Source organism: Lolium rigidum, chromosome 3, assembly GCF_022539505.1.
Source record: "Lolium rigidum isolate FL_2022 chromosome 3, APGP_CSIRO_Lrig_0.1, whole genome shotgun sequence".
Classification (NCBI taxonomy): Eukaryota; Viridiplantae; Streptophyta; class Magnoliopsida; order Poales; family Poaceae; genus Lolium; species Lolium rigidum.
This window is the reverse complement of record NC_061510.1, coordinates 7,276,569-7,348,657: the sequence shown is the minus strand read 5'-3', so window position 1 is coordinate 7,348,657 and position 72,089 is coordinate 7,276,569. Positions and strand designations below refer to the sequence as shown.

The 72,089-nt window shown below is 44.2% G+C and overlaps 4 protein-coding genes and 1 long non-coding RNA gene across 6 annotated transcripts in view; 1 reads left to right on the top strand and 4 right to left on the bottom strand.

Moving 5' to 3' along the window:
* Positions 1-11,921: 11,921 nt before the first annotated feature.
* LOC124694301 lies at positions 11,922-15,952 on the bottom strand. 2 transcript variants are annotated; one of them, XR_007000456.1, is made up of 4 exons: positions 15,474-15,952; positions 14,133-14,251; positions 12,130-13,278; positions 11,922-12,099 (listed from the first exon to the last, which is right to left on the bottom strand). It is a non-coding gene; the product is annotated as an uncharacterized LOC124694301 (long non-coding RNA). The 2 variants fall into 2 exon arrangements; XR_007000455.1 differs by having other exon boundaries at positions 11,922-13,278.
* A 3,332-nt stretch (positions 15,953-19,284) lies between these two features.
* On the bottom strand, positions 19,285-23,054 carry LOC124694267. Its single transcript, XM_047227272.1, has 8 exons — positions 23,019-23,054; positions 22,389-22,631; positions 22,154-22,303; positions 21,475-21,521; positions 21,214-21,384; positions 20,462-20,533; positions 19,630-19,784; positions 19,285-19,306 (listed from the first exon to the last, which is right to left on the bottom strand). The coding sequence occupies exons 1-7, from the start codon at positions 23,052-23,054 to the stop codon at positions 19,706-19,708; spliced, it is 798 nt and encodes a 265-aa protein (XP_047083228.1). The 3' UTR covers positions 19,285-19,306; positions 19,630-19,705.
* A 25,987-nt stretch (positions 23,055-49,041) lies between these two features.
* Positions 49,042-51,415, bottom strand: LOC124694266. The gene is made up of 4 exons (XM_047227271.1): positions 51,335-51,415; positions 50,235-50,281; positions 49,974-50,144; positions 49,042-49,295 (listed from the first exon to the last, which is right to left on the bottom strand). The coding sequence occupies exons 1-4, from the start codon at positions 51,413-51,415 to the stop codon at positions 49,199-49,201; spliced, it is 396 nt and encodes a 131-aa protein (XP_047083227.1). The 3' UTR covers positions 49,042-49,198.
* Positions 51,416-59,668: 8,253 nt separating this feature from the next.
* Positions 59,669-67,962, top strand: LOC124694292 (E3 ubiquitin-protein ligase SINA-like 10). Its single transcript, XM_047227291.1, has 2 exons — positions 59,669-59,764; positions 67,139-67,962. Exons 1-2 carry the CDS (start codon positions 59,696-59,698, stop codon positions 67,802-67,804), a joined length of 735 nt encoding a protein of 244 aa, XP_047083247.1. The 5' UTR covers positions 59,669-59,695; the 3' UTR covers positions 67,805-67,962.
* A 3,208-nt stretch (positions 67,963-71,170) lies between these two features.
* Positions 71,171-72,089, bottom strand: part of LOC124694291 (branched-chain amino acid aminotransferase 2, chloroplastic-like) — a 4,465-nt gene continuing 3,546 nt past the window's right edge. Inside the window, exons 8-10 of the mRNA XM_047227290.1 lie at positions 72,083-72,089; positions 71,602-71,714; positions 71,171-71,476 (exon numbers count right to left, since the gene is read on the bottom strand). The exon at positions 72,083-72,089 is cut by the window's right edge and continues 89 nt beyond it. Coding sequence (XP_047083246.1) covers positions 71,356-71,476; positions 71,602-71,714; positions 72,083-72,089 — 241 coding nt within the window. The 3' untranslated portion in view covers positions 71,171-71,355. The remainder of the gene's footprint in view (positions 71,477-71,601; positions 71,715-72,082) is intronic.

Below are 72,089 nucleotides of genomic sequence, written 5' to 3'. Positions count from 1 at the left end.
GTGAAGATGAAGGGCGCCGTCGAGCAAGATGATGCCGAAGAAACGTCGATAAACGACGATCTTCAATTGGAAGTAGCAACCACCTCCGGCGCCGAGGTATATATATATACATATTGAGCGTCCGGTGATACAACTAACTCGATTTGAATAAATGTGTGTGTACTAACGCGCGCGACTCTCTTTCTTATTTTAGCCCTCGGCCGGATCGTCGAAAAAATCGAGTACGTCGTCGTCAAAGCGTGGCGCAACCAAGACGATGAAAGCGAGGAGAAACATGCACCATCGATGTTGTCGACGAAGCAACCGGCAGGCCGGCTGGAGCCCAAGCAAGAACGCCACCAAGTTTGTCGGCCAATGCGGAGCCGTTGTTAGAGACAACGTCTCGATCACCCGCAGGAGTGGAATGAGCCAAAGAAGGCACGTGTTGGTTTCACTTTTGTCGATAAGAGAGAAAAAAAAGATTGCTTCAACAAGCTTATGGAACATTTCGTTCTACCTCCGGAATACCGCAAATACGATGAGGAGGGTAAAAAGATTGCGGAAAACAAGGAGAGGCGCAAGCTAGTCAAACAGTTCGCTCTTTCTAGGATGGCCAACGCATTCCGGAAATACAAGCAAAATCTAGCCCATGACTTTGTCAACCAGGGCAAGACTCCGAATTTCAAAGGACAATATGAGAAACTGCAACATGATTGGCCAGAATTTGTGAAGCAAAAGAAATCGGAGCAGTTCCTTGAACTATCGAAAAAAATAAGGAAAATGCGGCCAAGAAGGAGTACAATCATAAAATGGGGCCGGGAGGGTATCGCTTTTGGCAGCCTAAGTGGGAGAAGATGGAGAACGAGGCGAGGGCGCGAGGAATCCGTCCAGGTACGGAGGATGGGACCCAAGGGCCAAAAGCTGGTGGTACGGGCATGGGGGATCGCTGAACCCGGAGACAGGGGAGTGTGTTTACCGGGGCAAAATAATTACACCCACCCAAAACCTTATTGAGGCAATGAGGGATGCTCAAGAGGGAGGATCGGGTTCAACGAGAGAACGACGCCCGACAAAAGCCCTCGGGAATCCCGAACACGGAGGACGTGTACGAGGCATGCCCGGGGACATTCCGTGGAAACTAGGGTTCCCCGGAAAGATGACCCGTACGGTTACGAGAGCCGTAAGAGAAAGATGGATCGGGATGCAGATGTTGTGGTGAAGTTGGTAACGGAAATGGATGTGATGAAGAAAACCGTGAGTGTACTAGTCGCCGAAAGAGATGCAGCTCGGGCGCAGCATGAAGATCATCCAATGGATCTCGGAAGCCAGCAGCGGAGAAGAAGCAGCGTGGCTTCCACGGAGGCCTCACCGGGCTGGTGCACCGACGATCGAAATTACTGCACCGGAGCCTCGGTCGGTGGTCGAGGTTCTTGCACCGGAGCCTCCTCGCTACCCCGTGGACGATATAAAGGAGATGAAAGCATGTCATCCGTATTATCCTATCGGGAACATGTCCATGAAGGTAGCCATCGGCGATGCTTTACCACTGGAGCACTCCACCACAACAACCCCATTCAAGATGGCTATGCTCGTGTGACGGTGGAGGAGATAGTCCAAGGGTTTGAGGACCTGGACATTGACATTGCTACACCCGAAGGGGTGAAAAGACTTGGAGATGTCAAGCGCCAGTTCATTCTATGGCGGAAGAAATTTATCAAGTTTCCGGGCGAGGCGCCAACAAGTCCACCCCCGTACGGTGGTGGTGGTGGCGGTGGCGGTGACGGTGGCGGTGGCGGTGGCGGTGACGGTGGCGGTGGCGGTGACGGTGGCGGTGGTGCTTCACCTAATACACCTCATTCACGTCGGCCGACGCCGCCCCCCGATCCTCGTCCGGCGGGTGATTAGACACCGGTACCGCCCCCAATCCACCTCCGGCGAAGAAGCGAAGCAGTCCCGGGTTATTAACCCGGACCCTTACGTACCTAAGAAAACAAAGGTACCGGAGGTATCACCGAAGCCTCTCCCCGGAGGTCTTGGGAAAGTAGTGCCGAGGAAGTCGAGGCGGGCGCGGCTGCTGATTTAGAGAAATGGCAGGCGAGCGTCAAGAAGAAAATAGAGGGCGAGCCCAAGCCGGTATATTCGACAAGGAAAAGCGGTGGGCTAAGTCATTTTTGAACACACCGTCCCAAGCCGCGAAGAATCTGCACGACGACTATTTACGTGAACTTCGTAGGCAAGCACTCGCGTTCAAGAACAGGAAAGAGTTGGCGGAGAAGAAAGCCTTGGAGGACGAGGCCGAGAAAAAATTAGAAAGGGGGAAAGAAGTTGCCCAGCTCGGGGAACAAAGTAAACAATCGATCGCCCCGCTCATAGTGCAAGCCGCCGGTCCGGATGCCCCCGATATCATAGCAGTTGCGGCAGCACATGGATTGACTGTAGAAAGTGCCAGAAAACAAGCGGCCGACTTAGGTATCACTCTTCGTGCAGTGTTAGGCCTTGATGAGGCGCCAATGAAGGACGTAGTATTTACATATGTGAAGAATGGCCCTCTCATCGAGCCTGCGCAGGAAGAGGATCTACCTCGACAAATGAAAGGTCCGCTAAATTGGTACAAGGGTTACATAAAACATGAAAACGCCAAAGACTATATCTATGCGGAAGTTAAATATGTGCATCACTTCAAACGTTACTGGGTACAAATTCCTCTGAGTGAATTGTTCCAGCTGTTCAATCTGCGCGAGCTCGACAAATCTATCATCGGTTGCTACGTTCCGTAAGTGATTTATTAATTTCTACCCCATCTCGTTCATTGCCTGCACTATATATATATATATATATATATATATATATATATATATATATATATATATATTGTCCTAACTATCTTGTTGTGTACGCTATATATTATGCAGAATGAAGAAGCGGGAAATGCGAATAAGGAACATCCATGATGTTGGGTTCATTGACCCACACATCGTTAATTCATATGTGTTAGAACACCACCCCGCCGACGTGGAGGAAGACCTGTGGCGGTTTATTAGAAAATAGCAAGAGAAAAGTGATATTCTATTTCCTTACCATTTTGGGTGAGTGTTTCTGTCTTGAGCACATTCTCTTTTGTTTACTCCATGCATGGTATGTGGCTAATCGATGAGTTATGCATGACTGTGCATGTATCGTGTCCGCAGGTTCCACTGGATTCTTATGGTAATTAAAGTTCAGACCTCCTCAGTTCTCGTCCACGACTCTCTGAATATGGATCCGGCGCTTTGAAGCGACATGAGAAAAATGATGCAAAAGTAATTATTTTCATTCATTTGCGCTCTATATCGATCGGCCTATTTCGTTCATCATTTCCTAATATCAAGTAACTAATTAATAACTCTCTTGTTTATTTAATTTTCTTTGCCTCGTAGGGTTTGGAGACGGTTCGTAGATACCAAGGTCGGTGAATTCAAAAAAGAGCTACATTTTAAAATGGCGGTGCCGACGACTGGGGATACTCAGCCACCGGGGACCAATCTATGTGGATACTATGTTTGTGAGAGGATCCGGAGATACCGCAATGAGCGGGACCGGACGTGTGAGAACAACATCCCGAGGAATAACCTCCGGAAGACGCTTAGTCCGGAAGCTCGCTTCCGACCACTTCAAGAGGAACTAGTCTGGATGGTTGGCGAGGGAAGTCATCGATCCTAGAGGAGAACACTATTACGATGACGTAGATCTTTATGTGCACCGGAATTTGTAACTAACTTGTTCAAAATTGTATATGGTCATCCGATATTGAATATATATTGTATATGGTCATCCGATATTGAATATATATTGTATATTCCTCTTGAATTCTTTTGGTTCTAATTTCAAATTTGTTTGAAATTGTACATTCATATGCATGTATGTATACGAGTACCGTAGAATATGTGAAACTCCTTCAAAATTAAAACCCAAAAGAAATAAAATAATACAAATTAAAAAGAAACCAGATTTAGGGGGAGGGGGGCTAAACCCTAAACCTGCGCGGAGGCCTTTAGTCGCGGTTGGCCAGAAGAACCGCGACTAAAGGTCCTCCGCCCTGGCGCTCGCCTGCGGCCCACGTGTATGGGCCTTTAGTCGCGGTTCGTAAGGAACCGCGACTAAAGGGGGGCCTTTAGTCGCGCTACTTTGGTCGCGGTTGGGCCACCGCGACTAATGGCAGTTGCCAACCGCGACCAAAGCCCCTTTTTCCACCAGTGTTGGTCTCGTTAGGGTGCCAATATTGTCCACAAATAAGGCCGTAAGGATATCATAGGTGATGACAAATAACAATGGGGATAATGGGTCTCCTTGCCGTAGTCCTCGTCGGTGAATGATAAAGTTTGTGAGCTCTCCGTTGACAAGAATCCTAGTTGAAGCCGTGAGCAGCAAGCATGATATCCAGTTTCTCCCAAACCTTTTCGCCTGCACCTCGAGAAGGAATTCCCACGAAATGGAGTCAAAAGCCTTTTGGAGGTCAAGCTTGAGCAGCAACAATGAATGATATTATTTTACACGTTGTTTAGAAAATGCAGAATCTTAGAGCATTGTGCAATCCTGTAGAATGCAGCTTCTCAGAGCACTGTACAATGTTATCTCATGCATCACAAGTCCTTTAGAGATAAATCGTTCTTTATCAAGAAAAAAAAGATTGTTTACATATTATAAGAAAAATGCTATATAGCGGTTTATGTCTTAGTGTTGTATCAACAATTGCAGCCATGGATAAATGTAGACTGAGCAACCTGAGCTACATGTAGACATTTATTCAGCCGTATGCATCAATTGATGCAGAGCCTGGGTACCGCATTTCGAAAAAAATGTAGCCCTTTATTTTGAAAATTCGAAAATCATATTTATACATTTTAGGAAAATGTTTTTTTTTTGCAGATGTACTTTTTATGTTATAAAATATAAGACATTTTAGTGAGCTAAAACATCCTACTAAAACATCTTATGTTTTGATACGGAGGTAGTAGTCAATACTCTATCCTACAAGTGCAAATCCCCAATAGCAATTGGAATTACAACAATATGAGAGTGAATGAGATGGGAATTGTGATTGTGATGAAGAAGGTTGATGATGATAGGGAAGAAAGGTAAAAACAATAATAAGATGGGTTTTCGGGGTTTTGTTTGTGTTTGCTAATAGTACAAGTAGTTTTATATTTTCTTATTTAATTAATGCAGCAAATATAAATGATAGCGATGGTGTTGTACAATTTTTTATTGTGATGAAAATTGGACCGAGGTTCATGGGTTCACTTGACTACTCTCTGATAAAGGTGTAGTGGACATAAAACAATTCATAAGTAATATAATATTGATGAAACTTCATTATGTCTAGGATTAGCATTCATATGGAAACCACGTCCTATCATATATATGATGCAACATAGTTCTCTTATACTCCTCGATCTAGAGAGGGAAAACTCCAAACAATCTAGAATTAACAGAGCATAGCCTTAGGTACTCTGACATGATGTTTGAAATAAAAATATGCTACCTTGATCAAACAAGATTACCATAGCTATCGCCAGATAAATATAGCACATGACTTCACTTAATCCCTAGTGAGGTAGCAAAAGATACATAAAAACCATAGTAGATCTCGAATTTGCTGTTACTATTGAATCACTACCATCATGTTATTCCAACTAACACACACGTTCCCCCACACATGTTCTCTTATACACGTTGGATCAAAAAAGCACTTAAGAAGGGGGTGCATGATATGCATCGACTCATACATCTTACATAGGATCCCAATCTCAAATATCAACTCATAGAATAAAGATCTACCACATAGGAATTACATATATGATAATAATCATGTTGGGCAGCTCATATGGTACTAGATCAATGATAGAACAAGAGAGAAATACATCGAGCTACTACCATAAACCCATAGTCCAGAGGTGGACTACTCCATCTTCATCTTGGTGATGATGGTGGAGATGTTGGAGAAGGTAGAGATCTCTTCGGTGGCGGCTCTGACGGAGTTTCCCCTCCAATCTTTGTTGGTACTATCTCTGTTTTGGTGTTTTGGTGTTTCTGTGGTGCTCTCCTCCCGAGATGTGTATGGGACCCTTTATATAGACGTTTTTAGGTCAAGTTGATGATCTGGGGATGAAGAAGGATGGCTGGCGACACTCAAGGTGGGAAAGAGGTCAGGTGGCACGGCCTAGGATAGGGGCCGCGCCACCTGGGCTCTTTTGGGCCTCAGGGCTCACCTCTTGAGGTTCCAATGCTCCAGCTCCTTCTCTTCGCGAAATATTACCCCTAAAAAAAATCCCCGACCAATTTGACTTCGTTTAGGTCCCTCAAAGTAAAAAAACTAGCAGGGTTTTCCTTTGTTCCGCAGAGTAATAACGAAAATAAGGAGGATCATTAGAAAATCCCCATAAATTAATATAAAACATGATTATAACGTCACATATGTTGCAAATATGTGGGAATATGAATCAATAAACTACAAAGTTCATGTATGCATTTTAAATACATCAGCATGTTGCATGTAAGCTTATACCTTGTCTCACTTGTAAGCGGTCCCACCATCATCCATGAAAGACAAAGTGTGTGGCCGATGGAAAACGCACCGTTTGATCACCTTTCTTCTTAAAAAGGTGATGATCATATATGTAATTCCTATGTGGTAGATCTTTATTCTATGATTTGATATTTGAGATTGAAATCCTATGTAAGATGTATGAGTAGATGCATAATATGGACCCCCTTCATAAGTGCTTTTTGATCCAACTTGTATAAGAAAACATGTGTGGGGGAAACGTGTGTGTTAGTTGGAGTAACATGGTGGTAGTGATTCAATAGTAACAACAAATTCGAGATCTACTATGGTTTTTACGTATCTTTTGTTACCTCACTAGGGATTAAGTGAAGTCATGTGCTATATTTATCTAGTGATAGCTATGGTAATCTTGTTTGATCAAGGTAGCATATTTGTATTTCAAACATCATGTCAAAGTACCTAAGGCTATGCTCTGTTAATTTTAGATTGTTTGGTGTTTTGGTGTTTCTGCGGCGCTCTCCTCCCGAGATGTGTATGGGACCCTTTATATAGACTTTTTTTTAGGTCAAGTTGATGATCTGGAGATGAAGAAGGTTGGCCTGCGACACTCAAGGTGGGAAATAGGTCAGGTGGCACGACCTAGGATAGGGGCCGCGCCACCTGGGCTCTTTTGGGCCTCAGGGCTCACCTCTTGAGGTTCCAATGCTCCAGCTCCTTCTCTTCGCGAAATATTAGCCCTAAAAAAATCCCCGACCAATTTGACATTGTTTAGGTCCCTCAAAGTTTTAAAAAAATAGCAACGTTTTCCTGTGTTCCGCAGAGTAATAATGAAAATAAGGAGGATCATTGGAAAATCTCCATAAATTAATATAAAACATGATTATAACGTCACATATGTTGCAAATATGTGGAAATATGAATCAATAAACTACAAAGTTCATGTATGTATTTTAAATACATCAGCATGTTGCATGTAAGATTATACCTGGTCTCACTTGTAAGCGGTCCCACCATCAGCCACGAATAGACAAAGTGTGTGAGCCGATGGAAAAAAACGCACCGTTTGATCACTTGTGAGGCTGATTTTGAAGGAAGAGGGTAAAAGCGTTGGACAAATTAGTTTAGTAGTGGAAGTCTTAATGGGGGCACCAAACAAATTTTCACATTAACTAATGATATCTTCACTTGCAAGTTGTTAACCATTGTTGATTATCATAGTTCTAGTAGAGTGGTCAGATAATGCCATGTCAATAGGTTTGAGTTTGTTTTTTTGTTAAGATTAATATGTGGATAACCACATAGCAAAAAATGATTAACACAAAAAAAACTTAAAAGCTTAAATGTACATAGCTATGCATGGTAAGAATAGTCGCTAAATAGGGTGATTGATCACAAAATAATAACAGTAAAACAACTCAATCTTATTTTGTATAGAGAATCTAACAGATGCCCACTATCATGTGGTTGACTATTTACTTATCGCACCATGTGCTGTCGAAATCAGTACGAAGTGGTGGTGTAGAGGAGCTCTAGCGCATGGATGTGGTTGTTGGATTTAGATAAGATGGTGTCGATGTTGTCACAACTCACAAAAGTGAGAGGGCATCTCATCATCGTGGCTGCCCTCTTTGCGACGGTGTGCACTCCCTAGCACTAGGATCGGTCTGGTAGGGCCTATTATGAAGATTGAAGGCGGTGGCATAGCTTGGGCATAGGGGCGGTCATATATATGTTGTTCCAAGGGGAAATGGGTGGTTAGGAGGGTGGTTGTACCCCCAGCCCACCAGAGTTCAAATCCCAGGTTTGACATCTGTGTGTCTCATAAAGGCGGAATATTCATTCAGTGGGAGGCGACGTTCCCGTCGACAGCGAGGCGCTCGTGGTGACTTCGTCAATTTCAAGATCCAATCCGCCGGCTCAGTCTTCCGGAGGTGCTCATAGGGGTAGGGTGTGCGTGTGTGCGTTCATAGGGGTGAGTGTATGCGCGTGTATGTGAGCACTTGCGTTTGTACTGTATTTCTCAAAAAAAAAAGAGAGAGAGAGGGGAAAGGAAACAAATCTCGGTGCTAAAATGCAAAAAAAATAGAACGGGGAAGGACCACGGGTTCAAAGAAATATGGAAGGTAAAAAAAAATACGCGATCGACAGACTTTTTAAGAAGAAAGGTGACGCCTCCAAAGGCTTGCTGGGCCAAAGCCGTCACGCTGGCTGGAGGAGCCGTAACACGGTCTAATGTAGCCTCTTGGTTGGAATCAAGGCAGAATGACACTGACAGGCCTATCAAAGATCCAGCTAAACATGACCGGAGTGGGCTCCTTCCGCACCCTGTCGTGGGCCTTTTCCTCCATCCTCCGGATCTTGTCCGGCAGAGCGCAGACATAGTCCCGCGCGCGCCTCCCCTCGCTGGACAGCCCAGCCGCGAGCTCCTCCACCCGCCACTGCCGGATCAGGTGCTCAAGAATGCCGCGGTAGTCGGACGCCGTGTACACCACGGCCTGCTGCGCGGCGGCGGCGTAGTGCGCGAAGAGGTCGGCGTCGCGGCCGTCTTCCATGAGCGCGGCCGGCATGGTGATCCGGCGCCGCATCATGTACGCCATGGCGCGCACGGTGGCGTCCGGGTCGAGCTCGAAGAGCTTGTCCACGACGCGGGTGTATGCGGCCTCGTGCCGCTTCTCGTCCGCGGCGATGGCGCCGCAGATGCGGGCCAGCGACGCGTCGCCGTGCGCGCCCACCTGGCGTGCCATGTTGCCGTGGGAGATGGAGGTGGCGCGCTCCTGGAAGGCAACGTAGACGAATCCTGGAATGCAACGCACGTCGCGACCAAGCCAAGCCGGGGCAAAAAAAAGAAAAAAGAAAAAAGCGCGCGCTTGGAAGGAAGCCTGATCGAACAAACACGCTTTAATTTGCCCACGGACGGAAATCAAACCGAATCAATCAAGCTTGCCGCGCGCATTAACCGCCCTTCCGCGTCTCACGCCCTTAATTAGCTCCACACTCCACGTCGGATGGAAGTAAAACCGAGCCGAATTAAATGCGGATGCTACACATAGAGAGAGACTCTCGGCTGGCTAGGTACCCGGTCAACAACGATCCACCCGCAAGCTAGGTAGCTGCGTGCGCTCCGCTGAGTCCACAGATTAAAAAAGAAGAATGTCACCATTTACTCCTCCTCCTCGTCATCCTATACAACAATACATGGTCAGCACAGCACAGCACAGCACTTGCAGACGAGCGTTTTCGTTCCAAAAATACTCCTAAATAACACCACTAACCACCTGCTGGCCGGGCGCTTGGAACATGCACGATTCAACTCGTAACAAACCCTAGCTAAAACAGATCCTCTTATATATCCAGCAACCAAAAGTTAATGCTCGATCTGTATACCAATATCATGTGTATGTATGTACTACTTGAAGCAAAAGAGAGATTCACGAGACCTAAACAAAGACACAGCAGAAACAACTACTCGATCTACTACATGTAGAGCATAGCATTTGTGCGTGCATGACTAGCTAGCAAGACTCGATCTTCAGAAAACTGTACAAACGCAGACCACAAGAAGATGGCAAACTGTACAAATGCAACCCAGCAAACCTCTAGACACATTCAAACCCCGAAACTACCTTCCCCGACTCAGCATACACGACTACTACTACTACTCGATCTATTCAAAATCAATACACAACACAACCACTCCATCGCAAGCCTGGTCAATTGATCATGCAATACCAAAAATTAACAGACCTCCATCACAAACAGCGCAAAAAACCGCATTATCATTCTGAACCATCACTCGCCTTTAGAAGAAAAAAAAAGAGAGGATCAATGCTACCACAGTACTCCATCAGGCTACAACTTCCAATTACCAGCAGGAACCCAACCGGTCCTATCACTATCACACCCATGCCGCATACAGCAGCCAAGCCCTTGGAGCCAGCCGGCGAGGGAGCTGTACCATGCCGCCGCTTGCCGTGTCTCCCTGCCCACGCTTCGCTCGTGTTTCTGAAGACAGAATTCTCTGATTGCCCTACGCTAGCTGAGTCCGCGCGCTGCGGATTAATTACTCCTTCCACCAGCTGCCGCGCGCAACAAAACAACCACAGGAGGAACAAGAGTCAGATAAATACCTCAGCGACGACGACGGACGGATCGACTCCTTGCTCGCCTGCATCCTACGGATGGATCGCTGCTCGCCTCCTCGCTCGCCTCCTCGCTCGCCTGCATCCTACGGATCCGCAGGCCATTGGGAAGACAACAACGACCATGGTCGCCTCCATTGCTCGATCTGTGTCCAGCCGGCCGGCGACGACGACGATGACGGTGCCGGCCTCTCCTCTCCTCTCCTCGACAAGTAAAAGTCAAAGTCTAAGTCACACGCGATTCCCGCACGCGGTCCCTCGCGATGGGCTCCTACTTATAGAGCAGCTCTGGGCTTCTGGCTGGTTCGAATTTTGCCGAGGCAGGGCGGGAAGGAGATGAGCGCGCGGGTGTGAAAGTTTGGTGTTAGACTCTCCCTAACTCTTTGTTTCCTTGCTTGATGGTGGAAACAACTGTCCACATGATGACGAGTCCCAATGATTGAGTCTCCTCGTAAAACAGAACGTACCAAAAAACGAGACTATTTTATTAGGCATACTACTTTGATGCATGCCAGGCGGCTCAGTTTCTACCTCTATACCCACTCCACAATGTTGATCTGATTTGCCCTGTTCCCCAATATACCTTTGACCAAAACGTTTAGTATCCATTAAAAATGATGAATTAATTAATACACGTGTGTGCTTCTCAATGTTCCTTGCCCTCAACTCGGTAGTTTATTGAATAGATAATGTTTACTGATCTAGGCAGCTTGACGGTAATCAACATAATTTGCTTGCTCTACCTAGTGAGATAAAAATGAATATAACCTCAGTTACGCCCAAGCTGGAACCAACCAAAATAATCTGTGTGCAGTCGCTCGCTCGAGCTAGCAAATCGACCCATCCATGGGTGCACACATATTCAGTATGTAATTTAAACCAAAGCCAATTCATTCTGATATGACACTGAATGCACATGCACAGTACACTTCATATTCAAAATCACAGTATAGAATCAGTTTTGGGTAAATCTATTTATTAGACATCCAAATCAAACACAACTCACATCAAAAAATCAAATCGCTCTACAAAAATCATCCTCGACTTCAGTTGACAATCGTAGCAGTAGACACACCAATTCTATGCCCAACAAGTCTAACCTATTTACATACAAACATCATCGGCTTCATTCCATTCAAGGACAAATCTCTATAGCTTGTCCACTCCATGGCCATGGGCACCTTGATCCCACTTCGCAGCGAACCATCCCGTCCATGCCTTCATTGCTGCAAGCAAGCTTGTCGATGTTACGGCTCAATGTTTACCAGCCGAGCTGCAGAAAGTATCTCTCGCCCTCCCGCAGCTCAACAACCTCCATGCCCATAAGAAATGCAGAAACAATATGATCAACTTCCCTGCATCCAGCAGCTAGCAACACACCTACCCTGCATCCAGCAGCTAGCACACCTTCCCTGCATCCAGCAGCTAGCAACACACCTTCCCTGCATCCAGCAGCTAGCAACACACCGCATGTATAAAGAAACGATCTGGATATCATCAATCATATAAATGTCCAGTAACTCTAGTGATAAAAATGGTCAAACTCCCAGCCTTCAGAATTCAAGACACAAGTGTTCGGTCACGAAGCCCTAGAGTTACGCCGCAGCCAACCAGCGCAGCTCAATCCGAAAAGGCCAGCAAAAACGACGACCACAGCCTCATATAACCTACAATGGCAATAGCAGAAAATAGATCAGTGCAGCCCAGGGCCGACACCAACCAATAAGCAGGAAAGGACAAAGCAACAGTGACAACCCGCTAGCTTCGTCCAGAGGATAGCCAAAATAATAAATCCAGCCTGATCAGTGATAAACAAACTAGCTAGCTCGTGATAGACAAATAATGCAAGACCAGAAATACCAACGCCACTTATGATTTTTCTTCAAGAAACAATAGTAGTTCTTCAGCTAATTAACAAATACAAGTTTAATTAGCAGTAGTATTGGAATTTTAGCCATGACTTATATTGGACATCCAGATCATATACTTCAAAAAAGACACTAAGGTGCATACAACAAAACTAATACATAAAAAAGAACATCAAGCAAAGTCAATGCAGAACATGAATGTTTCTGAGACGTCGAATCAAAGCATTGTAGTAACCATATATATTGTGTAGCTATCGTGCTAGAAGAAAACCTGCTGCATAGAGGCCCCAGCTCGAGCAAGGAACATGGTGTCTTCTTGTCTTTCGGCTTCCAAGGCATGGCTATCAAAACTGGGTACAAACCTACTAAATGGGAAACTAGCAGCTAGAGCATCACAAATTAACAAAACTGGGTACAAACAGCTTTAGGTCACAACAAACTAGCTACAGTGAAGTTATGAGAAGAATCATGATGACCTAGGAACTACGCATAGATGTTAACAAGATTAGGACAGTTATATATCTGTTTAGCAAGCAATTCGAATAGCAAACCAGAACCGTAAAGATTAGTTTCTTGGCAAGGCCCCCGATGGGCCCCACCTTGATGGTGCACTGCTTGACAAGTCCTCAATTACCTCATCTTGCTCCATCGTCTCCGCTGGCAAGGGTGACAGCCCCAGCCGGTCCACTGTACCAAATAGACCAAATAGCAGCACGATCCATCCCATACACAAGTATGTCTCTTGTAGCTGATAGTGAACATATAAATAAAACTTCATGTTAGTCTATCTTCACTAAGAAATATACAAAATGTAGCCCAAGTGCATGTTAACCAAAATGGCTATATAGTGCAAATATTCAGTTCGAATGATTCTTATCAAGCGCGAGAAAATCAACCATGAACCAACTAACATAGACATCATAGATAGCTACTGATTCGTTTATGAAAGGTTCAAATCTATTCTGCAATCTCATCTTATGTATGCAACATTAGTTGTTTTGTATCAGTCACACAGGAGCTAAAACAGGACACTTTGGAGAAACACTATATTAATGAAAGACACCACAGTAACTATGCACAACACAGACAGTAATCACCAGATCAGTTGCAGCTCACAACCGTACAACTATGCAAACATCTAATTTGACATCTGCTACCATAATAATACTAAGAATGAGGGATGTCACTATAATCTCCAAGCAAATCTTCATAGACATGGAAACGACACATATAGTAATAACGAGATAGCCTGTAGCTCACAACAATACTAATATGCAAACATCTAATAGATAGCGAGGATTTCACAGAAACTTACATGATAATATTCAGAATGAGAGATGTCACTATATAGAATCTCCCAGCAACGTTTCATAAACATTGCAACATTGCACGTAATAACTCTCGACACATAAACAAGAGACACTGTGCCAGGCCAGGCATCACAGAGGGGCACAAAAGAATGTTCATCAAGTTGAGACGAATATTTTTTGCATGCCATTGAACAAGAACATCCATTAGGTACATGCAGTATGAGATGATGAGCTACGACACACCAGAACAAGAAAAAGGGGCCATCTTGAAGTGGCGGCGGAGGCGAGCTACCTTGTGTATGGGCTGGACATCATGGTCAGACTGAGTTTGGGGTCGGACCCAACAACATCATCAGGCTGCAAGAAGCATCCAGCTGCAGCTGCCATCATCTAGTCCTCCTCCTCGACATCCTTACACAAAAAAAACACAAATGATATCAGTTCTAAATGAGTTTTGGCAAGAATAAATTTGGAGTAAACTTGACCCACATGACACGAGGGAGCACCGGTCCAGCAATTATCTTTTAGTTAAACTAGACGAGATTCACTAGGACTACAACAATGGCAATAAGAACATGAATCAAATAACAATGCGCTTTGAAGGTCAGCCCAAAAAAAGAATCATCGCGATGCACAATACACAACTTGATGATGATGTATATATATGTAACATGCATGTAATCCAATGATTAGCAACTAAACAAATAACTATTGGTCCAGGAAATACTATACTCTCTAGCGAAAAACTAAGAATTGATTATAATGTCAAATAAGAAGAGATCATAGAATTATAAGGATGAACTTATTTCGAAAAGCTTGTAATAGATCTGATTGCTTCGTGCTCGAGGGATCTGGTTACTTGTTTCAGTGAGTAAAGTGTACAATAAAGAGAGATCTGGACTGAACTAAAAACAAGAAACTATTAAGATGACATACACATGACCATTTCACAAAATAAATTGTTTAACTTCAGTACCATCTACCCAGGTTTCATGAAAAGAACTAGAAACCCGAGAACAAATTTTGTACAAAGTAATAGATTGAATGATTAAATGGACAATGGATAATCAGTCCGTTAATAATAAAATGAACATGAATAAGACAGGTTGGTACACACTGATGGTGGAAAATTAGAATCCAAAATCAGTTATTTAATAATTATCATACAATATACTAGCAGAGTGTAATACGGAGGAACATTAGCAACTAAAATTAACAGGAACGTGCAAACTGTATGTTTTTTCAAAAGGTTCATACATGACAGTGATTAGAAGGTGATTTTTTTACGATGCAACCAAAACCAAGAACATGACAAGGCAACTATATTAGATTAGAAGGGGATTCTGAATACAAAGATATATGTCCATTCATATGAAATAATCTCAGATTTAGAAAACAGAGTACTACTTTGTTTCCTTACACTAGATGTTCCAAGAATTTTTCAAAATATTTTGTTTTCCACGGTGGTTTCAACCAACAAACATACTTTTATATCTCGCAGTTATTTCCGAGAGAATATTCAACTCCATTACAGTTCCATGACAATGATTCATACACAAAGTCTAAAATGAGAACTATATTGTAAACATAGGAAGTTGCATTGAGCTGAAGTATAGGAAATTTCCATTCCAACCTATTGTGGAAGGTGCAGAGCAGCCAGTTCATCTCCAGGCCAGAACACTAGATCACCCTCACTCGCTGATGTCTCTAGGCCTTTCTTCTCACCGTGTGCAGTCTGCTAGTGACCAAGACCATGCCGAGCGGCTTGGCATCCCGTCCTCCATAAGTGACAACACCTACATACACACATCAAGGGAATGAATGCCGAGAGAATATATAAGAAACTGAAAATTTCCTAATTTAAAAGGCCATACTCGGATTCTTTTTAATCATCACAATTAACCTAGTTGTTTGGTGGTAGAAGAAATACTCCTTTTTCTACATCGAATCAAGTGATTAGTGACAAAAAATAATACACTAAAGATCAATAACCAATACACTCACGCATCCCAAAATACCAAAAACTAATCTAACAAGTGTAAAAAAGGAAAGTATTTTTACAATTCCTATGACCAAGCAAAACCAAATGGTGTCCCTTTCTTGAAAATTTGTAATTACATTCATACTAGAAACTAGACAAGGCGACTAAATTTTACAGCAAGAATTAATATTTATACAACAGAAACTGTTTTCATCAGACTGATAGGTAAATGAGTTGAAAGACTTAGAGAAAACCTCAAACTTGAATAAAAACCATATTAATCAAACTAAGGTCGAAGTAAATGTTGACAGTGTCAAACTACGTGTAGAACTAAAAAAACTAAGATATGTACATGCAACATGTAGCTTGCTTGATTTGTGCATAGATAAAGAGGTCCCAGGTAAAGACAATGTAAAATGGAGCAAAGCTCCACACTCACCAAATGTTGCACTTCCCAAACCAAAAGCACAGCAGGATGCAATAGCTAGCTTTCCAGGACCTCAATATACACATCAGCAAACAGACATTGAACAATAGTACATTGAGAACAAAACTAGTTCCAAAGACCTCAATACATGTTTAGATCAAGCCATTAAGTTATCGGAAAACAGTAGTAGACGACCTACAGCTCATACAGTAGAGGCAGATCTAGCATATGCAATCAATCATGAAGCAACATGTTTGATCTGAATGCTTAGAAGTCGTAGAACAACCTGGGAGGGAGGCACCAACATCGCTCCTGGAACAGCTACTGCTCCTGTGAAAAGATGCAAGGTCCAACCACTCCAAGGTCCAACCAGTCTTGGAACACAAAGGCAACAATTCAGCAACAAATAAGGAGCAGAAATAACCATCACTACATGCATCAAGAAAGCTATAAACAAAATTCATCTATTCGCAAAAGAGCAACCACTCTGATCTAGTGTTCCAGCTCAGCTCCAATAAGTGCACTCAGCCCACAAGTAAAAATCTAGTGAGGCCTATGCCAAATAGCTGCTCCACCATGCCAAATAGCAGCACGATGACTGATTTGGTCATCCTTGCTATACACAAGCAAGTTTCTTATAGCTTATAGCAAACATATAAATAAAACTTCATATTAATCTGTTTTCGCTGAGAAATATAAAAAATGCCCAGCCCAAGTGCATGTTAGCCAAAATGGCTATATAGTCCAAATATTCAGATCTGATGATTCCTATCAAGCGCAAGAAGAACCATGAAAAAACTAATATAGATGTCACATATAGCTACTGATTCGTTCATGAAAGGTTCAAAGATGGATATCTACTCCAGATCAGCTACAACAAGCTACATTGCCAACAATTGAAAAGGAGAATAGTCTATTCTTATTCCGGGCAACTGAAGCTCTAAAATCAAGCAAGCGGCGACTGCCAGTCACAGGAGCGGAGGGTATGCTGTGAAAACTGCATTGATTAAACTTGGAATAATTTTGCGGTTGCAATTCTACTTGTGCCCAAATAATTACGTTTGAGATTGTGACTAATGGTATTGCCATTATATTAACAGGCGGATGCAGTTAGTCTTAAGAATGTTGTAATCTCAGTTGTTGATGTCATGCAAGGTTTGCGATCGATAGCTCATTGTATGCTTTCTAACTTAAGATATCTTAGGTATTTATTGTCCACATTTACTTATTCGCCAATAAAATCAGGTCTTTAACAGTAGGCTTATCTTTTACTCCTCCCTCCATCCCGAAAAGGATGTCCCAACTTTGTCTAGATCCGAGTCTACCTAAAACTCGTCTATATACATGAGTACCTAAATAAAATTGAAACATCCTTCACGGGACAGAGGGAGTACCTTATTTCATGGTTTGATACACATTCTTTAAAAGAGTTGTAGGATAAGTATGATTCATACTATAAGAAAAGTTTTTCCCTTTTAACAAATGGTAATAGTCTGAGTGTTGGTAATTTTCGTGGGAGTCCCCACCTTATGAAATACTACGCTCAAATCACTAACATATTAACTCATGAATAAATCCGCAAAAAACAATTCAGTCCACGACAATAGTTGAAAGGTATCTGGATGCACCCTCGATTTCCATGATTTAAATTTGAACTTCATAAGCTCATGAAATCAATTGGACTGAAGTGCAGAAGTTGAAGAACTAGGAGAGGGCGTCCCTCACCGTTAAGACAAATTCTTGTCAAATATGTTTCAAGTGACATTAGAGCATCTTTCTTGCCAGGTTGTAGACAGGACATATTTGGTCTCACAGTTTTCAGTCGTTGCATGACAAGAAATGGTCATGCTTGATGAATGCAGAAAACTCTTAGCTATGGCAGCAAACTGGAGGTATTAATATTCTATTCCCAGGAATTTCCTTGCAAGAAGTGACAATAAAGCTCTGAAATTTGAAAAAGACAAATTCTCTCTCTACTTGGTGGTGAACTGGTGATTAATTGTTCCCGTGATGGCAGCAGTTATACACAAGGTCTTACTACTACTATTGTATCTTTAATCAGGTACATGTGTCTAGTCTGCGCACAAATCCTATGCAAGGGATTTGTTAGTATGAATTAACAACCAGGGAAAGATATACGATATACACCAATCTTTCTTTTTAGGTGCAACTGTGCAAGTTGAGCCTGTGACTGTAAGAACATATTGTGCAAAGAGACAAGGAATGAGTAGATAAAAAATAACAAAACAAAAGAATGTTAAACATCCCCTGGCAATCATGGTGCACACTGTGCAGATAACAACTCAAAGTAATTGCATAGTGTACATTGATATTTTAGTACAATTTTTTTAACAGCAAATCAATTTTGGAGGTACAAAAGGGGGACTGGCAATAGAGAATATTGCATAGACAAACCCCACTGCAAGTCATTACATAGCTATTTTTCTACCCTTATAACAAGCGAAAATCACCAAAAAAGAAAAGAAAATAAGATCATTGGATTGTCTATATGGTCTTTCATCCAAGTGAACAACAAGTAGACTTGCTGATGCCCGTTCCCTATCAATTGATATCAATCCATCTATCCATTAAATTATTTATTGCTTTCGTTCATGCATGCCTCACTCCTGAATCCTATACCGTGGGCACGCTTCTCAGCTGCGCACATGCTACTACTAAGCTAGCAGCTTGATGTATCCTAGCTTGGAGCATACGTAACCCTACAACGACAAAGCTTCGGTACAGGGAAATTTCTAACTCGAAAATTTACGATGAAAACAAAAACAAAGCTTCAGAATTGAACAGTTTTGATGCTGAACGTACTTGGTTGCTGTTCAAACATATTTGCTAGATCTCTGAGCCTTTTTAAAAATAAAACCACGAGCAAGACAAAGATCCAAATGCACTTGATTCATATACATATTCAATGAACAAAGTATCAATCCATGTTGAATATTTACCGAAAAGCATGATATACAATTCCTGAAGCTAACTAAGAATAGCTTGAGTGTTCTCGTTTGTCCAACACTTATCCCGGTAACATTTGGAGCGTGAAAAGCTGCAGAAAGCGCAAATTTTGGTCGTGCTTTAGTTCGCAAATAAGCATATTTGTATTCCTATAGGATGATGAACAAAAAATAAACTCCTGCATTGAATTGCAATACTTGTGCTTATCTATTTCAGAGTATGAAAAATATAAAGATTTTTTCTTCGAATGGGATGTTCGCTAAGATGCAAGACTAACGATGAATATGCTACCATCGTTTCTTACTACATGACCTCACCTAAGCTGGTACCTTCATGTCATGTAGTGTGAAAGGACCAGGGATTGTATAATTATCGTGTGGAAAAGAACCAAGAAGTAAAAGCCGGTTACTATACCAGCTTCTTATGTACTCCCTCGGGTCATTTTTAATTGACTCAAATTTAGTACAAAGTTGTTCTAAATCCGAGTCAATTAAAAGAGACTGGAGGGAGTATTTCTGATTGTGTCCAGGCAATAACTCAAAGCTACTCCTCCAAGGTTCCTTATCCACCTGTCAATTTGATCAAGTTATCAAACACTAGAGCTGGTCTGATTCAGATTTCATTCGCACATGTAGAAAAATTGTTGTCTATTATAACTGGAACTACAACAAATGTAGAACTATCTAGCCTGCATAAGCTTTACGCACACCCATAAAGCTGGAAATGCATAAAGGTAATTTTTCCTAACAAGGAATGCTTTCAGGTCTTGACGGAAAGTAGCTTGACACGAAACTACGAGGACATATGTAAATCATGCCTAGTCTAAATTGTGAAAATCATCTCTAGTACTAGTTAGCAAAGGATATCATCAATCATATAAATGTCCAGTAGCTCTATTGATAAAAATGGTCAAACTCCCAGCCTTCAGAATTCAACACAGACATCACTAGTATAAAGTGAATATACCATTTCCAGGTCAAAAGAAAATAGAAAAGACCATCTCCTGTACATAATTCAGTTGCCAACTACATAGGAGAAATGCAAAATATCTAGAAAATACTCCCTTCCAAAGCATGAACAGATTCCTTTTACCCAGTATTTTGGGAGAAAACGAATCACTTAAGGTGATGGAAGTTAATAGCAGAGGGCTTTTTTGAGCTGGAGGGCATTGTTGTGAGCATGTAAGTTGAGTTTTAAGAAAAAGCAAGGCCACTAGAACTTTCAAGCCAGAGGTTTTAGCTGGTACCTCCAAGCCACGTCTAACTCCACTTGCCTCTTGTTGATGCTGCTGCCTCGCATCCCCAATAGCCAAAGCAACCTGCAAGGAACATGGTGTGATTAGAAAAACATTGCACCAAATAGTGTACAAGAAGCGAGAGATGTAAATAACTAAAACAAGAAACTGTCAAGCTGTCGTACATATGACCATTTGACAAAATAAATTATTTTACTTGAGTACCATCTATTCAGGTTCCATGAAAAGAGCTAGTAGCTACAGAAGTTATTTAGTACAAATTAATAGATTTGATAGGAGTTAATGGATATTGGATAATCCATCATTTAATAATATAGAATGAACCTGAATAGATTACACTGCTGATACACTCATGGTGGAAAAGAGGAATCCAAAATCAGTTATTTAATAATCATCATGTAATATACTAGCAGGGTATAATCTGGAGGAACATTAACAGATAAAATGAACCTGAATGTGCAGACTACATGTATGTATGTCCAAAAGGTTTAGAATGATAGAAGTGATTTAGATATTAGGGGGAGTCAATTTGCGACCAAGCAAGACAAGCCTACTCCCCACAAAAAGAAAAAGAACAGAGAAGTAAGACTGCGTGCTAGCTTATCATCACATAGCACAAGCTACCTACACTTGATAGTCTAGAGCGAAGAAGAGCAAAACAACAGAAATCAAGTAAAGCCATAACAAGAAAACATCTCAACTTTGCAAATTCTTAACCAAAGCCATCCGAAGGTGGTACTGACCCACGGCGCGCAACGGAGTCCATCCACCGCAACACCACACACGACAGCGTAAGGTTATGCTCTCTGAGTTTGCGACAACGCCTCGACCTCCTCAGGGCACTCTGAGTTGGTATTGCTCGCAACGTAGTATGCTCTTGGAGTGAAGTCTTTGGCTTTAAAGCATGAGCAGTCCTGCATGAGAAATACAGTAGGGTCAAAATCGCCGGTTACACCTACTACTACTCGCTCACTCTACACTGGAAAATTGGCACCAAGACTTACCCATGGGTCTTGCTGTACTGGCCATCATGGGCATGCCCAGGGTCTTCCTGTGCACAAAAATAGTGCACAACTATTAGATATGATTAGAAAATGCTAGCTCAAAAAGGCTGCAAGAAAAAGGAACATGATGTTTGTTGAACTGAGCAGCACTAAACTGTCTAGAGCACCGTGCTCATTCAGCATAGGGCAAGCCTCCTGTTACAGAGAATAGAAGGTTGTGATGGCAAGCAAACTACACTGCACCCTGACTTCCCTCAAAACAAATTCAGTACCTAAATGAACCGAACCAGGAAGTCATCAAACACAATAATATATTGGAAAACAATATATGTTCCTTTGTTAGGCATGAATTCTCTATACATGCTTGATACAGAGACAACAAATACTGAAATACCTAGCGGCTTAAATTATCCTTGGTCTACGTCACATTGATCAACCAGGTATGATAACTCAAGTTCAGCACATCTTACATTACGCACAAGGCAATTTAGAGTTACTATATACATTTTTGGAAAATACTTGCTGATTTGAAATGCCACTTATACCGTACATATCCAATTATATTCTGACAAATGCAATACATTAGTTAATATGTTTTCGAGCTTTAGAGAAGATAAAAAATGAACTCTTTGCAAACAATAACTTGCAGCACTTGTTAAACGAGCTTTAGAGAAAATACCTTTTGCAGTTGCAGGGCTGGTCGACGTCTCCCTTGAGCTAGCTCAAGACCGGACTGGACTGGGCAGCCTGCGCGAGCGTCATCCAGTCGCAGCTCCACGCTCCGGATGGCTGGCCGTTTTCCCCATACGTCCTCCAATTGGCCGTCCTCCTGGTCGGGGATGAGCCCCGGCGTGAGAAAAACGGGCAGTTGAAGACGAAGGGCATAGGATGAGGGAGGAGGGGGAGGGGCTGACCGAGGTGCGTCGACGCTGGAAGGCCTCGATGCCGGCGACCTTGGAGGCGGGTGACCGATCAGCTGGAGCGGCGCTTGATGCCGCGGACGAGCAGAATATGACCGTGGCCGGGGATACGGCGGTGCGCGGGGAGGGACTCGAGTGGGTGGGTGCCGCCGTGCCGGCGAGCGGGGATGCAGGGGCCGGCGAATGGCGGCCGACGCGGGCGATGGAGGAAGAAAGTAAAGATCCGCTCTGCTTGGACTGCGTGGTGTCATTAGATTAGAAGATGGAGAGTGGAGAGATCATCAAAGATTGATTGCCGCGCGTTTAGCGAGGCGACGGAGAAAATTGGAGACTTTATTAACTGCCCCCGCTGCGCGTTTAGCTACTAGATTTTGCGTACCCAACCATCATCGAATTAAAAAACAAAGACTACCCCTCCGCTCAAAATTAGTAGATCGTGTTTTAAGTCTAGTCAAAGTTAATAAAATTTGATTGGATATTTAGAAAGAAAAAAAAGTTGACATCTACAATGTATAATTTATAGTAGTAGTAAAATCGACCTAAACTATATTTTCATATCATATGCCTTCAGTATTATTTTTATTGAACCACCGAATGGAGTACCAACGTGCAATAGCTAGTTACTTTGCTTCCCACCCCCTTCTTCTGCCCATTGACCATCTTCGGGCCGAACCCGACCCTTCTTCGGCGGGAGATGGGGAGGGGGACGTGCCAGAGTAGTAGGTAGGCAGGTGTACATATATGTTTCTCAGCGAGATGCCGTGGTTTTGGAGTAGCGCACCAACTTTTCTGGGCAAGATCTGGTGCCGTTGGTGGTGGTGGCGGCAAGGCAAGATGATCCGGCGGTGCCTGGTTCTACCCCGGAGATCTCCATCAAGAAGCCCAAGGTTTGCTCCCTTCTCTCTATTTTACACCTTCACTCTTTCCGTCCTTCGCTCGCCGGCCGGCCGAGGTGGTGAGGGGTGGGGAAGGATGATTTCGGGCGGTTGTGATTCAGAGAGGAGCAGGGGCCTCTTCCTCCCGGTGACTAGGTGCGGCATCGACGAGCCGCCGAGGAGCGGCGATGTCAATTAAGCCCCTTGGGTGAGGGTGGAAATCGCATGCTCCTCCTGTTGAGGCCCTCGGTAATAAGCACCTCTGGGCGCAGAGCTGCATCCTATGTGTCCTCGACATCAACCTGGCCGGCCGTGGCAGTGAGGAGGAAGATGAAGACGGTGGCGACGTCGTTGGCTTCTGCGGCCAATTTGTGTCGAATCCTGGCTTCTCCAAACTTCTACGCCCGCCTTCTCCCACCCGTTGCAGGAGTGTTGTGCTAGAAGGCGGGTTACTCGACATCGACGGAGCTATTGAGAATTCCTATGTCTGGGATTTCCGAAGCTTGGAAGCAACTTCGGCGAGCTTCATCTCGACGGCTGCATGTCGTCTGTAAAATCTGGTGAGCTCCGGCGTCCTTTCAACCTCCATCGGAGGCCTTCTTTTAGGTCAGCGGCCTCGCCCAATGCCGGTATTGAAGAAAGTGGTTCCGTCCCCGCGGCGGTGCTCAACGACGGTGCAGCTGACCTCTGGGTCGGCATAGGAGATAGGGAGGGACTTGATTACACTTCTTAGATCTTCCAGAGAGGTCTCCTCCGCATAATTCGGAGACCTATGTATTATGTTCTCAATCACCTCCACTCTTTGTGTTTTAATATAATCTTTCAGGCCCTTCGGGGCTCTCCTTGTTAAAAAAACCCTAACTTTACTTTACAACGTTTACGTCACTAACCTCATGTCACTAGATCTATTGTCAAATTTAGTTTCGTAATCTACCAATCTGACATCGTATATGTTGGTACTTATATTTCTATAAAGTTGATCAAATACAAATAAGATTAACTTAGAAGAAAGATAGAAGTACACTTATTCCTGGAAAATGGGAGTAGCTACTACTAGTAGCTAGAGGACAACATGCATCAGGATGAGATTCACTCCACACGAATCATGCATGGCATTCGAGCACTATAACAAGGATGGCATTCGACCAACACGAATCATGCGAATGGCAGCCAACGCGGGCGATGGAGGAAGAAAGGGGATCCAGGGAGACGGCTCTCCGTGGTGTGTCATTAGATGGAAAGTGAATCGAGGATGCCGCACGTTTAGCGAGGCGACAGGGAAATTGGAGACCCCCGCTGCATGTGTTCATCAAGGGACGACTCTCTAACTTTCTCCTTGTGTTTTGCGCACACGCACGCGTAAGATTAATAAAAGTCAGAGAAGTCCAAAAGCTAGCACTGATCACATCCATCGATTAATCAATGCATCCATCTATACTCGATCACCAAGTCACCATGCACTTTGCTAATCATGCCATATGCAGTTTGCACCGTGGCCAACTCCCTTCTTTTAGCTAGCAGTTTAAATTTTTGTTTACCTTAACTTACTCGATAATGATTGGAATCTTTATTTTGTTTACCTTAAACATGGCTATACCGCGTGGAGATTCTAACTTATACTACCTCCGTCCCAAGGAATAAGGCGCACGCGTGTTTCAAGGCAAACTTTGACCATAAAAATTAAGCAACAAAATCTTGGTTATATTATATGTAATTAGTATCGTTGGATTCGTATTGAAAAACACTTTCTAATGATGTTAATTTCATACAAATAATCTTTATACATTTGAAGTAATTCTTAGTCAAACGAAAAGCACGTAAAACGAGGGCGCCTTATTCCTTGAATCGGAGGTAGTAGTGGATAAGAGCATGTTTATCAGGTCCCTCAAATCGCGCGCACCCCGTAAAATTCCGGCGGGATAGGGGGTGAGGGCGTTTCGGGCCGTCTAGTAGGCCCCGTATTCGAGTCGGCCTGTATCGGCAGAATACGGGGTCTGTCAAATCCACCCCGCCGCCCCCTACAAATACAGGGTGAAGGTGCGAGTGGGGGTCCAACCCCTCACTCGCAACCCTAGCCCCGTTGTGCGCCGCCGCCTCCCCGCACCCACTCCGGCAAGCAATTCACACGCGCGGCCCGCCACATTTGCACCTCCGCCGGCCATGAGCGCTTCGCGGAGGAGTAGTGTGTCGCTCGCTGCCGTATCAAAGCGATCCCGCGAGTCGGCGCCGATGGAGGAGGCGTGGCGTCTCCACTACAAGTACTCCGCCGCCGGGAGTCGACGTGCGGCGTGCAAATATGCCGGCTGCGACTGGGTGCCGGCGAAGCTCGTCGACTTCGCGGAGGGCGGCCGCTACCACAAGGTCGACCCGCCGCTCAAGCCGATGTCGACAAATGGCAGAGCGAGTGGGAGCTGCAGCGCTCCTAGAAGGCCGCATGGGAGGGGAGCTCCAGCGGCGGAGGAAGAGGAGGCGCCGAGGGAGGACCCCCTCTTCTTGGAGGCGGTGGCCGCGTCCAAGAAGGAGGCCGATGACAAGGCTCGGGCGGAGGCGGAGGAGGCCATCGCCACTATCGAGGAGATGAAGGCGCAGGAGGCCGCCGCCACTGCCCAAATCGTCATCCTCGACGACTAGGTGCCATTGTAGAAGTCGCGATCCAGTAGGATCGCGAAATTTTGTAAAATCCCTATCTATGATCAATGTGATGAACTCTATGAATTCTCCCGGTTTTTGCAAATTTTAAAAATACGGGGTGAAGTATAAGGGTTCTGTTAAACGGAGTGGTTCGTGCATGATGAACTATGATCAATTTTTCTGATACAGGGCCCTGTACTCGCTCGATACAGGGCGAGCAAATGAGGAGTCTGTTAGACATGCTCTAACTACCATTTCATGGGCACTGGCCCAGTTTTCTATGAACTTTGCCACTTTGGGGGGTTTTGACGTTGATGTGACCTATTAGAACACAAACAAAGGGTAAATTCACATGGAATGACCACCTTCGATGAAAAGATAGCGGGGAGACATCGTGGAGCCTCCTGAACAGGGGCACATAAAATCACACGAAGAAGGGTCGAAACCCCTTACTCTTTTTTAGTCGGTCATAATATGGGGGTGTAAGGGTGATATTATAGGAAAATCCTTGCACCACTTTAAAGTAAAACTGCTTCACAAGAAGGTCCTTACTTATAGTGGGTAACTACCATTTCATGGGCACCGACCCAATTTTCTATGAACTTTGCCACTTTGGGGGTTTTTTCATGTTTATGTGACCTATTAGAACACAAACAAAGTGTAAATTCACATGAAATCACCACCTTCGATGAAAAGCTAGCGGGGAGACATTGTGGAGCCTCCTAAATAGGGGCACATGAAATCACGCGAAGAAGGGTCGAAACCCCTTACTCTTTTTTAGCAGGTCGTAATATGGGAGTGTAAGGGTGATGTATATAGGAAAATTCTTGCACCACTTTAAAGTAAAACTGCTTCACAAACATGATTATACCGCATGTGAAGATCCTTACTTATAGTGGATAGCTACCATTTCATGGGCACCGACCAAGTTTTCTATGAACTTTGCCACTTTGGAGGGATTTTCATGTTTATGTGACCTGTTAGAACACAAAGAAAGTGTAAATTCACATGGAATCACCACCTTCGATGGAATGATAGCGGGGAGACATCGTGGCTGCTACTGGACATGGGACTCATGAAATCACACGAAAACCCTTACTATTTTGCATTCGACCATACTATGAGAGTGTAAGGGTGGTACAAAAATTCAAATCCAATACACAACTTTAAAGTGAAACTGGGCCTCGCAAACATGACAACACCGCATGAAGATTCTAACTTATATTGTATAAGTACCAATTCACCATGTATTCCATATGGTATCTTGACATGACTTCTACCAACACTGCCGAGACGTCGAGGGGGAGGCGAATATGGGGGAACCTATAGGACACGCCGACCCGTATTGATGAATATATACACATACATAGAGCTAGCCAGCCCATCCTCACCACTCCCCTCCTACATGCTAACTATAGATGACATGTCATCTTGCTTATAGCCAACAGCCGGCTATACTATTGGAATTGCTCTTAGGGGCTGTTTGGATATCGAGTATATCCGAAACGGGATTTTAGAAAACACATCAACCACAACAAACTGAAAACTTTGTTTGGTTTCCCTAGTAATTAGGAGATATGGAAAACCCGGCTCCCGTAACACCCGAATTCCAGGTTTTAGGAAAAAAACGACTATTCCACGTTTTTCTATAAACGCGTTCCCGCAAAACTAGATCTCAACTAACTTTAGCTATTTCTGTCGATTTACATAATTTGACCCAAACAAAGAATAGCACAAACTCATCATAACGGAAAAACAAACTAAAACTCGTTTTCCTAAAATTCCTCTACAAACCCGATATCTAAATACCCAACGCTAATTCATGTAATCCAAACAACCACTTACTAGCAAATTTGGATTTGCCGGGCGGGAGACAGAAATTTCCCAAGCCGAAATATTACACGTTTGGATTGGATTTGCCGCGCTGCAAGACAGATACTACTTATTTTCGAGTCCGAAATATCTGCTAAATTTTTTTTCGAGTCCGAAATATCTGCTAAATTAGGCCGCCCACTTTCCTCGTTTCTTTCACCTCCCACCCACACCACACCGTCGATCCCCTTTCCACCCCCACCGTCTCCGGCAGCTCCGGCCAACCCTCCGGCCGCAGACCACCGCCCAGCACTGTCGATCCCCTCCCAACGTCATGGCCTGGACAGATCTACCCATTCACGGCCGCCCACCCATCTACCCAACCCCCTCCGCCGCCGGCCACTCACCCCGCTCTCCCCAACCACCGGCTCCTCCTTCCCTGCGACCCCCTCCACCGGCCGTCATCTCCCTCGCCGGCAAGTCACCTGCGCCGGCGCCGCCTCGCCACCCGCACCCCTAGCGCGCCCCCTCCGCCTTCCTCTACTCCCGAAGCCCCCAGCCTCTCATGGACGACGACCCCTGCAGCAGCACCTCACGCGCCACGGCAGGGGGAGCTGCTGCTCCGGCGTCTGCACCACCTGCTGCTGTCGGGGTGGGCAAGCAGCAGCAGCTGCCGGCGTTCACACGGTCGAAAAGTCGGCGTCTTCCACGGCCTCTAGCTGCCGCCGACCACATCGGCTGCATGCTGCTCCTCCTGCCTGCCGGCCACCTCTAGTTGAGTTGAGCACCACCACTCCCTCTCTCTTTTACATGTTGATTATTACTCGTGCTATGATGGTGGGCTGTGCTGAAACGGGGCTCCAAATTAAACTGTTGGTTGGTTGGTTTGGAGCCACGATTTCGTGGTCAATGCTTAGTTCGATTCAGATCTCTTGTGGTTGAGTTCATACGGGCCTCCTCTCACATGTATTAGCAATTTCACTTAGGAAGAAGGGTGTCAGTTCTAGATTGTGGAGCATCCTGTATGCTTTTTTTTTGTTGCGAATTTTAACTAACTTGAATGTTTTTTGATGCTTTGCTGATTGTGAACATTGAATTTGATTCAGAAAAAGTCCACCATACTGCATAAGTTTGATAAATCCATTAATCCTGGAGTCCCCAAAAGAATTCTGTAGCATATAGCTACTTGTCCCCAAACTATTTGATGGAATCCAAAGAGCGATTGCAAAATACCAATGGTCACTCGTGGGCCATCTGGATTTGTTTGTGTGCAGAATTACTGGCTAGTTGGCTAAGCATCATACATACATACAGGAGTGTCAGTGTTGTTTTACTTGCAATGGAAAGAGACATACAAGCTAGTATTGCAATGTGCTGCGTATTCTTGTGTTTGAAGCATGACGTGTGAACCAACTAACTACTAGTAGTGAGTTTAATTCATAAAGAAGAAGAAGAACTAAATCCTCGTTGACCCCTGTCCCAGTTGGTTTACTCACCGCGGTTTGGTTTTGTCGATGCAGGTGTATTTAAGTGGAGGCAGCCAACTGCGAAGCACGGGCAGGGAGACACACGGCAAACGGCGACATGGTACAGCTCCGTCGCCGGCCGGCTCCATGGTATTGCACGATCAATTTACCAGGCTGGTGGTGGAATGGTTGTGTTGAGTATTCGTTTTGAATAGATCGAGCAGTAGGTAGTTGTGTATGCTGTGTGTTGAGGAAGATAGTTTGGGGGTTTGAATGTCTCTAGTCGGAGGTTTGCTGGGGTTGCTTTTCTACAGTCGTTTGCCATCTTCTTGGGGTCTGCATTTGTACAGTTTTCTGAAGATCGAGTCTTGCTAGCTAGTCATGCATGCACAAAAGTTATTTTTTGTTGGCGGTTTGGGGAGCAGAACTCCTGCTTGGCCCAGCTGGATCTAGTTCCCATATATGCACAAATGATTTCGTGGTTGCATGCTGGTCAGCATCTTCAATGCTTTGGTTCAGATCTCTCGTGGTTGAGTTCATACGGGCCTCCTCTCAGATGTATTAGCAATCTGAAATCCACTCAGGAAGAAGGGTGTGATTGTGGAGCATCCTGTATGCCTTTTTGCGAATTTTAATTTACTTGAATGTTTTTGATGCCTTGCTGATTGCGAACATTGAATTTGATTCAGAAAAGGTCCACCATACTGTGTAAGTTTGATAAATCCATTAATTCTGGAGTTCCCAAAAGAATCCTGTAGCATAGCTACTTGCCTCCAAACGATTTTATGGAATCCAAAGAGCGATTGCAAAACACCAGTGTGTTCATTCGTGGGCCATCTGGAATTGTTTGTTTGCAGAAATACTAGCTAGTTGGCTTTGCATCATGCATAAATACATACAGGAGTGTCAGTGTTGTTTTACTTGCAATGGAAAGAGACATACAAGCTAGTATTGCATTGTGCTGCGTATTCTTTTGTTTGAAGCATGACGTGTGAACCAACTAACAACTACTAGTGAGTTTAATTCATAAAGAAGAAGAACAACTAAATCCTCACTTACCCTGGTTTTACTCGCCGCGGTTTGCTTTAGTCGGTGCAGGTGTAAGTGGAGCCAGCCAACTGTGAAGCCTGGGCAGGGAGTCACGGCAAACGGCGACATGGTACAGCTCCGTCGCCGGCTGGCTCCAAGGGCTTGGCTGCTGTATGCGACATGCGTGTGATAGGACCGGTTGGGTTCCTGCTGGTTCAGAATGATAATGTGGTTTTTGCGTTGTTTGTGACGGAGCTCTGTTTTGGTATTGCACGATCAATTGACCAGGCTGGTGGTGGAATGGTTGTGTTGTGTATTCGTTTTGAATAGATCGAGTAGTAGTAGTTGTGTATGCTGTGTCGAGGAAGATAGTTTCGGGGTTTGAATGTCTCTAGAGGTTTGCTGGGTTGCATTTGTATAGTTTGCCATCATCTTGTGGTCTGCATTTGTACAGTTTCCTGAAGATCGACTCTTGCTAGCTAATCATGCACGCACAAATGATATATGGACATGTAGTTGTTGTTTCTGGTGTGTCGTTGTTTAGGTCTCGTGAATCTCTCTTTTGCTTTCAAGTAGTACATACATACTGGCATACAGAGCATTTTTTGGTTGCTGGATATATAAGAGGATGTGTTTTAGCTAGGATTTGTTACGAGTTGAACTGTGCATGTTCCAAGTGCCCGGCCAGCAGCTGGTAGTGGTGTTATTTTGGAACGAAACGCCTGCAAGTGTTGTGCTGACCATGCTCTGCATATTGTTCTATAGGTTGATGATGAGGACTAAACGACGACGTTCTTATATTTCTCCATGTGCTGAAGAGGTAAGAATATGAGATGTTTGTTTGCATGCCAAATGGGTTGTGTGTGCACTGTGGCTCAGGTATGCATTTTGCTGTGTAGGTTGGAACCTTCAAGTTGGTTTTGTACGAGAGTGGTGCGGAAATGACGTCGATCGTTGATGTAGCCGGCGGCGCAATTGAACTTTCGTGAGGATATTATGGAAAGTAGCGAGCCAAAATAAAATAATTCAGAATTGGGGTCTGAGTGGGTTTATTTTGGGCCTCCGAATTTGTGAGACCATCGATCTCCTTCCAATTTATGGAAGGAGTTGTAACGATTCGATTCAGCGATTAAGTCGCCTAGTTGAAAATCGCGCGGAATTCTCCATGATTTTAGGTAGTACCACTCCAGTACTAATTTATTGCTGGGTAGGAGACTAAGCAATTGCCAATTAATGTCTTGCGATAATTAATCACGGTGCCTGGACTGCCAAAGCACAGCCCGAGAAACAACTAGCGCGTGCATTGCTGCTAATCGGGTTTAATAGTAGTAGTACTCCCTAATTAACCATAATTGCTAATACTAAGCCGGGGCGCTTTGCATGGCCAATCACAAGACAGAATTTCCATAATTGGTTAGATGGGTCATGAATCAGGTTCACATGTAGATGCGTTTAATTTTGAAGCATCATTTTGAAATATGCTATGGGAATGAAGGAGGCCGCGGCCCTAAGGTAGCTCCCCGGCGCACGCGGCATGGTGGCCTCCCCGCCCCATCTCCATCGTCAAAGTCATAAATCACGGCACGCGCTGGTGCTCGCGGCGTTCACCATGAATGTCACGGAGCCATTCCTGCATCAGGCGATCCAAGCTAAATGGCGCACTGACGGCAGACAACTTATCCGTGAGATGGCAAAGCAGGCCCACCTAGCAGGGGCTACAAGGACTGACTGCATGGCTACAAGGACTGACTGCATGGCTACAAGGAGCATGGCGTGCGGGGGAAAGAGCAACACCTGATGGCAAAGCAAGCACGATTGTTGAGTCGCGCGCGGGTGTACGCATGCCGATGCGTCATGCGACCGCAACATTTTTTCTTTTTTCTTTTTGCGGTCGCGAGGAGGAAGTCGATCGAGAGGGAGCGGGTGCGTACCAGCGATCGTCATTCGCGTCCTTGACTCAGCCAGGTTCCTCAATTTGCCCACCTCTGCTCTGCATTCGGCTTGGTCCGTTGACTGCTCGTTGATTTCGGATCTCTTCAATAATGTGCTTTACCCAATTATGCTGTGGGCTATTTCTTTTGCAGGATTAGTGAAAGAAATCGTGTTGCAGGTGTGAATTTTCCAACAAATACGACGAAACCAAATCTATTTTCTGTATTTGTTTCCTATTCAAAAATTACAGTTAGTTTTGATAACCGTCGAGGAAAAAAAGACCGGAGATGTGTGCGTCAACAACCACCTCCTTCATCGTGTATTCCCCCTCGCTGGAGAACACCAGAAACCAAGCAAAGCCAGGCGAAGTTCCCCGGGGAAATCCATGGCCAAGTTCTCCTTCGCCGACGAAGAGCATTCTCATGCCCCCGCCCCCGCCCCAGCCGCAGACACAACCGACGCGGGGGGCGTCGCCAAGAGGAAGCGTGACGGCGACGGCGGCCCTGACGACGGCGCGGTCAGTGGTGGATCAACCTCCAAGGCCCGGAAATTGGATGGCGTCGGCGGGGAGCGGGCACTCTCGGGGGACGGCGGGTGCGGTCGGGAGGTGCGGAGGGTCGGCGGGGACGGCGACGCGCGGATCAGCATGCGGATCGACCCGGACTTGCTCGACTGTTCCATCTGCTTCGAGCCCCTCTGCCCTCCGCTCTACCAGGTTTGCTTAATTTGCTCAGCTGTGCCAATTGAATTGGAATCCAGAATTCGTACCCTCTGTTTCATCTTGAGCTAGTATTTGATAGTGATAGATAGAAAATGAGATGCATGACGGTATTGCTATGGCGTCAGGGCCTCAGAGGACATATGCGTGCACAATTAGTTGTTCTACTGCTTTGTAGAACTTAGAGACGACAAACCAGCATCTAAAAATGCATATCTGAGTAAAAATCCACACCATTGCTGCAAACTGATCTGACACTCACGGTAGCTTTCTGACCTTCCTAAGTCCAAATCACCCCCACAACTTTGAGGTTCCAGGCGCTAACCCCCCTTATGTATTAAGTGGAGCAAATTACCCCCGTAAGTATGAAAAACCGGACAAAATACCCCCCCAGTCGTGAATGGCTGTTTGGTCACAGGATTTTGCCACGGTGGACAGTGGTATTGCTCCACGTCGGCATGGTTGAGATGGACCAGATGAATACTTGAATACGCACCTGGACGAGCCACAGCTGGTCGGCACCTGCGATCAAGACCCACGAGGTTTGTGGAGAACCGCCGTGTGAGGCGGCTGGAGCACCGCGCCGCCAGTTGATCTGATCTTCCTCGACGGCAACGAGGTAGGAGCACCGCACCGTCGGCTCGCATCTCTCTGTAGCAGCCACCAAAGCCTGCCGTGTAACCCTCTCTGCTCTTCCCTGCAGCCAGGTCTCTTCCCCGTCCTGGACGGCGACGACTGTTACTCCTGGACAGCGGCGAGGGCGGGCGATCGACGGCATCATCTGGTTATTGCAGTGCGGCGCTGTGCAGCAGGTCAGATCGTGCGATCTCTGCATCCAACATCTGGAAAGAAGTGCACCGAGCAGATCAGAAATTACAAGAAAATTATGAAATTCAGTTAGTACATACAGGGCAACAAGTGTAGTTTCAGTTAGTACATACAGTGCCACTCATGGGAGCAACCAGGAAGGGGAGACAGGAACTTGGACAAATAAACAGTTTCAAGTAAACTAGACATATACTATGAAATAGAGGGAGTATTTTTGTAGATCCTATTGCATGTTAAGCCGGAACATATAAGCCACTTTTCAGTTCACATGTCTTGTCATATTGAAGTGAGTCATACTAAAATCTAGGAAATGTTCCAGTTTTCTAAAATATTTGTGATGCAGCGTGTTTACAACAATATAGATCCTGCATAGTGTACTTACACTTGGTGTTTATTTGAATACTCCGACAGAGCTGACATGAAAAGTATGCAATAATGAAATGCTGAAACTAGAATAATAAACCATAGGCAAAAAATGAGATAAATCAACTCACAGTTCACGCAAGGTCTGAATTCTCCCGAACGTCTGAAGTATTGTTCCATTCAGCTTGTTATCATGCAGGTACCTAAGGATATGATTTTCCTAAGTAATGTATAAGTAATATAATTATATAGTGGCATTAATTTTCAGCTCCTAAGGGTTATCTTACAGTCGTTGGAGTTTGCCCAGCTTGATGAGATCACTAGATCAGGAATAGCTCCAGACAACCTATTTATTGCAAAAGATCTGCCCACGGTAATAGTGTTAGTTTGCTATCTTATATTTCCATTTACGTCGAGCCATTTAAATAGAGCATACAGATGAGGTGATATAGATCCAGAGATGCCCATACTTGATAAGTTCCTGGTATAAGCAAATACAATGAATTATTACTACATGGCAACAAGTGTAGTTCCAGTAGATGTTCGTAAGATTCAGATATCATGTGCACTTTGAACTGCATATGCCAGTACTATGATTTTAAATTCAGCAAATTCAGTAACATATGCAAATTCGTCTAAAGTTACAATTTTTGGTCTTTTTGTAGGATGGAGAATCTTTGTGTTCGATTCCATGTTCGTGGGAGAATGGTATATGATGGGAAGGAGTGGAACTATATTGGGGGAAAGAGTGGCTGCTCATCCGTGCCCATTACAAACATGTCGATAGAAGCCCTCAAGAGGCATCTGCATGATTATATGGCAATTTCTGATGAAGATTTGGAAGAGACCACTCTAAGTTGGAGACTGATTGAAAAGGAGAGAAATTTGAATTTCATGTGCAGCCTTGTTGACACCACAAATGTCATAAACATGGTTCGGCATGTGAATAGAGTTGCAGATGGTTATGTTGACATCTTTGCAGTTAGTCCAGAAAGAACTGCATTTGCTATTACAGACGAAGAAGGTGGATTTGAGGAGCAAGGAGCAGTGACAAAAGAGCAGAAAGAAGCGCAGCAAGTCCAGCACGAGCGCCAGCTTGAGTTTATGCATATTAAATTGGATCATGCAAACCAAGCTGAGTATGAGCAGGCAGAAGGGAGGCAAATTGAGCAACTTGATCAACAATTACTTAACCATATTGTTCCAAATGTAGCAAGAAAAATCCCAGTTGTGAGGGCACCAATGAATCTGCAAGACAAAGGCAAAGGAATCCAAATTGAGAGTGCACATGAAGGAGAGGATGCTGAGGACAGTTCAGATAGTGACTATGAGAATGTTCATGAAGCAGACAGTGGAGATAGTAGTGCCGACGATGATGAGGCCATATTCTACAGGAAGTATGTAGAAGAATTGAAGGAGAGTGTGAGAAGGCAAATGCTTGGAGAGGACAGGGCTCAAGTGAAAGAAGAGTTCATTGTTCCAGAGAATATTAAAGAAGAACAAGAAGTGGGAAGTGAGTGCTTTGACAGTGATGATGATCTTTCGTTCGATGAAGATAGTGATGGAGAAGTGAGAACAAGGAAGACCAAACACAGAGTATATGATGAGAGTGCTCAGGTGAAAGAGTTTGAAGTTGGGCAAAGCTTCACTGATAGTAGACAGTTCAAACAAGCACTTATCAATTATGGATTGAAGGAGCACCATCATTTGAGGTTTCCCAAAGATGAGAGGACAAGAGTTCTTGCGAAATGCAGTTGGGTCGGTTGTCCATGGAGCATATATGGATCACTAGTACCCAGCAGGTCACAGTGGTTCAAAGTCAGTAGGTACAACAATATTATATACATATACTAGGAACACATGCAAGTTTTTGGATGGATTTCGATGCTACGATTCGTCGTTTCTGCCGAAACCCTTGACCCGTGCATTGGTCTACGCCTTTCAACGGCTTTGAAATGGGGTTGACCAATGGGCTTTCTTGTTTGTTTGGTTAGTTTGTAGGATCACATAAATCAAAACTTGGGCATATAAGCTGTCAAAAACTTGCCAGCTATTGGGTGTGTGCATATGAATATTAGTGACGTGAGAATAAAATGTTGATAAACCAACGCCACCAATAGTGTAAGTAGACCACTTTTAATTTTACGCGTGGTCAGATTGTGATCCCACATATTTGTGGTGTCCCCGTATACCAGACCGTCACCAGTAATGTAAATAGTATTGACGTGCTGCAGGTTGGTACGCCGCTAATATTGTGCACTTGGCCAGGCTTGCCGCTTGTGTGTTCCACAAACTTGGAGGGGTACCATTGCTTTAGCATGCAACCTGTAAAGAAATACTGATGTCGGCGCTCCACAGGTATTTTGGCCAAATACCCGTAGTGTCGTACTTTAGTAGTGCGCAACTAACATAATGTTCCTTTGAGGGTTTTCTCTAGTAATGTTTATTGTATCTTATTTTTATTTTCTTTTGTTGCTTGCTGCTATGTGCATTTTAGCTATGCAAATGGCAGGTATAATTAAGCTTCTATGAATTTTATCAAGGTGTTGGTAACTTATATAAAAAAAGGCCATCTATCGAACTTGCTGATCATGACAACACACCCATACACCACCTACTGCCTACAATATGGCAGCAGCTGTAAATTGACGTTACACACCTGGGTCTTGTGCATTCAGCAATCGGCATCAAGCCCGGTTTACACAGTGTTTAACATAAATACGTAATCATCAGCAAATGAAGTCAATGATCATCACATCGATCTTACTGTAGTTGGGGAACAGAGCTTGATGAACTCGTCAACCTTGGCCGAGTACAGGTGAGGGAAGCTCCTGTAGTGGTCCACATGCGGCGACCACACAAAATTGTGGGCCGACACGTTCAGCCCTAGTGATTTCTGCTTGCTGATGAAGCTCTCCACGCATTCGGCAGGTATCACTCTGTCGGCTGAGCTGTACATGTAGAACTGAGGGCAGGACGGCTGCTTCTCTGATAGAACAGCGAGGAGCTTGCGTATTCCCCTGCACATGATTAGCAAGAGGCAGAAAAGTGTGAGGAAATTAATGAGAACCCATCGGATATACATGTCTCTATGCAGAATATGTTCTTCAAGCCAATCCTCGACCTCTCCAAGAGGCCAGGTGGAAGAAGCACATACTGAGGATTATGGTCTAATGTAGTTTCTAGAATAGAAGGGTCAACAGGCCATCTCGGCCTATCTATGAAAAGTACAAAGTTTCGCTAATTAATATGTATCTGGACATCTAGAACAAATAATTGTTAATTAACGGGGAACCATAAATTTTAGTTTTGTCACACTGAATAGAGTAGAACATTTTAATTATAATATGATATAGCTAGATGAGTTAAAAGAGATAATATCACCGGCAAAAATATTGCTATGGGAATATATTTTAATGCATACAGTTTCCTGGTAACTATGGACAAAGATGTGAGCTGTCAATAGCATTTAAGCAGATCAATATTTATTAATGGTGAATAGACTTACTTGTTCACATCAGTGACAAAAAGAAAAAATTTAAAGATCTTCTCAAGAGTTGATTGAAGAACAGATTCACGCCATGATTGCTTCGTCAACTCGGAGACACAATTAACTTTGTTCAAGGCACCATTAAAAGTAGATCCATCAGGAGAGTCAGCTGGGGGTCCTTTGAAAGAACTTCTTTTCTTCATCATGGCAGCAGTGAAACCAGCAGCCCAGACCTGAGTTTAGGGTACATGTGAGAAACTCTAAGTACTGAAGTTTGTCTACATGGCAGACTAAGTAAAAATCTCTGTCGGTGCAGTAATAGATCAATTAGTATAGTGAAATGTCTCGCAAATGAAAATTCCCCGCTGGCTTAAAATGGAAGAAACGAATTGCAAGCATTAACTTTTTATACCAGTTCAAGCACATGTTTTGTAAAAAATAGTACTCCCTCCGATCCATATTACTGTCTCTAATTTATTCAATCGACACTAATTAATATGGATCAGAGGTAGTAGTAGGATATACAAACCTTGGGTAGTAGTAGGATATACAAACTAATTGTGCACGCATATGTCCTCTGACGCCGTCTTGCATCTCCTTTTCTATCTATCACTATTCTGGATTCCAATTCAATTGGCAGAGCTGAGCAAATTAAGCAAACCTGGTAGAGGGGAGGGCAGAGGGGCTCGAAGCAGATGGAGCAGTCGAGCAAGTCCGGGTCGATCCGCATGCTCATCCCCGCGTCGCCGTCGCCGTCCCCGCCGACCCTCCGCACCTCCCGACCGCGCCCGCCGTCCCCCGAGACCGCCCGCTCCCCGCCCACGCCATCCAATTTCCGGGCCTTGGAGGGTGGTCCTCCACCGACCGCGCCGTCGTCAGGGCCGCCGACGCCGTCACGCTTCCTCTTGTCGTCGCCCCCGGAGTCGGCGGCGGGGGCTGGAGGATGGTCTTCGTCGGCAGCGTCGGCGAAGGAGAACTTGGCCATGGATTTCCCCAGGGAATGGAGCAACTGCTGGCCTGGGCTGGCTTTGCTTGGCTTCTGGTGTTGTACACCAGCGAGGGGGAATGAGGGGGAGTTGCTGACGCATCTCCGGTCCTTTTTTCCTCGACAGTTATCAAGCTAAGTGTAGTTTTTGAATAGAAAAAAAAAAGCAGAATATAAATGTGGTTTCATTGTATTTGTTGGAAAATTCATACTCCGTATTTGATTTATTCCTGCAACACAATTTTCTTTCACTTGTCCTGCAAAACTAATTGGAAGATCCTTTCATCACCACCTTCTATGCTTGCCTCCCCTAGCCTGTGGCAGGTTCCTAAAATACAGAAAATGATCAGAGTTAAACGAAAAGAGCAAGTTATCAAAAGTAACTATCCAACATGGGAACTGATTATCAGAAACCATCAAGTAACAGTGCTGGGCTGCTGGCATATACCCAATTTGTGCTTATATTATAGCACTGTGCTTGATCCATTCGCTCGCTCGCGTTTTTGAAGATAGAATTCCCTGATTGCCCGCCCTGCTACGCTAGCTGAGTCCGCTCGCGCTGCGGATTAATTACTCCTTCCACCAGCTGCCGCGCGCAACAAAACAACCACAAGAGGAACAAGAGCCAGATAAATACCTCAGCGACGACGACGGACGGATCGACTCCTTGCTCGCCTGCATCCTACGGATGGATCGCTGCTCGCCTCCTCGCTCGCCTGCATCCTACGGATCCGCAGGCCATTGAGAAGACAACAACGACCATGGTCGCCTCCATTGCTCGATCTGTGTCCAGCCGGCCGGCGATGACGACGACGGTGCCGGCCTCTCCTCTCCTCTCCTCGACAAGTAAAAGTCAAAGTCTAAGTCACACGCGATTCCCGCACGCGGTGTCTCACGATGGGCTCCTACTTATAGAGCAGCTTTGGGCTTCTGGCTGGTTCGAATTTTGCCGAGGCAGGGCGGGAAGGAGATGAGCGCGCGGGTGTGAAAGTTTGGTGTTAGACTCTCCCTAACTCTTCGTTTCCTTGCTTGATGGTGGAAACAACTGTCCACATGATGATTGAGTCTCCTCGTAAAACAGAACGTAGCGAAAAACGAGACTATTTTATTAGGCATACTACTTTGATGCATGCCAGGCGGCTCAGTTTCTACCTCTATACCCACTCCACAATGTTGATCTGATTTGCCCTGTTCCCCAATATACCTTTGACCAAAACGTTTATTATCCATTAAAAATGATGAATTAATTAATACACGTGTGTGCTTCTCAATGTTCCTTGCCCTCAACTCGGTAGTTTATTGAATATACTACCTCCGTTCCAAGGATTAAGGCGCACGCGTATTCCAAGACGAACTTTGACCATAAAAATTAAGCAACAAAATTTTGGTTATATTATATGTAATTAGTATCGTTGGATTCGTATTGAAAAACACTTTCTAATGATGTTAATTTCATACAAACAATCTTTATATATTTAAAATAATACTTAGTCAAACGAAAAGCACGTAAAACGAGGGCGCCTTATTCCTTGAATCGGAGGTAGTATAATGTTTACTGATCTAGGCAGCTTGACGGTAATCAACATAATTTGCTTGCTCTACCTAGTGAGATAAAAATGAATATAACCTCAGTTACGCCCAAGCTGGAACCAACCAAAATAATCTGTGTGCAGTCGCTCGCTCGAGCTAGCAAATCGACCCATCCATGGGTGCACACATATTCAGTATGTATTTAAACCAAAGCCAATTCATTCTGATATGACACTGAATGCACATGCACAGTACACTTCATATTCAAAATCACTGTATAGAATCAGTTTTGGGTAAATCTATTTATTAGACATCCAAATCAAACACAACTCACATCAAAAAAATCAAATCGCTCTACAAAAATCATCCTCGACTTCAGTTGACAATCGTAGCAGTAGACACACCAATTCTATGCCCAACAAGTCTAACCTATTTACATACAAACATCATCGGCTTCATTTCATTCAAGGACAAATCTCTATAGCTTGTCCACTCCATGGCCATGGGCACCTTGATCCCACTTCGCAGCGAACCATCCCGTCCATGCCTTCATTGCTGCAAGCAAGCTTGTCGATGTTCTGGCTCAATGTTTACCAGCCGAGCTGCAGAAAGTATCTCTCGCCCTCCCGCAGCTCAACAACCTCCATGCCCATAAGAAATGCAGAAACAATATGATCAACTTCCCTGCATCCAGCAGCTAGCAACACACCTTCCCTGCATCCAACAGCTAGCACACCTTCCCTGCATCCAGCAGCTAGCAACACACCTTCCCTGCATCCAGCAGCTAGCACACCTTCCCTGCATCCAGCAGCTAGCAACACATCTTCCCTGCATCCAGCAGCTAGCAACACATCGTATGTATAAAGAGACGATCTGGATATCATCAATCATATAAATGTCCAGTAACTCTAGTGATAAAAATGGTCAAACTCCCAGCCTTCAGAATTCAAGACACAAGTGTTCGGTCACGAAGCCCTAGAGTTACGCCGCAGCCAACCAGCGCAGACTCAATCCGAAAAGGCCAGCAAAAACGACGACCACAGACCTCATATAACCTACAATGGCAATAGCGAGAAAATAGATCAGTGCAGCCCGGGCCGACACCAACCAATAAGCGAGGAAAGGACAAAGCAACGGTGACAACCCGCTAGCTTCGTCCGGAGGATAGCCAAAATAATAAATCCAGCCTGATCGGTGATAAACAAACTAGCTAGCTCGTGATAGACAAATAATGCAAGACCCGAAATACCAACGCCACTTATGATTTTTCTTCAAGAAACAATAGTAGTTCTTCGACTAATTAACAAATACAAGTTTAATTAGCGATAGTATTGGAATTTTAGCCATGACTTATATTGGACATCCGGATCATATACTTCAAAAAAGACACTAAGGTGCATACAACAAAACTAATACATAAAAAAGAACATCAAGCAAAGTCAATGCGGAACATGAATGTTTCGAGACGTCGAATCAAAGCATTGTAGTAACCATATATATTGTGTAGCTATCGTGCTAGAAGAAAACCTGCTGCATAGAGGCCCCGGCTCGAGCAAGGAACATGGTGTCTTCTTGTCTTTCGGCTTCCAAGGCATGGCTATCAAAAGCTGGGTACAAACCTACTAAATGGGAAACTAGCAGCTAGAGCATCACAAATTAACAAAGCTGGGTACAAACAGCTTTAGGTCACAACAAACTAGCTACGGTGAAGTTATGAGAAGAATCATGATGACCTAGGAACTACGCATAGATGTTAACAAGATTAGGACAGCTTATATATCCGTTTAGCAAGCAATTCGAATAGCAAACCGAACCGTAAAGATTAGTTTCTTGGCAAGGCCCCCGATGGGCCCCACCTTGATGGTGCACTCGCTTGACAAGTCCTCAATTACCTCATCTTGCTCCATCGTCTCCGCTGGCAAGGGTGACAGCTCCGGCCGGTCCACCGTACCAAATAGACCAAATAGTAGCACGATCCATCCCATACACAAGTATGTCTCTTGTAGGCTGATAGTGAACATATAAATAAAACTTCATGTTAGTCTATCTTCACTAAGAAATATACAAAATGTAGCCCAAGTGCATGTTAACCAAAATGGCTATATAGTGCAAATATTCAGTTCGAATGATTCTTATCAAGCGCGAGAAAATCAACCATGAACCAACTAACATAGACATCATAGATAGCTACTGATTCGTTTATGAAAGGTTCAAATCTATGCTGCAATCTCATCTTATGTATGCAACATTAGTTGTTTTGTATCAGTCACACAGGAGCCACTTTGGAGAAACACTATATTAATGAAAGACACCACAGTAACTATGCACAACACAGACAGACAGTAATCACCAGATCAGTTGCAGCTCACAACCGTACAACTATGCAAACATCTAATTTGACATCTGCTACCATAATAATACTAAGAATGAGGGATGTCACTATAATCTCCAAGCAAATCTTCATAGACATGGAAACAACACATATAGTAATAACGAGATAGCTCGTAGCTCACAACAATACTAATATGCAAACATCTAATAGATAGCGAGGATTTCACTGAAACTTACATGATAATATTCAGAATGAGAGATGTCACTATATAGAATCTCCCGAGCAACGTTTCATAAACATTGCAACATTGCACGTAATAACTCTCGACACATAAACAAGAGACACCGTGCCAGGCCGGGCATCACGAGAGGGGCACAAAAGAATGTTCATCAAGTTGAGACGAATATTTTTTGCATGCCATTGAACAAGAACATCCATTAGGTACATGCGAGTATGAGATGATGAGCTACGACACACCGGAACAAGAAAAAGGGGCCATCTTGATGTGGCGGCGGAGGCGAGCTACCTTGTGTATGGGCTGGACATCATGGTCAGACTGAGTTTGGGGTCGGACCCAACAACATCATCAGGCTGCAAGAAGCATCCAGCTGCAGCTGCCATCATCTAGTCCTCCTCCTCGACATCCTTACACAATAAAAAAACACAAATGACATCAGTTCTAAATGAGTTTTGGCAAGAATAAATTTGGAGTAAACTTGACCCACATGACACGAGGGAGCACCGGTCCAGCAATTATCTTTTAGTTAAACTAGACGAGATTCACTAGGACTACAACAATGGCAATAAGAACATGAATCAAATAACAATGCGCTTTGAAGGTCAGCCCAAAAAAAGAATCATCGCGATGCACAATACACAACTTGATGATGATGTATATATATGTAACATGCATGTAATCCAATGATTAGCAACTAAACAAATAACTATTGGTCCAGGAAATACTATACTCTCTAGCGAAAAACTAAGAATTGATTATAATGTCAAATAAGAAGAGATCATAGAATTATAAGGATGAACTTATTTCGAAAAGCTTGTAATAGATCTGATTGCTTCGTGCTCGAGGGATCTGGTTACTTGTTTCAGTGAGTAAAGTGTACAATAAAGAGAGATCTGGACTGAACTAAAAACAAGAAACTATTAAGATGACATACACATGACCATTTCACAAAATAAATTGTTTAACTTCAGTACCATCTACCCAGGTTTCATGAAAAGAACTAGAAACCCGAGAACAAATTTTGTACAAAGTAATAGATTGAATGATTAAATGGACAATGGATAATCAGTCCGTTAATAATAAAATGAACATGAATAACACAGGTTGGTACACACTGATGGTGGAAAATTAGAATCCAAAATCAGTTATTTAATAATTATCATACAATATACTAGCAGAGTGTAATACGGAAGAACATTAGCAACTAAAAGTAACAGGAACGTGCAAACTGTATGTTTTTTCAAAAGGTTCATACATGACAGTGATTAGAAGGTGATTTTTTTATGATGCAACCAAAACCAAGAACATGACAAGGCAACTATATTAGATTAGAAGGGGATTCTGAATACAAAGATATATGTCCATTCATAAGAAATAATCTCAGATTTAGAAAACAGAGTAGTACTTTGTTTCCTTACACTAGATGTTCCAAGAATTTTTCAAAATATTTTGTTTTCCACGGTGGTTTCAACCAACAAACATACTTTTATATCTCGCAGTTATTTCCGAGAGAATATTCAACTCCATTACAGTTCCATGACAATGATTCATACACAAAGTCTAAAATGAGAACTATATTGTAAACATAGGAAGTTGCATTGAGCTGAAGTATAGGAAATTTCCATTCCAACCTATTGCGGAAGGTGCAGAACACTAGATCACCCTCACTCGCTGATGTCTCTAGGCCTTTCTTCTCACCGTGTGCAGTCTGCTAGTGACCAAGACCATGCCGAGCGGCTTGGCATCCCGTCCTCCATAAGTGACAACACCTACATACACACATCAAGGGAATGAATGCCGAGAGAATATATAAGAAACTGAAAATTTCCTAATTTAAAAGGCCATACTCGGATTCTTTTTAATCATCACAATTAACCTAGTTGTTTGGTGGTAGAAGAAATACTCCTTTTTCTACATCGAATCAAGTGATTAGTGACAAAAAATAATACACTAAAAATCAATAACCAATACACTCACGCATCCCAAAATACCAAAAACTAATCAAACAAGTGTAAAAAAGGAAAGTATTTTTACAATTCCTATGACCAAGCAAAACCAAATGGTGTCCCTTTCTTGAAAATTTGTAATTACATTCATACTAGAAACTAGACAAGGCGACTAAATTTTACAGCAAGAATTAATATTTATACAACAGAAACTGTTTTCATCAGACTGATAGGTAAATGAGTTAAAGAGTTAGAGAAAACCTCAAACTTGAATAAAAACCATATTAATCAAACTAAGGTCGAAGTAAATGTTGACAATGTCAAACTACGTGTAGAACTAAAAAAACTAAGATATGTACATGCAACATGTAGCTTGCTTGATTTGTGTATAGATAAAGAGGTCCCAGGTAAAGACAATGTAAAATGGAGCAAAGCTCCACACTCACCAAATGTTGCACTTCCCAAACCAAAAGCACAGCAGGATGCAATAGCTAGCTTTCCAGGACCTCAATATACACATCAGCAAACAGACATTGAACAATAGTACATTGAGAACAAAACTAGTTCCAAAGACCTCAATACATGTTTAGATCAAGCCATTAAGTTATCGGAAAACAGTAGTAGACGACCTACAGCTCATACAGTAGAGGCAGATCTAGCATATGCAATCAATCATGAAGCAACATGTTTGATCTGAATGCTTAGAAGTCGTAGAACAACCTGGGAGGGAGGCACCAACATCGCTCCTGGAACAGCTACTGCTCCTGTGAAAAGATGCAAGGTCCAACCACTCCAAGGTCCAACCAGTCTTGGAACACAAAGGCAACAATTCAGCAACAAATAAGGAGCAGAAATAACCATCACTACATGCATCAAGAAAGCTATAAACAAAATTCATCTATTCGCAAAAGAGCAACCACTCTGATCTAGTGTTCCAGCTCAGCTCCAATAAGTGCACTCAGCCCACAAGTAAAAATCTAGTGTGGCCTATGCCAAATAGCTGCTCCACCATGCCAAATAGCAGCACAAGGACTGATTTGGTCATCCTTGCTATACACAAGCAAGTTTCTTATAGCTTATAGCAAACATATAAATAAAACTTCATATTAATCTGTTCTCGCTGAGAAATATAAAAAATGCCCAGCCCAAGTGCATGTTAGCCAAAATGGCTATATAGTCCAAATATTCAGATCTGATGATTCCTATCAAGCGCAAGAAGAAGAACCATGAAAAAACTAACATAGATGTCACATATAGCTACTGATTCGTTCATGAAAGGTTCAAAGATGGATATCTACTCCAGATCAGCTACAACAAGCTACATTGCCAACAATTGAAAAGGAGAATAGTCTATTCTTATTCCGGGCAACTGAAGCTCTAAAATCAAGCAAGCGGCGACTGCCAGTCACAGGAGCGGAGGGTATGCTGTGAAAACTACATTGATTAAACTTGGAATAATTTTGCGGTTGCAATTCTACTTGTGCCCAAATAATTACGTTTGAGATTGTGACTAATGGTATTGCCATTATATTAACAGGCGGATGCAGTTAGTCTTAAGAATGTTGTAATCTCAGTTGTTGATGTCATGCAAGGTTTGCGATCGATAGCTCATTGTATGCTTTCTAACTTAAGATATCTTAGGTATTTATTGTCCACATTTACTTATTCGCCAATAAAATCAGGTCTTTAACAGTAGGCTTATCTTTTACTCCTCCCTCCATCCCGAAAAGGATGTCCCAACTTTGTCTAGATCCGAGTCTACCTAAAACTCGTCTATATACATGAGTACCTAAATAAAATTGAAACATACTTCACGGGACATAGGGAGTACCTTGTTTCATGGTTTGATACACATTCTTTAAAAGAGTTGTAGGATAAGTATGATTCATACTATAAGAAAAGTTTTTCCCTGTTAATTAACAAATGGTAATAGTCTGAGTGTTGGTAATTTTCGTGGGAGTCCCCACCTTATGAAATACTACGCTCAAATCACTAACATATTAAATCATGAATAAATCCGCAAAAAACAATTCAGTCCACGACAATAGTTGAAAGGTATCTGGATGCACCCTCGATTTCCATGATTTAAATTTGAACTTCATAAGCTCATGAAATCAATTGGACTGAAGTGCAGAAGTTGAAGAACTAGGAGATGGCGTCCCTCACCGTTAAGACAAATTCTTGTCAAATCTGTTTCAAGTGACATTAGAGCATCTTTCTTGCCAGGTTGTAGACAGGACATATTTGGTCTCACAGTTTTCAGTCGTTGCATGACAAGAAATGGTCATGCTTGATGAATGCAGAAAACTCTTAGCTATGGCAGCAAACTGGAGGTATTAATATTCTATTCCCAGGAATTTCCTTGCAAGAAGTGACAATAAAGCTCTGAAATTTGAAAAAGACAAATTCTCTCTCTACTTGGTGGTGAACTGGTGATTAATTGTTCCCGTGATGGCAGCAGTTATACACAAGGTCTTACTACTACTATTGTATCTTTAATCAGGTACATGTGTCTAGTCTGCGCACAAATCCTATGCAAGGGATTTGTTAGTATGAATTAACAACCAGGGAAAGATATACGATATACACCAATCTTTCTTTTTAGGTGCAACTGTGCAAGTTGAGCCTGTGACTGTAAGAACATATTGTGCAAAGAGACAAGGAATGAGTAGATAAAAAAATAACAAAACAAAAGAATGTTAAACATCCCCTGGCGATCATGGTGCACACTGTGCAGATAACAACTCAAAGTAATTGCATAGTGTACATTGATATTTTAGTACAATTTTTTAACAGCAAATCAATTTTGGAGGTACAAAAGGGGACTGGCAATAGAGAATATTGCATAGACAAACCCCACTGCAAGTCATTACATAGCTATTTTTCTGCCCTTACAACAAGCGAAAATCACCAAAAAAGAAAAGAAAATAAGATCATTGGATTGTCTATATGGTCTTTCATCCAAGTGAACAACAAGTAGACTTGCTGATGCCCGTTCCCTATCAATTGATATCAATCCATCTATCCATTAAATTATTTATTGCTTTCGTTCATGCATGCCTCACTCCTGAATCCTATACCGTGGGCACGCTTCTCAGCTGCGCACATGCTACTACTAAGCTAGCAGCTTGATGTATCCTAGCTTGGAGCATACGTAACCCTACAACGACAAAGCTTCGGTACAGGGAAATTTCTAACTCGAAAATTTACGATGAAAACAAAAACAAAGCTTCAGAATTGAACAGTTTTGATGCTGAACGTACTTGGTTGCTGTTCAAACATATTTGCTAGATCTCTGAGCCTTTTTAAAAATAAAACCACGAGCAAGACAAAGATCCAAATGCACTTGATTCATATACATATTCAATGAACAAAGTATCAATCCATGTTGAATATTTACCGAAAAGCATGATATACAATTCCTGAAGCTAACTAAGAATAGCTTGAGTGTTCTCGTTTGTCCAACACTTATCCCGGTAACATTTGGAGCGTGAAAAGCTGCAGAAAGCGCAAATTTTGGTCGTGCTTTAGTTCGCAAATAAGCATATTTGTATTCCTATAGGATGATGAACAAAAAATAAACTCCTGCATTGAATTGCAATACTTGTGCTTATCTATTTCAGAGTATGAAAAATATAAAGATTTTTTCTTCTAATGGGATGTTCGCTAAGATGCAAGACTAACGATGAATATGCTACCATCGTTTCTTACTACATGACCTCACCTAAGCTGGTACCTTCATGTCATGTAGTGTGAAAGGACCAGGGATTGTATAATTATCGTGTGGAAAAGAACCAAGAAGTAAAAGCCGGTTACTATACCAGCTTCTTATGTACTCCCTCGGGTCATTTTTAATTGACTCAAATTTAGTACAAAGTTGTTGTAAATCCGAGTCAATTAAAAGAGACTGGAGGGAGTATTTCTGATTGTGTCCAGGCAATAACTCAAAGCTACTCCTCCAAGGTTCCTTATTCACCTGTCAATTTGATCAAGTTATCAAACACTAGAGCTGGTCTGATTCAGATTTCATTCGCACATGTAGAAAAATTGTTGTCTATTATAACTGGAACTACAACAAATGTAGAACTATCTAGCCTGCATAAGCTTTACGCACACCCATAAAGCTGGAAATGCATAAAGGTAATTTTTCCTAACAAGGAATGCTTTCAGGTCTTGACGGAAAGTAGCTTGACACGAAACTACGAGGACATATGTAAATCATGCCTAGTCTAATTGTGAAAATCATCTCTAGTACTAGTTAGCAAAGGATATCATCAATCATATAAATGTCCAGTAGCTCTATTGATAAAAATGGTCAAACTCCCAGCCTTCAGAATTCAACACAGACATCACTAGTATAAAGTGAATATACCATTTCCAGGTCAAAAGAAAATAGAAAAGACCATCTCCTGTACATAATTCAGTTGCCAAACTACATAGGAGAAATGCAAAATATCTAGAAAATACTCCCTTCCAAAGCATGAACAGATTCCTTTTACCCAGTATTTTGGGAGAAAACGAATCACTTAAGGTGATGGAAGTTAATAGCAGAGGGCTTTTTTTGAGCTGGAGGGCATTGTTGTGAGCATGTAAGTTGAGTTTTAAGAAAAAGCTAGGCCACTAGAACTTTCAAGCCAGAGGTTTTAGCTGGTACCTCCAAGCCACGTCTAACTCCACTTGCCTCTTGTTGATGCTGCTGCCTCGCATCCCCAATAGCCAAAGCAACCTGCAAGGAACATGGTGTGATTAGAAAAACATTGCACCAAATAGTGTACAAGAAGCGAGAGATGTAAATAACTAAAACAAGAAACTGTCAAGCTGTCGTACATATGACCATTTGACAAAATAAATTATTTTACTTGAGTACCATCTATTCAGGTTCCATGAAAAGAGCTAGAAGCTACAGAAGTTATTTAGTACAAATTAATAGATTTGATAGGAGTTAATGGATATTGGATAATCCATCATTTAATAATATAGAATGAACCTGAATAGATTACACTGCTGATACACTCATGGTGGAAAAGAGGAATCCGAAATCAGTTATTAAATAATCATCATGTAATATACTAGCAGGGTATAATCTGGAGGAACATTAACAGATAAAATGAACCTGAATGTGCAGACTACATGTATGTATGTCCAAAAGGTTTAGAATGATAGAAGTGATTTAGATATTAGGGGAGTCAATTTGCGACCAAGCAAGACAAGCCTACTCCCCACAAAAAGAAAAAGAACAGAGAAGTAAGACTGGTGCTAGCTTATCATCACATAGCACAAGCTACCTACACTTGATAGTCTAGAGCGAAGAAGAGCAAAACAACAGAAATCAAGTAAAGCCATAACAAGAAAACATCTCAACTTTGCAAATTCTTAACCAAAGCCATCCGAAGGTGGTACTGACCCACGGCGCGCAACGGAGTCCATCCACCGCAACACCACACACGACAGCGTAAGGTTATGCTCTCTGAGTTTGCGACAACGCCTCGACCTCCTCAGGGCACTCTGAGTTGGTATTGCTCGCAACGTAGTATGCTCTTGGAGTGAAGTCTTTGGCTTCAAAGCATGAGCAGTCCTGCATGAGAAATACAGTAGGGTCAAAATCGCCAGTTACACCTACTACTACTCGCTCACTCTACACTGGAAAATTGGCACCAAGACTTACCCATGGGTCTTGCTGTACTGGCCATCATGGGCATGCCCAGGGTCTTCCTGTGCACAACTATTAGATATGATTAGAAAATGCTAGCTCAAAAAGGCTGCAAGAAAAAGGAACATGATGTTTGTTGAACTGAGCAGCACTAAACTGTCTAGAGCACCGTGCTCATTCAGCATAGGGCAAGCCTCCTGTTACAGAGAATAGAAGGTTGTGATGGCAAGCAAACTACACTGCACCCTGGCTTCCCTCAAAACAAATTCAGTCCCTAAATGAACCGAACCAGGAAGTCATCAAACACAATAATATATTGGAAAACAATATATGTTCCTTTGTTAGGCATGAATTCTCTATACATGCTTGATACAGAGACAACAAATACCTAGCGGCTTAAATTATCCATGGTCTACGTCACATTGATCAACCAGGTATGATCACTCAAGTTCAGCACATCTTACATTATGCACAAGGCGATTTAGAGTTACTATATACATTTCTGGAAAATACTTGCTGATTTGAAATGCCACTTATACCGTACATATCCAATTATATTCTAACAAATGCAATACATTAGTTAATATGTTTTCGAGCTTTAGAGAAGATCAAAATGAACTCTTTGCAAACAATAACTTGCAGCACTTGTTCAACGAGCTCGCGTCCACCGTTATGGTACTGACGGCTAGCTTCATCACCTTCAACGAGTGTGGGTATGTAACGGCTCTTTGAGTACTCGAAGACGTCGGACTGATCTTGGGACCATTTCCACTCGATCATGCTTCATGTGTTAGAGTTCGGGGTGTTGGGAACTCAGGACAGCTCTTCCATCTCCCGCCCCAGAGGAAATGTCCGCCACGAACTTTTCACCATGCTTGTCACGGGATAGCATTGGCAACCTCTGTTTTCAGCATCAAAAGAAAAGGACAAGAAAGGAAATCGTGATGGCCAGACTTGCATGCTTGCAGGTTCCGCCTACCCAGTACTAGTACTGCTCTTGCATTCTCACCGTGGAGCACGACAGACCGGCAGCTAGCCGGATGATTCAATCGTGGGAATCTAACTAGGCTATAACACAGAAGAGGAGGCAGGGGGAGGGGGAGGCAAGAAAATACCTTTTGCAGTTGCAGGGCTGGTTGACGTCTCCCTTGAGCTAGCTCAAGACCGGACTGGACTGGGCAGCCTGCGCGCGTCATCCAGTCGCACTTCCACGCTCCGGATGGCTGGCCGTTTTCCCCATACGTCCTCCAATTGGCCGTCCTCCTGGTCGGTGTTCGGACCAAATTAAGGGAAGGGGATGAGCCCCGGCGTGAGCAAATGGGCAGTTGAAGACGAAGGGCATAGGATGAGGGAGGAGGGGGAGGGGCTGACCGAGGTGCGTGGACGCTGGAAGGCCTCCATGCCGGCGACCTTGGAGGCGGGTGACCGATCAGCTGGAGCGGCGCTTGATGCCGCGGACGAGCAGAATATGACCGTGGCCGGGGATACGGCGGTGCGCGGGGAGGGACTCGAGTGCCGGCGAGCGGGGATGCAGGGGCCGGCGAATGGCGGCCGACCGGCGATGGAGGAAGAAAGTAAAGATCCGGGGAGACGGCTCTGCTTGGTGTCGTCATTAGATTAGAAGATGGAGAGTGGAGAGATCATCAAGTCAAAGATTGATTGCCGCGCGTTTAGCGAGGCGACGGAGAAAATTGGAGACTTTATTAACTGCCCCCGCTGCATGTGTTAATCGGACCATGTTTTTGCTCGCGCACACGCACGCACGCACGCGGAAGATTAATAAAACTCGGACAAGTCCAAAAGCTAGCACCCATCGATTAATCGGACCATGTTTTAGCTACCAAGTTTAGATTTTGCGTACCCAACCATCATCGAATTAAAAAACAAAGACTACCCCTCCGCTCACAATTAGATCGTGTTTTAAGTTCATAAAATTTGATTGGATATTTAGAAACAAAAAAAAGTATGCCTTCAGTATTATTATTGAACCAGCGAATGGAGTACCACCGTGCACTAGCTAGTTACTTTTCTTCCCACCCCCTTCTTCTGCCCATTGACCATCTTCGGGCCGAACCCGATCCTTCTTCGGCGAGAGATGGGGAGGGGGACGTGCCGGAGTAGTAGGTAGGCAGGTGTACATATATATTTCTCAGCGAGATGACGTGATTTTGGAGTAGCGCACCAACTTTTCTGGGCAAAATCTGGTGCGGTTGGTGGTGGTGGCGGCGCAACAAGATGCTCCGGCGGCTGCCCCAGAGATCTCCATCAACAAGCCCAAGGTTTGCTCCCTTTCTCTGTTTTACACCTTCACTCTTTCCGTCCTTCTCTCACCGGCCGGCCGAGGTGGGGAAGGATGATTTCAGGCGGTTGTGATTCAGAGAGGAGCAGGGGCCTCTTCCTCCCCGGTGACTAGGTGCGGCACCGACGAGTGGCCGAGGAGCGGCAATGTCAATTAAGCCCCTCGGGTGTGGGTGGAAATCGCCTGCTCCTCCTGCCGAGGCCCTCGGTAATAAGCACCTCTGGGCGCAGAGTTGCATCCTCGGTGTCCTCGACATCGACCTGGCCGGCCGTGGCAGCGAGGAGGAAGATGAAGACAGTGGCGACGTGGTTGGCTTCTGCGGCCAATTTGTGTCGAATCATGGCTTCTCCGAACTCCTCCGCCCGCCTTCTCCCGCCCGTGGCTGGAGTGTTGTGCTAGAAGGCGGGTTACTCGACATCGATGGAGCTATTGAGAATTCCTGTGTCTGGGATTTCCGAAGCTTGCAAGCAACTTCGGCGAGCTTCATCTCGACGGCTGCATGTTGTCTGTTAAATCCGGTGAGCTCCGGCATCCTTTCAACCTCCATCGGAGGCCTTCTTTTAGGTCAGCGGCGCGCCCAACGCCGACATTAAAGCTAGTGGTTCCGTTCCCACGGTGGTGCTCGTCGACGGTGCAGCTGACCTCTGGGTCGGCAGAGGAGATAGGGAGGGACTTGATTGCTTCTCAGATTTTCCATAGAGGTCTCCTCCGTATAATTCAGGGACCTATGTATTATTTTCTCAATCTTTTTGGGTTTTCTGTAATATTGTACACCTCCACTATTTGTGTTTTAATATAAGCTTTCAGGCCCTTCGGGGCTCTCCTTGTTAAAAAAACTCTAACTTTACTTTACAACATTTACTTCACTAACCTCATGTCACTAGATCTATTTTTAAATTTAGTTTCGTAATCAACATCGTATATGTCGGTACTTATATTTCTATAAAGTTGATCAAATACAAATAAGATTAACTTAGAAGAAAGATAGAAGTACACTTATTCCTGGAAAGTGGGAGTAGCTACTACTAGTAGCTAGAGGACAACATGCATCAGGATGAGATTCACTCCACACGAATCATGCATGGCATTCGAGCACTATAACAAGGATGGCATTCGACCACACGAATCATGCGAATGGCGGCCAACGCGGGCGATGGAGGAAGAAAGGGGATGCAGGGAGACGACTCTCCGTGGTGTGTCATTAGATGGAGAGTGAATCGAGGATGCCGCACGTTTAGCGAGGCGACAGGGAAATTGGAGACCCCCGCTGCATGTGTTCATCAAGGGACGACTCTCTAACTTTCTCCTTGTGTTTTGCGCACACGCACGCGTAAGATTAATAAAAGTCAGAGAAGTCCAAAAGCTAGCACTGATCACATCCATCAATTAATCAATGCATCCATCTATACTCGATCAAAAAGTCACCATGCACTTTGCTAATCATGCCATATGCAGTTTGCACCGTGGCCAACTCCCTTCTTTTAGCTTAACTTACTCGATAATGATTGGAATCTTTATTTTGTTTACCTTAAACATGGCCATACCGCATGAAGATTCTAACTTATAGTGGATAACTACCATTTCATGGGCGCCGACCCAGTTTTCTATGAACTTTGCCACTTTGGGGGTTTTTGATGTTGATGTGACCTATTAGAACACAAAGGGTAAATTCACATGGAATGACCACCTTCGATGAAAAGATAGAGGGGAGACATCGTGGAGCCTCCCGAACAGGGGCACATGAAATCACATGAAGAAGGGTCGAAACCCCTTACTCTTTTTTAGTCGGTCATAATATGGGAGTGTAAGGGTGATATATATAGGAAAATCCTTGCACCACTTTAAAGTAAAATTGCTTCACAAGAAGGTCCTTACTTAGGCTGGTGCCAACGCGGGCGCTAGGAGGGGCGGTACCGCCCGCGTCTGGGCGAGAGGGAGGCAAGAGGCGGGCGAGACGGCAGTGCGGGGCGGTGGATCCACCGCCCGGCGGTAGCGCCCGCTACCGCCCGGCTGCCGCCCGCGCTGGGGGCGAGAGGGGGGCGAGAGGGAGGCGACAGCGTTGGCAGGTCGGGGCGATAGGCGGGGCGAGAGGGAGGGGGTAACGGCTAGCTGAGGTGGCGCGAACTGATTCGTCCACGTTAGCTAGCCGTTGGGGTAGCTGGCTCAAAAAATTCGAAAAAAAAGCGGGGCGAAAGAGTTGATGCTCTCAACCGTGCTGGTTTTTCTCCCCTACAAAAGTGTACTGCGACTTTACGTTTGTTAGCTTATGGAGCCGCTGCAGATACGATAGATGAGTGGCTTAAGTTAGTTAGACAAACTTCATCATATTGTCTAGATAGATTCTGTGAAGGCATCATTGACTGTTACGGGGAACAGTTTTGCCGTCGACCAACTGTTGAGGATACTCAGCGTCTATATACACAGCTCCAGCATGATTTGGTTGAGCATGTGTGGGCTAATGCCTAGATTATGTAATTTTTTCAATTTTTTATGTAATTTTTTCAAATTTTTGTGTAATTTTTTTTATAATGTAATCAGTAACAATTTTAGTTGAATAAAATAATTTTCTTGCATTATTTTGAATGTTGTAATATGAAAAAGAAATGCTGATGTCGAGGAGAGAGAAAAGCTGATGTGGAGGAGAGAGAAGTGAGAGCTGGCACTATAGCCCGTGCACTGGCACCGTGGGGTGAGAGTGGGGTGAGAGTGAGAAAAAAAAAGCTGACGTGGCGAGGCTATAGGGCGTGATGCATTGGCACCATCCTTATAGTGGGTAACTACCATTTCATGGGCACCGACCAAGTTTTCTATGAACTTTGCCACTTTGGGGGATTTTCATGTTTATGTGATTTGTTAGAACACAAAGAAAGTATAAATTCACATGGAATCACCACCTTCGATGAAATGATAGCGGGGAGACATCGTGGCTGCTACTGGACAGGGGACTCATTAAATCACACGAAAACTCTTACTCTTTTGCATTCGACCATACTATGAGAGTGTAAGGGTGGTACAAAAATGTAAATCCAATACACAACTTTAAAGTAAAATTGGGGCTCGCAAACATGAATACACGACATGAAAATTCTAACTTATATTCTATAACTACCAATTCACCATGTATTCCATATGCTATCTTGACATGACTTCCACCAACGCCGCCGAGACGTCGAGGGGGGGGGGGGGGCAAATATTGGGGGAACCTAGGAAACGCCGACCCGTATTGATGAATATATACACATACATAGAGCTAGCCAGCCCGTCCTCACCACCCCCCTCCGGTGCCGACCATCCGTTTTATGTCTTTCAAGCTGATGATCATTGTTGGCCAATCAAAAGAGAGGAAGTGGCGACCCACCGATAACCCCTCAAGAGATGATATGCACCGTCCATCCTAAATCGATCCAACGCTTCTCGGCTGTCTCCTCCGAAGCCAAAATATACTGGCTTTGGCGCTTAGGGGTTGTTTGGATACCGAGTATATCCGGAACGGGATTTCAGAAAACACATCAACCACCATAACAAAACTAACCCTAGTAATTAGGAGATATGGAAAACTCGTGTCCCGTGACACCCGAATTCCAGGTTTTAGGAAAAAACATCTACTCCACGTTTTTCTATAAACGCGTTCCCGCAATACTAGATCTCAACTAACTTTAGTTTTTTCTGCCGATTTACATAATTGGACCCAAACAAAGAATAGCACAAACTCATCGTAACCGAAAAACAAACTAAAACTCGTTTTCCTAAAATTCCTCTACAAACCAGATTTCCAAATACCCAACGCTAATTCATGTAATCCAAACAGCCACTTTTAGCAAATTTGGATTTGCCGGGCGGGAGACAGAAATATCCCAAGCCGAAATATTAGACACGTTTGGATTTGGCGCGCTGCAAGACAGTATATATTTTCGAGTCCGAAATATGTGCTAAATTAGGCTCCTCGTTTCTTTCACCTCCCACCCACACCACACCGTCGATCCCCTTTCCACCCCCACCGTCTCCGGCAGATCCTGCCCAGCTCCGGCCAACCCTCCGGCCGCAGACCACCGCCCAGCATCCCTTCCTTCACTCCTCCCGACGTCATGGCCTGGAGTCACCCATTAACAGGCGGAGCCATAACCCTGCCCGCCCAACATCCCGGCTACCCAACCGCCTCCGCCGCCGGCCACTCACCAACCGCCGGCTCTCCCCAACCACCGGCTCCTCCCCAACTACTAGTAGTGAGTTTAATTCATAAAGAAGAAGAAGAACTAAATCCTCGCTGACCCCTGTCCCAGTTGGTTTACTCACCGCGGTTTGGTTTTGTCAATGCAGGTGTATTTAAGTGGAGGCAGCCAACTGCGAAGCGCGGGCAGGGAGACACACGGCAAACGGCGACATGGTACAGCTCCGTCTCCGTCGCCGGCTGGCTCCAAGGGCTTGGCTGCTGCCTGTGATATGACCGGTTGGCGTCTTCCACGGCCTCTAGCTGCCGCCGACCACATCGGCTGGCTGCTGCTCCTCCTGCCGGCCACCTCTAGTTGAGCACCACCCCTGACTCCCTCTCTCTTTTAGTACATGTTGATTACTTGTGCTATGAAGGTGGACTGTGCTGAAACGGGGCTCCAAATTAAACTGTTGGTTGGTTGGTTTGGAGCAACGATCTCGATTCAGATCTCTTGTGGTTGAGTTCATATGGGCCTCCTCTTAGATGTATTAGCAATTTGGAATCCACTTAGGAAGAAAGAATGGTGTCAGTTGTAGATTATGGAGCATCCTGTATGCTTTTTTGCGAATTATAACTTACTTGAATGTTTTTGATGCCTTGCTGATTGTGAGCATTGTATTTGATTCTGAAAAAGTCCACCATATATACTGCATAAGTTTGATAAATCCATTAATTCTGGAGTTCCCAAAAGAATTCTGTAGCATAGCTAGCTACTTGTCCCCAAACGGTTTTATGGAATCCAAAGAGCGATTGCAAAATACCAGTGTGTTCACTCGTGGACCATATGGAATTGTTTGTGTGCAGAAGTACTAGCTAGCTAGTTGGCTTTGCATCATACATGCATACAGGAGTGTCAGTGTTGTTTTACTTGCAATGGAAAGAGACATACAAGCTTGTGCTCCGTATATTCTTGTGTTTGATGTATGACGTGTGAACCAACTAACTACTACCAGTGATTTTAATTCATACAGGAGTGTCAGTGTTGTTTTACTTGCAATGTTTTTTGATGCCTTGCTGATTGTGAACATTGAATTTGATTCAGAAAAAAATTCACCATGCTGCATAAGTTTGATAAATCCATTAATTATGGAGTTCCCCAAAAGAATCCTGTGTAGCATAGTATTGCAATGTGCTGCATATTCTTGTGTTTGAAGCATGACGTGTGAGCCAACTAACTTGTACTAGTGATTTCAATTCATAAAGAAGAAGAAGAACTAAATCCTCACTGACCCCTGTCCCCATTGGTTTACTCACCGCGGTTTGCTTTTGTCGGTGCAGGTGTATATAAGTGGAGCCAGCCAACTGTGAAGCCTGGGCAGGGAGACACGGCAAACGGCGACATGGTACAGCTCCGTCGCCGGCTGCTGTATGCGACATGCGTGTGATATGACCGGTTGGGTTCCTGCTGGTTCAGAATGATAATGTGGTTTTTGCGTTGTTTTGTGACGGAGCTCTGTTTTGGTATTGCACGATCAATTGACCAGGCTGGTGGTGGAATGGTTGTGTTGTGTATTCGTTTTGAATAGATCGAGTAGTAGGGGAAACTCTCATTTGCAACTAGTTGCGCCCGCACCCCATTTTTTGTTGTGACACTTCCAAGTTTCCAAAAAATGCAAACTAAAATTCTGGATATACATTGTGTTGTGTCTTGTGCATCTGTGAAGTTTCATCCAAAAATATGTCAAAATGTGGCCTACACAAAAAAGAGAAGACGTACGTAAATAGTGTCACGTACTATTTACAGATCATTTGTTCTTTTTGTGTAGGCCACATTTTGATATATTTTTGGATGAAACTTCACAGATGCACAAGACACAACACAATGTATGTCTAGAATTTTAGTTTGCATTTTTTGGAGACTTGGAAGTGTCACAACAAAAATGGGGTACGGGCGCAACTAGTTGCGGAATATCCCCTCTCGAGTAGTAGTAGTTGTGTATGCTGTGTCGAGGAAGATAGTTTCGGGGTTTGAATGTCTCTAGAGGTTTGCTGGGTTGCATTTGTACAGTTCGCCATCATCTTGTGGTCTGCATTTGTACAGTTTCCTGAAGAGTCTTGCTAGCTAGTCATGCATGCACAAATGATATACCTAGCAGGGGCTCGACCCAACGCGACTGACTGCATGGTCTGTTAATGGGCGGACGGCCGGCGCGCGATTGTTGAGTCGCGCGGCCGTGTTTGTTCGAAGCGCGCGCGGGTGTACGCATGCCGACCGCAACATTTTTTCTTTTTTCTTTTTCCGGTCGCGAGGAGGAAGTCGATCAAGAGGGAGCGGGTGCGTACCAGCGATCGTCATTCGACTCAGCGGGCGGATGGATTCGCCCTCCCCTCTCCCTCTACCAGTACCAGCCAGGTTCCTCAATTTGCCCACCTCTGCTCTGCATTCGGCTTGGTCCGTTGACTGCTCGTCAATAATGTGCTTTACCCAATTATGCAGTGGGTTTGAGCCAAGCTAGTTTGATTTGAATATTTTTTCTATGTGTTCAATTTCTTTTGCAGGATTAGTGAAAGAAATCGTGTTGCAGGTGTGAATTTTCCAACAAATACGACGAAACCAAATTTATTTTCTGTATTTTTTCCTATTCAAAAATTACATTTAATTTTGATAACCGTCGAGGGAAAAAAAGACAGGAGATGCGTCAGCAACCACCTCCTTCATCGCGCATTCCCCCTCGCTGGTGTACAACACCGGAAATCCATGGCCAAGTTCTCCTTCGCCGACGCTGCCGATGAAGAGCATTCTCGCGCCGCCGCCCCCGCCCCAGCTGCAGACACCACCGACGCGGGGGGCGTCGCCAAGAGGAAGCGTGACGGCGACGGCGGCCCTGACGACGGCGCGGTCAGTGGTGGATCAACCTCCAAGGCCCGGAAATTGGATGGCGTCGGCGGGGAGCGGGCACTCTCGGGGACGGCGGGTGCGGTCGGGAGGTGCGGAGGGTCGGCGGGGACGGCGACGCGCGGATCAGCATGCGGATCGACCCGGACTTGCTCGACTGTTCCATCTGCTTCGAGCCCCTCTGCCCTCCGCTCTACCAGGTTTGCTTAATTTGCTCAGCTGTGCCAATTGAATTGGAATCCAGAATTCGTACCCTCTGTTTCATCTTGAGCTAGTATTTGATAGTGATAGATAGAAAATGAGATGCATGACGGTATTGCTATGGCGTCAGGGCCTCAGAGGACATATGCGTGCACAATTAGTTGTTCTACTGCTTTGTAGAACTTAGAGACGACAAACCAGCATCTAAAAATGCATATCTGAGTAAAAATCCACACCATTGCTGCAAACTGATCTGACACTCACGGTAGCTTTCTGACCTTCCTAAGTCCAAATCACCCCCACAACTTTGAGGTTCCAGGCGCTAACCCCCTTATGTATTAAGTGGAGCAAATTACCCCCGTAAGTATGAAAAACCGGACAAAATACCCCCCCAGTCGTGAATGGCTGTTTGGTCACAGGATTTTGCCACGGTGGACAGTGGTATTGCTCCACGTCGGCATGGTTGAGATGGACCAGATGAATACTTGAATACGCACCTGGACGAGCCACAGCTGGTCGGCACCTGCGATCAAGACCCACGAGGTTTGTGGAGAACCGCCGTGTGAGGCGGCTGGAGCACCGCGCCGCCAGTTGATCTGATCTTCCTCGACGGCAACGAGGTAGGAGCACCGCACCGTCGGCTCGCATCTCTCTGTAGCAGCCACCAAAGCCTGCCGTGTAACCCTCTCTGCTCTTCCCTGCAGCCAGGTCTCTTCCCCGTCCTGGACGGCGACGACCGTTACTCCTGGACAGCGGCGAGGGCGGGCGATCGACGGCATCATCTGGTTATTGCAGTGCGGCGCTGTGCAGCAGGTCAGATCGTGCGATCTCTGCATCCAACATCTGGAAAGAAGTGCACCGAGCAGATCAGAAATTACAAGAAAATTATGAAATTCAGTTAGTACATACAGGGCAACAAGTGTAGTTTCAGTTAGTACATACAGTGCCACTCATGGGAGCAACCAGGAAGGGGAGACAGGAACTTGGACAAATAAACAGTTTCAAGTAAACTAGACATATACTATGAAATAGAGGGAGTATTTTTGTAGATCCTATTGCATGTTAAGCCGGAACATATAAGCCACTTTTCAGTTCACATGTCTTGTCATATTGAAGTGAGTCATACTAAAATCTAGGAAATGTTCCAGTTTTCTAAAATATTTGTGATGCAGCGTGTTTACAACAATATAGATCCTGCATAGTGTACTTACACTTGGTGTTTATTTGAATACTCCGACAGAGCTGACATGAAAAGTATGCAATAATGAAATGCTGAAACTAGAATAATAAACCATAGGCAAAAAATGAGATAAATCAACTCACAGTTCACGCAAGGTCTGAATTCTCCCCAACGTCCGAAGTATTGTTCCATTCAGCTTGTTATCATGCAGGTACCTAAGGATATGATTTTCCTAAGTAATGTATAAGTAATATAATTATATAGTGGCATTAATTTTCAGCTCCTAAGGGTTATCTTACGGTCGTTGGAGTTTGCCCAGCTTGATGAGATCACTAGATCAGGAATAGCTCCAGACAACCTATTTATTGCAAAAGATCTGCCCACGGTAATAGTGTTAGTTTGCTATCTTATATTTCCATTTACGTCGAGCCATTTAAATAGAGCATACAGATGAGGTGATATAGATCCAGAGATGCCCATACTTGATAAGTTCCCGGTATAAGCAAATACAATGAATTATTACTACATGGCAACAAGTGTAGTTCCAGTAGATGTTCGTAAGATTCAGATATCATGTGCACTTTGAACTGCATATGCCAGTACTATGATTTTAAATTCAAGCAAATTCAAGTAACATATGCAAATTCGTCTAAAGTTACAATTTTTGGTCTTTTTGTAGGATGGAGAATCTTTGTGTTCGATTCCATGTTCGTGGGAGAATGGTATATGATGGGAAGGAGTGGAACTATATTGGGGAAAGAGTGGCTGCTCATCCGTGCCCATTACAAACATGTCGATAGAAGCCCTCAAGAGGCATCTCGCATGATTATATGGCAATTTCGATGAAGATTTGGAAGAGACCACTCTAAGTTGGAGACTCGATTGAAAAGGAGAGAAATTTGAATTTCATGTGCAGCCTTGTTGACACCACAAATGTCATAAACATGGTTCGGCATGTGAATAGAGTTGCAGATGGTTATGTTGACATCTTTGCAGTTAGTCCGGAAAGAACCGCATTTGCTATTACAGACGAAGAAGGTGGATTTGAGGAGCAAGGAGCAAGTGACAAAAGAGCAGAAAGAAGCGCAAAGCAAGTCCGAAGCACGAGCGCCAGCTTGAGTTTATGCATATTAAATTGGATCATGCAAACCAAGCTGAGTATGAGCAGGCAGAAGGGAGGCAAATTGAGCAACTTGATCAACAATTACTTAACCATATTGTTCCAAATGTAGCAAGAAAAATCCCAGCTTGTGAGGGCACCAATGAATCCGCAAGACAAAGGCAAAGGAATCCAAATTGAGAGTGCACATGAAGGAGAGGATGCCGAGGACAGCTCGTATAGTGACTATGAGAATGTTCATGAAGCGAGACAAGGGAGATAGTAGTGCCGACGATGATGAGGCCATATTCTACAGGAAGTATGTAGAAGAATTGAAGGAGAGTGTGAGAAGGCAAATGCTTGGAGAGGACAGGGCTCAAGTGAAAGAAGAGTTCATTGTTCCGGAGAATATTAAAGAAGAACAAGAAGTGGGAAGTGAGTGCTTTGACAAGTGATGATGATCTTTCGTTCGATGAAGATAGTGATGGAGAAGTGAGAACAAGGAAGACCAAACACAGAGTATATGATGAGAGTGCTCAGTGAAAGAGTTTGAAGTTGGGCAAAGCTTCACCGATAGTAGACAGCTCAAACAAGCACTTATCAATTATGGATTGAAGGAGCACCATCATTTGAGGTTTCCCAAAGATGAGAGGACAAGAGTTCTTGCGAAATGCGCTTGGGTCGGTTGTCCATGGAGCATATATGGATCACTAGTACCCAGCAGGTCACAAGTGGTTCAAAGTCGTAGGTACAACAATGTGCATCGCCGTGTACAAAGGAGAAACAATAAGCTTGTTACTAGTGCAAGTAATAGCAGAGAAGTATTTTAGGGAGATCAAGGATAATCCTAGTTGGAGGATTGATAAGATGCAGGAAGCAATGCATAGAAGATTTACTTGCCGATGTTAGTGAATCAAAGTGCAAAAGAGCTAAAAAAATTGTTATGGACAGAGCTTATTGATAACACAACCGGAGAATATGCCGAGTGTTTGAGTACCACATGGAATTGGTGAGAAGTAACCCTGAAGCACAGCTTGCCGTCACCTTGAACCCCGATGTGACCGACAAGCCCGTATTTGAAAGAATGTATGTCTGCTCTGGAAGGTTGCAAAAGAGGTTTTCTTGCTGGTCGTAGAAGAGTTGTTGGCCTGGATGGGTGTTTTCCGAAAGGTGCGATCACCGGTCGATCCTAACTGCAGCTTGGAAGAGATCCTAACAACCAAATGTACCCTATTGCTTGGGCTACAGCTGAAGGAGAAAACTATGACAAGTCGGTACCGGTTTTTGTCACTCCTTCAAAAAGATATACGGATCAACAACCAAGGTGATGGATGGGTTGTTATATCCGATCAACAAAAAGGCCTTATCAAGGCAAGTCAACGAGATTATTCCAAATGCAGTAATCACGTAATGTGTGCGAGGCACATCTATGCGAATTGGAGAAAGGAGCACAGAGACAAGGTTTTCCAAAAATTGTTTTGGGCTTGTGCTAAATCCAGTGACACCATACAGTTCAACTACAATAGGGCAAAGCTAGCACAGAAAACACAAGCTGGTGCAAAAGATATGATGAAAACTGCTCCTGAACATTGGTGTAGAGCCAATTTTAGGCTAGGTTCCTATTGCGATTCTGTTGACAATAATATGTGTGAGTCCTTCAACAATTCAATAATGAGAGCTAGATTTTACCCAGTTATCACCTCCATGGAAATCATCAGGAGGAAGGTCATGCTTCGAATAGCAGAAAATAAGCACAAGTCGCAAGACTGGCATGGTACAATATGTCCCAACATATTCAAGAAACTCAAGCTAAATATCAAGAGATCCAACGTATGCAATGTTTTATACAATGGAGATGATGGATTTGAGGTTGCAGAAGGGACTCACAGAAGGTTTACTGTCAACTTGGACAGAAGAACTTGCAGCTGCAGATATTGGGACCTATCTGGATTGCCTTGTTGCCATGCTATCAATGCTATTTACTGTCTTGGAAAAGAGGTTGATGAGTTTATTGCACCTTGTTACAGGATCGAGCTGTATGAGCAGGTGTACAGCCATGTGTTGCAACCTGTAGAGGGCAAAGCTCAATGGCCGTTAGCTCCAAATCCTAGGCCTTTTCCACCACAGAAAAAGAAAATGCCTGGACGGCCACAAACTGAGAGAAGAAGAGAAGAGCAAGAAAAACCAAAGGGTGATAAATTGTCAAGGAAGGGTTGCGTAATTAAATGCTCAGCATGTGGAGGTTTAAACCATAATAAAAGGAAGTGCACAGGTAACCCAGATGTTGTTAGGGAGCATGCACACCAGAAAAAAGCAGCCAAGAGTGCTAAGAGAAAGCAATCAAAAACAGCAGCTAAGGTGTGTAATATTTTGCTGCTACTATATTTTATTGCTCCTATGAAATTTGTTACATGTGTATATGTGATTACCTAAATTATTTGCTGCAGGAGTCATCATCTACATCCCAGCAGCAACCTCAAGAGAGGCATGTCTTATATTATGAGAAGCCTACAAGACCAAGGAAGAAAGCAACTCCACAACCTGTTTCTGCTACAGAACCTGTTCCCGCGCCACACCAAGCTTCTGCCCAACATAAGGTTCCTGCGCATCGACAATGTGCTACTGCGTCCAGTAGGCCTTTTATTCCTCCAAAACAGAAGCAAGTGCCATCATCTAGTCAACCATTAAGTCAAGCATCAGCTAGTCAGTCATCTAGTCAACCATCAAGTCAAGTAGCAAGGAGAGAAACGATTCCCATGTCTGATGTTGTCACACAAGCATTGCCAAAGGAAGGGAGACTAAAATGGTACTTATTGGGGAATCAGAATGGAGGTGCACGTGGAGAAGGAGAAGACTAGTCCTAGTTTTTGTGTTAAATTTGTCTCAGAATTGTTGTTTTAATTTGGCACAGATTTGAGTTTTAGTTTGTCAGATATGTTATGTTAATTGTGAGAGGATTATGTGCTGCATATACTTTATTTTATATCATAGTTCAGTTTATATACTTGTATGCATTATCATAATAAGCTTCTGATCTCATAGTAAGCAGTACATTAACAATGAAATATAGCACATACTATTGTTGGTTTACATACAGAAGCACATTTTTCTCTTTCGGATGATCGAACTGAACTGCCAAAATTATTCCACTACATGCAATTTCCAAATCAAGAGGTGCCATATGACTTATGCATGCCATGAAGCCAGGTATTAAATTCAGGCCTGTCATGGATATGGTTGTCAGGATGAGTTGATTTTCTTACTTGAACAGGGAATACACTTATTCAAGCCCTTCAATTCATAAATTTGTAAGACCTTGTACTGTGTATAATAAAGAAACGTAAAGTTCAATGATCTATCACAGCACCAATTAACCCCAGGAAATAAAAGGAAGAAACCAAAAGGTTTATCGCCTATGGAAGAGGACAGCGGTGCAGTCACCAACATGATATGGTAGCTCATAATTTATGAACCGGTATAATTTTCGAGAAAATCACCAACTGTACCTCAAATGTAGACATCACCTGGGTGGCAGCATGTATCCTCACACCCAGCTTGTGCTCTTCAGTGAAAGGGAATTACTCCTGTCTGCCATCTTCTAAAAACAATTAACTGATATGTAGCATACAAAAAAACTTAGATCAGAAGGAAGTGACAAAGAGAAAAGCGGTCAACAAGAGAGACATCATAATGCTTCATATATTCATAGCAACAGTGAGGAACATTACATTAGCTTTCTGGTTACCAAATTGCAAAGCAATTCATCTCCTACTAATTTACAACCCAAACTTCTACTCCAAAAGCCTACTACATTGCTACAGCCGACTACATTGCTACAACTTACACCTCTACTCCAAAATGATACTCCATTGCTCTGTGCTAATTCATCTTCAACTTGCTGAAACCATATGCAAATGGCGGACGGGAGGCGGCCTGACCGGAGGCGGCCTGACCGGAGCTCGTGAGGGAAACAGGGATGGCGGAGGAAATGGCCGGGGCTGCCGCAGCGCGAGCGAGATTGGCCGGGGCTGCCGCCGCCGCGCGAGCGAGATTGGCCGGGGCTGCCGCCGCCGCGCGATCGAGATTGGATGAGGGTGGGGCGGGGTGTGGGGCGGGGGGGGCGGCGCGAGCGTGATTCGCCGGGGCTGCCTCCGCCGCGCGAGCGAGATTGGTGAGGGTGGGGCGGGGTGCGGGGCGGGGTGCGGCGCGACGGTTCGGCGCAACCGGGTGGCTCGCGTAGGTGCGGCTCGACCAGGCTCCAGCGTGGCCAAAACCAGTCCGACGTGGCGCAAAACCAGGGTCAAAACCACTATTCATCTCCTAGGGGGGTAATTTGCCCGGTTTTGCAAAGTTATGGGTGTGATTTGGCCCAGTTTAAAATTAGGGGGGGTTAGCGCCTGGAACCTCTAAGTTGTGGGGGTTATGTGGACTTCCTCCTTCCTTTTATCATGTGCATATAGGCCACCTCGTCAGTGGCGGAGCCACACTTAGGCTGGGTAGTCAAATGACTACACAGCTTTTCAACAACATAAGCTGAAAGTGTGTAAAAAAGTATTAAAAGTTTATATAGATATATGTATTTTACTACACAACATTAAGCTGACAACACAAGGTTGTTGTCCTGGCTCCGCCACTGCACCTCGTTATGTTCTTAAGGTCACTACATTTTAACTGAAAAAACACTAATGAAGAGTCAAAACTTGTAAAACTGTATCCTTTTAGGTGGAGCAGGAGAGCTTATAAGCACTACTAAAAAGAACCATATGCTACTAGAACCATTATAGAGCCTAAGGGCATACGCTGGAAAAACACAAATGTCTGAGGCACCGTAAACTGTTACATTGTGGGTTTCACAAACATCAGTATTTTCTTTTCTGAGCACATGGACTCGAGTCAAGAAAAAGCTACGTATCCAGATAATGTTTTGGTGGGTCTAAAGTCAGAACTAGCATTTTCGCCCTATGGCAATTTACTCCAAGCAGCCATATGGACTGGTCTCTTGAATGACCACACTTAAGAAAAGATTTTGTTTTCATAGGAAGCAAACTTCAGATTGCCCTTAGATGACCTCAGTTTGTTTGATGTATTTTCTAGTGCCAAAATGGCCATGTTGCATGCATCTCCTGCTGGTCAAGGCTCAACAACAAGTGCCATGTCTGTTCTAACAACGCTATCTTCACGCGAAACATCGCGCTGGAAAAGATTGTTGAGTCCGTCAAGTCCTCATGCGCATACGCCAAGTGGGGCTGCTGCAACCTGGTTAGCTATGCACAGAGAAGCACCCACGAAGAAGCTTGCCTCTTTGCTCCTTCGACATGCCCTATTCCTGGATGTGGATATAGAGGCTTCACTGGATGTTGGTCAGGCCACTTCCTTGTTGACCATAGTGCTGATTTCTTGCATTTCGTCTATGACCAGCCCTTTGAAGTGAATCTGGAGGTGTCCCTGCCTTTTCTAGTTCTTCTTGGAGAGGACGATCACCTCTTCCTGCTCCTGAACAAGAACATGATGCCCTTTGGGTACGCATTTACGGTGGTTTGCCTGAGGACTGGTAATCTGAATTGGAAGTTCTCCTACGGAATTAAAGCGGCTAGTAAGGGGAACTCTGAAAACTGCCTGCAGCTGAAGGCTTCTGTGAAAAATACAAAGGACTGGGGTGGTGTGCACCCTGCAGAAGCATTTCTTCTTGTTCCATATGATTTCTGCGGTTCTGCTAGCCTAACACTCGATGTCTCTGTTGCGAGGTCTTCTTGTGTATGATGTGAATATGCCGTGTCCTCTTCTCCATCCTCTGAAATGTAAAAAAGTTTGTAGGAGTGTAAATTTATTATGTAAAGTAGTTTCAGCATGTACATGTATATGTAAAAGCACCGGTTCGAGCTGCCTATTAATATATTCTAAATCGCTAGCTTATATTTGGAGAAGAAAAAGTTTCACAACTCATGCATATAAGAGCAATTTCATAATACTGCCATCTTTCTGAGATAAGAAGGTCAGGAGACAACTCTTGAATCACAATGTACATCTATATGTAAAAGCACTGGTTCCACCTCCCTATTAGAACATTGTGAATCGCTAGACTAATTTAGAGAAAAAAAAAGAAGTTTCATAGTTCATCTATAATATCTAAATAGGAGAAACCCACTAAGTTGATTTCTCTCAATATGTAAGCATGCATCATCATTTCATCAGTTTTAGGTTCATGTCATTCCATCACATTTTTCACATCAGCAATCTTCCGGTTCGGTCATGTTTTTTCCGTTTCAGTTCATAGCAGAAGAATTAAAGAAGTCCAGAGGCCAGAGCAGCCCATCCCATTGCTCCAGCCCACATGCATCCGGCTCCCCCATCTTCATTGATGATCACGTGATGTACCGGCCCAAGATTGTTTGTCTTCTCCGTCCACCTCTACCCACACACCGAACGAATCTTGACACCGCCTATGACCATTGACGTCTGGCTCTCCCTCTTCACTATTAATTCCATGATGTCCCACTCTCTTTCTCTCCCGCACGATCTCCGCGAGAAAGGGAAACCGATGGCGACATATGACGAGTCAGTGCAGATTTATCTCCCTTTAAAGTCCATCAAAACTTCATTGCGGCTTGCATTGCTGCCATCTTCTCCATGCTCGCCAGTCACCACCATATTTGTCCACTGGCCATCATCGAACTTACTTTAGCCATGTGCGATCGCCAGATCATGAATCACAGTCACGCGTAAGCCAAGCGTAAGCGGCAACAGATTTTCTGTACAAAATGGACCTCCGTGGAATGACACCGATGGTTATCATTACTATAACAATATATTGCAGTCTTGTACAGAAATAGCTTAATTAAACAATAGAAATGATGTCTCGTACATGAATAACCAAACACATACGCTTAGGAGATAGACAAGTAATCATCATCAGATTATCTACGCATTGCAGTCCCAATTGTTCATTTGAAGTAAGTAGCATATTTATCATCAGAAATCTAGAACATGAAAAGGATAATCTTGATCATCCATATAATCGTTGGACTCGTCGTGGGTAGGAAGAAGATCATCCTCGCAAGGAGTGTAAATGAATGATTCATGTACGTCTGGCCCTGCCGAAGGATATCCCGTTGGGTAAAGTGACCCCAAGTACCGCAACTTGGAGGTACCCATGTAGTAAGCAAACCCTTTGGAATGGCCGATACGTAGAAAAACAATTTCCTTGTACGGATGGTACCCCAAGAAGTTGATCCGCTTGCAGATAGAACAACAGTTCAATTGACATTCACTTTGTTCACCTTCTTGTTGCTCATCCGAATCCCCTTCACCAAGATCACCCGTAAATTCCCACTCGCAACCTCTTCTGTCATCTGACACGCCTTGTTTGCCACGATCTATGATGCAAGACCTGTTAGGTTTTTCTCCTTCACGGCCTCGTTGGATGTAGCGGCGCACAACGGAGGGCGTAAGGTGAGTGTGATGCTTTAGCACCCACTTGGGAGTTGGACACGATTTGGATGCTTCGACTAGTACCCATGCATAAAGTTGGTACTGATGTATCATAGTGTAGTAGACTCCTTGCTCTGATTTCGCAAGATGCACTTGAGGCTTTCTGTCCATGGTATATCTACGACTATTGGCCATCACCATTATTCCAGGGGTTTTGATAACTAGATAAGTCCTCTTGTCCAACGAAAACCTACATATATTTATCAAAACATTTTTGATAACATTGTACAGGATTAAGAGTAAACATGAATCGATACTACTACCCATTGAACTTTACTATCGATCAACGTACCTTATGATGAGGCCACTTCAACAAATGAAGGTAGAGTGCTCCTCGGAAGTACACGGCGTTGCGCTTTGGGTCCGCTGCTTGGTCTGACCACATGGTCACCATCGTCGCTTCTCCTTCCCGAAGAAAGGCCCGCCCCTCCCACTTGTTGGTTATGGACGAGTACACCTGCACCATGTACACACGCGGTGGCCATTCCACCTTCGTCCAGGTTCTAACGTCGTCCTTGTGCCATGTGGTCTTACAGAACAAGAACACCTCGTAGTGCAGCGACACGACAGGGTCAAAGACGAGGTACGTGACGCCCCAGCGGAACGGCGGCGTGGGGAGCTGCGCCACCGCCGCGTTGCGGGGTTGCACACGTGCATGGTGGGGCCCTGCATGTAAAGGAGGAGGCCGTTGCGGTGGTCGACCACGGTCTCGCCGCTGCTGCGGCCTTCGCGTCGCGTGAAGGCGAGAACGGAATCGTCGGCGGTGATCCTGGGGCGCGCAGCTGGCCCCCGGGAGTAGAAGTAGGAGCGGTTGTATGCTGAGTAGTTGAGGAAGAAACCTCGCATGGGCTGCGGCACAAGGTGCGCCACCGCGAGCAGCATCCCGCCGGCGTCCACGGTGGCACGCCATCCCTTGCAGACGGTCCGGCACGCAGCCGCGCCCCGCGGCGGGAGGCGGCGGAGGATGTCTGCGAGCAGATCGTCGGGGAGGTGATCCATGACTTGTCCGATGATGTCTCGTCGTCCTCACGTAAGGATGTGTATATACCAGTGGCGACGCGTGGTTCAGGATTCCTTCCGGTTTCAGTTTGCAAGGTCTCTCCATCCATCTGTCTGGCCCGGCCCGACAGAGCAGTAAGATACATATATACGGGCTCGATTTTCTGTCAATAGCAGACGGACAAGCTAAAGCCTGCCTAAATAAAAGCAGCACACGGGCACTCTCAAAGCGGGGAGCTGTTGAGTGGGCCAGCCCATGACGGTCGCTGGTTCTTCTTCCGCATCATTCCCATGTCCCCCCCCCCCCCCCCCATTTCTCTGGTTTTCACAGATTTGAAATAAATTTAATTTTTTTAAAAAAACAAGATCGTAATTCAAACTAAAAAAAGTGTAGTTTTAAAAAAATATTCAAACTTGAAAAATGTTCAAATTTGGAAAAAGTTGCCAAAAAAACCACCCGCACCAAAAATAAAAGCGTGGCAGAAAACCATTAACCGGAGAAGCTGTCAAAACTTGAAGAAAAGCTGGAAAAAACATCGCTGATCAGGCAGCCCTACGGACGTCTAGAGACAAATAGGAAACACACACGCACACACACACATGGTCAAGGCACATCATGAAAGAATTTGTTCTACTACGTAGTTTACAACCATGTGAAATTTATTATTGTGAAAAAAGCTGAGAGGACAGAGGAACTGAATTCCCGTGTCCAGCAATTCTATGACTAGCTGAGCAGTTACGTTTACATTTCTCTTCGCGGACAGTGAACGAAAGAATTGCCGTGTTCTGGAAATCTGTCAGACTGAAGATCGGTCATGCGAATACTAATTCAGTTGCACGGTCCAGCCCATCCGATCTTCTGCAAGACCCATCTGGAGGCTCGTCAGCGAGGTATACAGCTGCTGCGACACCGCACCAACTCCTTGGTTGCCCTTGTACTCTACCCTGAAAAGAACAAAATGCATAGTCTGAGATGTAGTACTACTATAAGGCGTGTTCATCAGTGTGTAAAGAACCAAATTCTGAAGGCTGTAAAAATAGGCAGCTCCAAGGCAGAGCAGACGTTTTACCTTTTCCCGAGATACGTGATGCTCCCCACAGGAGAAACCACGACCGCTGTTCCCGTGCAGAATACTTCATCAGCAACAAGTAATTCATCTACTGACACAGGGCGTTCCTCCACCTTCAAGGAAGCCAATTCCGTCAGTTAAGACAACTGAAAATGAGAAGCAGCATATACTTCTAGTTCCTGTCAACTGTTAATTGTTTAGTGAATAACCCTTTTGCTCCTTTGATAAATGATCCTATCGTGAGGTAACAATTACCCTTCAAGCCTCAGCAGATGGAGCAAGTTAAATAACTTTACTACAGTTCAGCCTGCTCCACAATCCTGCTAGTGTTAATCATGCCACAACACGGTACAGTGCTAAAGCCTTTAAGGTGTGGCCGCTATAATAACGAGCAACTAGCCTCCTCGACCAGAATGCACACTTTCAGTATTTCTTCCTCAATTCCGCGGAAAAATGGAACCCATGAAGATGAACAATTTACCTTGTAG

Bases quoted from the DNA above. Each gene is read 5' to 3' on its own strand.
- LOC124694266 (XM_047227271.1), bottom strand. From the start codon at position 51,415: ATGACGCGCGCAGGCTGCCCAGTCCAGTCCGGTCTTGAGCTAGCTCAA. The intron at 50,282-51,334 runs GTATTTTCTTGC...AGTTGTGCACAG, and splicing joins CAGCCCTGCAACTGCAAAAG to GAAGACCCTGGGCATGCCCA. The intron at 49,296-49,973 runs GTCAGTACCACC...TGTTCCTTGCAG, and splicing joins GACTCCGTTGCGCGCCGTGG to GTTGCTTTGGCTATTGGGGA.
- LOC124694292 (XM_047227291.1), top strand. From the start codon at position 59,696: ATGCGGATCGACCCGGACTTGCTCGACTGTTCCATCTGCTTCGAGCCC. The intron at 59,765-67,138 runs GTTTGCTTAATT...TGTATTTTCTAG, and splicing joins TCTGCCCTCCGCTCTACCAG to TGCCAAAATGGCCATGTTGC.
- LOC124694267 (XM_047227272.1), bottom strand. From the start codon at position 23,054: ATGGTCAATGGGCAGAAGAAGGGGGTGGGAAGCAAA. The intron at 22,632-23,018 runs GTAACTAGCTAT...GACACCACGCAG, and splicing joins AGAAGGGGGTGGGAAGCAAA to TCCAAGCAGAGCGGATCTTT. The intron at 22,304-22,388 runs GTCAGCCCCTCC...ATCCCCGACCAG, and splicing joins TCCAGCGTCGACGCACCTCG to GAGGACGGCCAATTGGAGGA.